This window comes from Arachis hypogaea, chromosome 6 (assembly GCF_003086295.3).
Source record: "Arachis hypogaea cultivar Tifrunner chromosome 6, arahy.Tifrunner.gnm2.J5K5, whole genome shotgun sequence".
NCBI classification, from domain to species: Eukaryota; Viridiplantae; Streptophyta; class Magnoliopsida; order Fabales; family Fabaceae; genus Arachis; species Arachis hypogaea.
This window is the reverse complement of record NC_092041.1, coordinates 97232619-97304707: the sequence shown is the minus strand read 5'-3', so window position 1 is coordinate 97304707 and position 72089 is coordinate 97232619. Positions and strand designations below refer to the sequence as shown.

General features: G+C 34.0%; 5 protein-coding genes across 5 annotated transcripts; 4 read left to right on the top strand and 1 right to left on the bottom strand.

Annotated features, from left to right (window-relative positions):
* The first annotated feature begins 16512 nt into the window (after nucleotides 1–16512).
* LOC112697050 (probable xyloglucan endotransglucosylase/hydrolase protein B) lies at nucleotides 16513–19595 on the top strand. Its single transcript, XM_025750037.3, has 4 exons — nucleotides 16513–16754; nucleotides 16838–16938; nucleotides 18707–18900; nucleotides 19043–19595. Exons 1-4 carry the CDS (start codon nucleotides 16562–16564, stop codon nucleotides 19440–19442), a joined length of 888 nt encoding a protein of 295 aa, XP_025605822.1. The 5' UTR covers nucleotides 16513–16561; the 3' UTR covers nucleotides 19443–19595.
* Nucleotides 19596–25048: 5453 nt separating this feature from the next.
* Nucleotides 25049–28521, top strand: LOC112697049 (xyloglucan endotransglucosylase/hydrolase 1). Its single transcript, XM_025750036.2, has 4 exons — nucleotides 25049–25455; nucleotides 25525–25625; nucleotides 25920–26113; nucleotides 27853–28521. Exons 1-4 carry the CDS (start codon nucleotides 25257–25259, stop codon nucleotides 28250–28252), a joined length of 894 nt encoding a protein of 297 aa, XP_025605821.1. The 5' UTR covers nucleotides 25049–25256; the 3' UTR covers nucleotides 28253–28521.
* A 16143-nt stretch (nucleotides 28522–44664) lies between these two features.
* Nucleotides 44665–47700, bottom strand: LOC112697048 (glyceraldehyde-3-phosphate dehydrogenase A, chloroplastic). Its single transcript, XM_025750035.3, has 5 exons — nucleotides 47093–47700; nucleotides 46862–46984; nucleotides 46105–46409; nucleotides 45475–45719; nucleotides 44665–45390 (listed from the first exon to the last, which is right to left on the bottom strand). The coding sequence occupies exons 1-5, from the start codon at nucleotides 47132–47134 to the stop codon at nucleotides 44888–44890; spliced, it is 1218 nt and encodes a 405-aa protein (XP_025605820.1). The 5' UTR covers nucleotides 47135–47700; the 3' UTR covers nucleotides 44665–44887.
* A 3165-nt stretch (nucleotides 47701–50865) lies between these two features.
* Nucleotides 50866–52019, top strand: LOC112805776 (uncharacterized). Its single transcript, XM_025848112.1, has 3 exons — nucleotides 50866–51026; nucleotides 51104–51341; nucleotides 51456–52019. The coding sequence occupies exons 1-3, from the start codon at nucleotides 50866–50868 to the stop codon at nucleotides 52017–52019; spliced, it is 963 nt and encodes a 320-aa protein (XP_025703897.1).
* A 1506-nt stretch (nucleotides 52020–53525) lies between these two features.
* Nucleotides 53526–54785, top strand: LOC112805775 (uncharacterized). Its single transcript, XM_025848111.1, has one exon. It carries the CDS (start codon nucleotides 53526–53528, stop codon nucleotides 54783–54785), a length of 1260 nt encoding a protein of 419 aa, XP_025703896.1.
* Nucleotides 54786–72089: the final 17304 nt, after the last annotated feature.

The following is a 72089-nucleotide window of genomic DNA, read 5'->3' as shown; positions in this document are numbered from 1 at the left end:
GATATTATCAGGTCCTACTGCCCTGCCATTTTTCATCTGCTTTAGAGCCTCTTTTACCTCGAAGTCTCGAATCCTTCGATAGTAGTCAAAGTTTTGATCTTCTTCCCTTGTGCATAATCGACCAAGGCTCGGAAGAGTCTTCTGTCCCTCATTAAATAACTCGTAGAAGTAGCTCTTCCACCTTTCATTAATCTTCTCCTCTTGAGCCAACACCTCTCCATCCTTATCCTTTATGCACTTAACCTGATCCAAATCTCTCGTTCTTCTTTCCCGGCTCTTTGCAATTCTATATATACCTTTTTCTCCTTCTTTCGTGTCCAAAGACTGGTAGAGACCCTCATATGCTCTTGTTCTTGCTTCACTTACAGCCACTTTTGTCTCTTTCTTAGCCGCCTTATATTTTTCCCAGTTATCTGCATTGCGGCATAAAGACCACTCTTTAAAGCATTCTCTTTTTATCTTTATCTTTTCTTGTATACTCGCATTCCACCACCAGGACTCCTTGTCTCTTGGTCCTATTCCTTTAGATTCACCAAAACTTTCTTTTGCTGTTCTTCTAATAACTTCTGCCATCTCCCTCCACATCTCTTCCGCACTTCCATTCCCATCCCACCTTGCCTCTTCTCCTACCCGTCTTAGGAAGCTTCTTTGTTCCTCACCTTTCATCCGCCACCACCTCGTCCTTGGGTTCTTCGTATGATGTCTTTTCCTCAACTTTTGCTCAACGCGAAAATCCATGACGAGCACCCTATGTTGTGTTGTCAAACTCTCTCCCGGGATAATTTTACAGTTAATGCAAAATTTCCGGTCGACTCTCCTCAACAAGAAGAAGTCGATTTGAGAGCTTGTCATGCCACTCTTATAGGTTATAAGATGTTCGTCTCTCTTTTTAAAACATGTATTTGCGATGAGAAGATCAAAAGTTGAGGAAAAGTCCAAAATAGTTTTACCCTCGGCATTGATCACCCCGAAACCATGGCCTCCGTGAATACTCCCATATCCAGTCACTTCTCTCCCAACATGGCCATTTAAATCTCCTCCTAAGAAAATCTTATCTCCCAAAGATATGCCTTGAACTAAACTCTCTAGATCCTCCCAAAACCTTATCTTGTGTTGTTCGTCCGAACCCACTTGCGGTGCATAGGCGCTAATCACATGAAAAGCACCTCCCTCCACCACAAGTTTGATAGAGATGATCCGATCTCCCACCCTCTTGACATCAACTACGTCCTTCTTCCACTGCTTATCCACAATTATTCCAACTCCATTCCTATTCTTCACCTTTCCTGTATACCAAAGTTTGAAACCAGAAGAATCCAACTCCCTAGCCTTTGCACCAACCCATTTCGTTTCTTGTAGGCACATAATGTTAATCTTCCTCCTTGTCATGGTATCCACCACCTCCATGGACTTTCCTGTTAGAGTGCCTATGTTCCATGTCCCAAATCTCAACCTTTTGTCACTTCGACCTTTACCTTTTCCTTTGTGAACTAGCTTATTTACCCTCGTCCGTTCACGAAAACGCGAGAACCCTTGCTCATTTAACACTACATCCGGGCACCGATGCAGCGGCTCTTGCTTTGACACCGTACTCGAGCCATACGGCGCGTTACTTCCGGGTAACGACCTAGCTTTAGCGCAATAATGTCTTTGATTCATGTCATGGGGGTTCGGCTATATTTTTACGTTGGTTGCCGAAGACCTAACACAACCCTCCTCCTTTATCCGGGCTTGGGACCGGCTATGTACCGCAAGTGTAACATAGGACCATAATAATATCAATATTTATATAAATAGTAATAATAATAATATGAATAATAATAATAATAACTAACTTCGGCGTCGATGTATCCAGCCACGTGAGCGACGCCATTTAATCGGTACAAGCGATCCTCATCCTCCATGCTCCACCAACTAAACCTCTTTCCAACCTTTTTTACTTTTCACAGATTCTCTCAAACCAACAACCCCCAAATTTTGCTTTGTGTCACAAATGATCCGTGAGAAACTTCAGCGGATTATGTATTTATAGGCACTCACACGTAAACCGTGGTAAGCCATAACGGTTTACGTGCAGCTCGCATTCTTCATAAACCGTGGGAGCTTGCCACGGTTTATGGTTATATTTCTCTCTTTGTAAACCGTGGGAGCTTGCCACGATTTACACACAAAACAAAAAAAGCATAATCCGTGGTAGCTTGCCACGGTTTACGTTATAATCAAAAACCGTGGTAGCTTACCACGGTTTACATAAAGTGGAAATTGCACAAAAACGTAAGTGAAATCTGTTTTGTGTATTTGAATAAAGTTTTCACCAAATTTATTTATTTGGGTAAATTGTCCCAAAATCTGAGTCAGGCAACGTCCAAGAGTTCAAAATTCCTAACTCCACAAAGTGCAAATTGGAACAGAGATGAAGAGATTATGTACTAAAACTCGAATTTGAGGAGTATTAGGTCCCAGCAAGTTTTATGATTTGTAGTTATTAATTAATCATTATTAGTGTTTTTAATATGTGAGATTATATCCAATGATGTGAGTAGGGGTGGAAACAGGACAGGCCAGGCCAGGCTTTGTTCTTAACAGGTCTGACTTGTCATGTAGTCAATTGGTCTGAGCCTGGCCTGCAGCCTACTATAGACTTTTTTTTAGAGTACTAAGTCTGGTCTGTTATTCAGTCTGACCTGGCCTGAAGCTTGTTAAAAGGCCTAATAATTTTTTTTATAAAAATAAAAATATTATTTTAAAAAAATTATTTTTTAATAAACATATTTATATGTAATATGTGATATTTAATATTTATAAAAAATTTAAATTTTAAAATATTTAAAATATACAAAATTATTTATAATTAAATATAATAAATTTAAAATATCTCATAATTTTTTTAATAATAAAAAAATATTTATATATGTAATTATGTATTAACAGGCTCAGGCAGGTTTAACAGGCCTATTAGGCTAATTAGTGAATCTGGACCTATCCTATTAACATAATAAGACTTTTATAGGAGTCTGAGCCTGTGCCTATTTTATAACAGGTCAGGTCAAGCCAGGCCAGACCAAACACAAGCCAGGCTACAGGCCCCTGGCAGGCCGCCTGACTTTTTCCCACCCCTAAATATGAGATTATTTATTTTTCTTTTATTGGTTAAATGCTCACCAGATTTTAATACAAGTGTTGGTCTCTTAGATTTTCTTTTTGAGTTTAGTAAGTAATTAACTACCAAGGGCAGAAACACGCACGACGTTATATTATATTAATATATATAAATTGATTTGAAATAAATTAGATTCAACCAAGTCGATCATTTTAAAAAATTAAATTGAACAATGTTATATTATATTTACAGGATATACTCATTTATATTTTTATGTATGTCTCACAAAAATCAAATTTAACAAATATCATACTTGTTTTAATCTTATCACTTTTAAATTTTAATAGAGATTTTTTGTATTTCTTCAGAAAATTTTTTCGAGCAATAACCCTTATTTTGGACATAGTGTCTGTGAATCTTTAAAAGTTTCATATTTTATAATCATAAAACTTACGCCAGGAGCGGAACTATGTAGTAGGAAAGGGAGGCAATGGCTCCTTTAATTTTAATTTTTCATATGTAAATTATATATAAATTTTAGTTTAGCCTCTTTTAAAATTTTATTTTAGTCTTATTTTATTGTATAAATATTTTTGGCTCCCCTCTAATATTTCATCTAGCTCTGCCCCTGACTTACGCAATCTAAACAATCCTACTTCTAAGACTTTATCTATAAAGGATAGGGATTATTCAATCCTTAATGCAATGTCTAGATCCCTATAGTTAAGAATGATAATTGTGTTCTTTCCTAATTCTAAAATATAGGACAATTTACATAATTAAATTGTTTATCCTCCAAAATTACACAATTACAATTTTACAAATTAGGAGACATAAATATATTTTTTATATCTCTAGAAACCGCTACTGGCAATCGCGGTTTACAGAGATACGTAATCCGCTACAGGTAGCCGCGGATTATGTGGACGATTGGCAATACAGAAACCGCTAGAGGCAATTGCGGTTTCTGGTGAAATTGGCTTGGGCATAAACTGCTAGTGGCAGTAGCGGTTTATGTGTGTGAGAATGCGTGCGAAAACCGCTGGAGGCAGTAGCGATTTACGTGGAGTGTGACCTCAAGGATCCAACGGGGCAGAGCACCATAGGACTCCTCCCAGTCGCCATAGATCTGTGCTACTGCCTTCTGCTTTGCCAACCACACCTTCCTATAACTAGGCCTGAAACCATATGTTGCCTCCGTTGCCTCTTGCAGCACCTTAATCGTCATGGACGCATCAGCTTTAACCAACGGAAAGATCCTCGCACATATGACATGATAATCAAGCTGTTTGTGGTTGCTCGATATCGATGTGGCCATACACGTGTGTGGTTCGTTGTACCTCATAACTTTTCAGGTGCTCTTCCGCTTTCGCAGCATGATACAAATCAACCACGTGCACCCGCCGTTACCAAACTCCTTGCATCTCCCTTGATATTTCAAATGGTCTGACTCCATAACTCTGTACTTAACTCCACGCCGAATGTTGTAATTTTTACACTCAGCACAGCTTCCTCCTTATTCTGAAACGACTGGCCAATCTGAAATTCTGCCAAAGCATTCGCATCATGCATACCCTGGCCCGCGAAGGTTGCTTCTACATTCTGGTGTTGGCCGACGGCTTCCAAGATCAACAATGACAGGTGCGGAGGATATTGCTGTGTGCTAAAATTGGAACCTCCATGTGGTGTAGGTATACCGCTCAAAATATCATCATCACTGTCCCCACTAATTGCAACCGGCTCGTCATCCGAATCATCGTCTCGCATCGCATTCTCAACTCGATCCGGTCCAGCCTCAAATTCAAAATCAGGATCACCAGGAGGCACACCAGCATGAACAGCCGCAACATATTGAGGATCAGGAATCAATCAGAACTGCCGCTGCTACCACATGCATCGATGTCGAGGCACCACCCACCGTCGTCAACTGAGGATTCGACACCGATGCCCTGGAGCTGTCGACACTATTTTCCAACTTCGCAAGCAGCTCGGGTATTCTAACCTCCGAAAAACTCCACCTGCAATGAAACAAGACTTGTAGATCTTCATCGGACTCTATCACAAAGGTCTCATATCTCACACCAGTTGACACAACGGCAATGGGAATCTTGTAAAACAACTTTTTTACCCACTTCATCCCACACGCATTGAACTTCCGTAATATGCCGAGCTTAATCTCTGCCAACGTACTCGACGACCGGATAAAATACTAAGCGATTCTCTATCTGTAAATTTCACACCATGCCTTTTGCTCTTTTGAATTTTTTCAGAGCAATGCACTAGTGTCACAAAATTTTTCTCACCATCCATTTGTGAGAAACAACACTCTTCCTTCACCTTTGGCCTTTGAGGGGTTTATATAGGCACCCACGCTCACACACACTCCACGTAAACTGCTACTGCCTTCAGCGGTTTACTCACGCATCCTCACACGCATAAACCGCTATTGCCAGTAGCGGTTTATGCCCAAGCCAACTTCACCAGAAACCGCGACTGCCTCTAGCGGTTTCTGTATTGCCAATTGTCCACGTAATACGCGGCTGTCTGTAGCGGATTACGTATCTCTGTAAACCGCTACTGCCAGTAGCGATTTCTATAGAGATATGAAAAAATGTATTTATGTCTTCTAGTTTGTAAGTTGTAATTGTGTAATTTTAGAGGCCAAACAATTTAATTATGTAAATTGCCCTAAAATATAGTTCTATTTATTAAAGGAAGACCAACATTGACAAATATCTCTTTAAAGCAAAACAATATTTTTACACAAACTACATATTATATGAATAAAATTTATTTAATGGTGAACCTATCATAAATACCTAGTACAACATTAATATTTAATTTTTGGATAAAAATATTAATTTGTAAGTGATATTTTGAATACAGTAATCAAACATTAATAATAAATCTTGTTAAATAATAAACTTAATATTCACATGGAAATAAATAATTATCACATGTTTATTACCACAAATGTACATATAATTTAGTCAAGTATAAAACTTTCTTTGGGTCAATTCCTACCCACATAAAGTACATACATATAAATTCATTTAATACAGTTTAGCAAATAATTTTTACAAAATTCTGTCAAACAATAAGTTTATCTTTGGATCAATTCATTGTTCACATGAAACTTGAGAGTTATATCTATTTCTTATCGCATATATTTTTATCAATTGGTCAAACACCAACCTCCTTTTGAGCCGATTAGTGGTAGCATAATTAAATATACTACAAGAAAAGAGAGTTATTTTAATACTTTATTTTTTAACACCGTAATTAAATGTCAAAATTAATATATATTTTTGACAAATATCACAAATGTCAAATTCTCTATATTTTTTGTTATGAATAATTTGACAGTAGAAAATTACTTCTCAATTTTGACACTCATTTGTTTTCAATTTACTCCACTATTTCTCTTCTTCTCTGGGCTCAATTTTGACATCACACTGCTCTCAGTTTGGGATCATACTACTCATTCTTTGTATTCAAAATCTCAATTTATTCTTCAGTTTCAAGATCTCATCTCGTTCTTTGTTAAAAATTTTTGTTGAGAATATTTTATGGTCAATAAGTGTCAAAATAAATAATATTTTTGACGGTTAATATGTATCACAGAAAATATATTCTCAAATTTTTCTAACAAATTATTTTTGACAGCCAATATTTATCAAAATAAGATTTAAACTTTTTTCATAATTACTTATATGTTAAAAATACTATTTTTGACAAAACTTTTAATTTATTAAGATATTTTCATAGTTAAAATAGTGTCAAAATTTATTTTTTTACAAATTTTAATTCTTTTTTTACACATACAACTCTAAAAAATAATCTATATTATTGTAGTGATAGAAAATAAATATAAGATTCAATATTTATTATTTGATCAAATAATAAATTTTTTTTGGACCGATTATTATCTACATAAATAATAAGTATTAATTTATTTTTATCTAGTTATCATAAATATATGCATATAATTCAGCCAAATAATATAGACCTTTGTTTGAGCCAACCAATATTTATATTAATTACAATATATTACAATGTTTTTTATATTTTAAAATAATAATTCAGTTTCACAAAAGAGACTACTTTAGTACTATAATTTTTAACTAATTTATTTTAAAATTAAACTTTATAAAATAAATAAGTACAATAATCTAAATTGTTGTTAATTTTTTTTATGTAATAAATCCAAAATATTTATATAGCATAAAAATAATAAAATATTAAGCCACAATATATAATAATTATATAATACTGTGTCAGTCTTTATTAATCAATTAATGTTTTTGTTTAACATAAAATTAAATTTTAAATAAAAAGATTCAAATAATAAAAAAATACAATAATTTTTAAAATTAATCATGAATTAATATTCATGTTATTGTCCCCAAACTTTTACAAAGTAAATCTAAACAAGAGGAAAGAATAAATAAATTTTTCTTTGCCCAAATAATATATATTCACAATAATGAATTTGTGAAACAATTGAAAAATTCAACATATTTTATTATATACTTGTAGATATAATAATAAACCTGGACAGAAACTTTATCTTGTTCATAATCTCCAATCCTCAAATAACAAATAAACCCAAAATTATTTATCGCCAATTTTATGAACAAATAAAAGTTGCATACTTATACACATCACTGCATATATATTCAACATATATCTTCTAAACAAAAAATTTATTTTATTTTTTAATCCAAAATTATATATATATATATATATATATATATATATATATATATATATATATACACGGTTCAGACAATATAGAGCACACTTTATATATGTTGTATTTTCTCTTGTATTCATTTTTTCTTTTAATTGAATAAAAAGAACCATGACGAGAAAAGGAATTAATCGAAACTCAAATGTGAGAAGCAAAATAAATCTCATCCTTTTAATTCCGAAAGAACGATTCAATCATAAAATAAAAAAAGTGATTCTTTAATTTTAATAATTCAATTTTGGAAGGCTATGATACTACTGGTTAGAATTTTCGGAATTTCTCATTTTTAGAATCATTCATGCATGTTAAATCGTTAAGAAATATACTTGAAAACAGAAACATATCTAAATTCGTGAATATAATTAAAAGAGTTTGATTTTTAATTTTTTTTCACAAAAAATTTTTGTATCCCTAATAAGACTGAATCTAAAGTTCTGAAAATCGGACTGAACCAGTCAGTTCGACCGAATTAATCGAGAACCGATTCTCTGGCTAGTCTAATTAGCTTCTAAAATTGTCTTGCGAAAAATCGGTTAAATCGGTGGTTAGTCAATAAACCAATTAAACCAACCCGATTTTTTAAAGGTCCAGTTCACTCTTCTAAAGTCAAAATAGTGCCCTTTTAAAAAAAAAAATCTGAACCCTTCTCTCCCTTCTCTTTCTTTATCGCCCTCTCTGTCCGAGCTCTCTCTGTCGCTGTTTCATTGCTTTTTGCCGCTTTTCCACTCTGGCCATGGGTCGTTGCTGCTTCTCCCCTCCTCCCCGTGTGTCGTTTTTGTTTCTCCCCACCTCACCGTTTCTACTTCTCTCTTCCTCGCCGGTGTCATTTCTGCTTCTCTGTTCTGCACCATGTCTCCTTGCGTCTTTGCTTCTCTTCTTCACATTGTGTCTCCCAATCACTAATATTTTACCCTTTGTCGTGTCTTAATATTAGGGGTGAAAACAGGTCAGGTCAAGTCAGACTTTGCTCTTAACAGGCCTGTCCTGTCATATAGTTGATTGGCCTGAGTCTGGCCTGCAGCCTGTTATAGGCTCTTTATAAAGTACTAGGCTATTCAGCCTGGCCTGACTTGAAGCCTGTTAAAAGGCCTGATAATTTTTTTTTACAAAAATAAAAATATTATTTAAAAAAATTATTTTTTAATAAAAATAGTTATATGTAATATGTCATATATTTAATATTTATAAAAAATTTTAAACTTTTAACATATTTAAAATATACAAAAATATTTATAATAAAATATCTCATAATTTTATTAATAATAAATAATTATTTATATATTTAATTATATTTTAACAGGTCCAAACAGACTTGACAGGTGTATAAGACTAATTAGTGAGCCCGTGCCTGGTCTATTAATGTATTAAGGCTTTTAAAAGAGCCTGTGCCTGTACCTATTTTATAACAGGTCAGGTCAGGCCAGGCTAAACACAGGCCAGATTACAGTCCCCTCGCAGGTCGTTTGGCCTTTTTCCACCCTTACTCAACCTCCCTCACTTTTACATTTATCTTCATGGCCAAAATTTTTAAATTTTTAACCCTCTCATGTCTCAATCTCTCTCTATAACTCTATCTCTCTAAAACTTAAAATTTATTCTAAATATGTATACGATGTCTTATTGATCTGTTGAGATATTACTTTTTTGAATTTTTATTTGAATTCAGTTTATTGATATTGAATTAATTCTGTTAATGAATTAATTTTATTAAGATTGAATTATAAATTTAATTGTTCAATTTATTAATTCTGCTGAGATTGATTTTTAAATTCAATCTGTTATACTTATTATTTTGTTGAATTGTTGTTTAGTTGTTATTGATTCAAAATGGAAATATTGTGACAATTCTACATTGAATTTACTATATGTAGGGCTTCATATAATTTTGTTAAATTATGCTTATGATTCTTAGGTTGGATGCATGTTTTGGATTAATGACTTGATTGCTTTACAGAAATTCACATATGGGGAGTTGATTTTTTAATAATTTTATTATATATTTAATTAAATTAGTTCGACTGCAGTTTAATTTTGATTGAACCATTAAATCATTGAAACAGTTACTTAATTGGTTCAATGATTAGTCCAGTTCTTGTAACTTTGGCTGAATCATAATTTTTCTGGTGGGAAAAGAGCTGTGGAGGCAGCCTTGATGTGTTGAGGATCAAAATTCTAAAATTATTATTTATATTTGAATATTGTAACACCCTACCACACAGAACCTTACGCTTAAGTCATAAAGCAGAGGTGGTGAGGTATTACGACTTCTAAAAAAAATAAAATACATACTTATAGTAGTAGAAAGAAGATAATAGACTAGGAGCCTTGAAAAATGGGTAAAACAAAATCGCAAAATGAAAAGCGCCACGCTTCGGAAATGGAACAACTTGCGTGTGAGTCAAACTATAACTATCAAACGTAAGATAATAAAAGTATGAATAGAAAGCCAAAAGTACAAAATAACAAGCTCCTCACTCAGTCCGCGAAGTCAAGGCTGGCCGGAGAATATTTACATATATATATATATATATATATATATATATATATATATATATATATATATATATATATATATATATATATACATATCCAAAACCCAAAATGTACATAAACAAAACTCTGCCTCTCCATAAACCTCTAGGAGGATCAAAAAGAATAAGTCATGCGGAGAGAAAGCTAAGTACGTGTATATACATCACTACACACCAAAATAACCCAGTAACCACTTCGCTTCAGGTGTCTAGACGCCTAATGAGATACCTTTCGACTATGGAATGAGAACCGGAGATTCTCAGTATGGTAAAGGTGCCCGCATAGTTAATATAAAAGGTCCCGGGAGAGCCAGGGGCATTTTTAGAACTCCGACACTCAGAATTATTCTTAAGGAAAATAAACTAAACCAAAAGTTAGGTAAGCTATCTAAGGTATTCTAGTTCTGAATCTAACTTTAACTTAATACTTCACTTTCTGACTCCTCCAATCCTCCGAGACATTGGTGGAACAACCCTCTCTCCTCACACCTTCGTCAAGAGAAATTTCTAAGAAAACATACACATACAGTACAAACAAGGAAAACACAGATAGAGAAGCATTTACAGCAAGTAGAACAAGTAGCGGATAGGCAGAATTGAACAGTTAAGCAAACCAAAACAATGCACACTCAAGCAAACAAACAAATGCATATGATGTATGCCTGTCCAATGACTGATGAGTCTCATCTGTCGGTTATACAGCCAACCCGACAAGTCCTGATAGTTAACCATTGGATAGTCCCTCTATGCGCGCATCCCCAAGCTTAATAATATTCAATGGAGTTAAACTCCAAGCTCAAATATAACATTCCATGGAGTCATACTCCAAATTCAATAATATAGTATTCCATGGAGACGAACCCCAAGCTCAAATATAATATTTATTATATATATATATATGCATGCCCATGGGGGAATCCGGGGAGTTAAAGTGCCCGGTCACATCTTGCGACAGAGGGTCAACAAATAGTCTCAAATACACAAGCCACATAATAATCTCTTTCCTTTTTAAAATAATACCTCAAATCAAAACTCCAATTCTTAAAGAAATTTTGGCAATATCTCCTCTAAGACTCAAATTTCTGCCACCCTTCAAAAGTCCCAACTATCAAACCAAACACCTCTCAGTCATTTAAATCATTTTTAGTAACAAATTATTTCAAAATCAAACAAATACCAATATTAAATCTTTTTCCAAACCGACCAACTTCAACAGCAAATTATTGACAACAGCTAAACCTCACATTTTATACCATATACACAATCCATCAATTATTCATTTATTTCATTCCTATCTTAAGGTCTTCTAGCCTAAGTTTTCACGTGACATTAAACATTAACTACGAGAAACCAAAACCATAACTTCGTATGGAATCAAAATATTCGAAACTCCAGAGAAATTTTCTGACTGAGCTATCGAAGAAGAAAATGTCCAGAATCGTCTATGCCTCCTAAAATTCTCGTTGGCCAAACCCTAAAGAAAAGAGGAGCTACGTCATTGTCAACTTCCACTAATCAAAAATAGTGCCAACGTATAGAAGAAAAGGTTACAAATACTTTTATCGGATTAGATTTTTGATTGGAGTTAAGGATTGCAAGAAATCGAAACCGAAAATTCAAAAGGATTTACGTTATTTCTTTTTTCTCTTCGTTACGCTATTCTCTCTCTTCTTTTTTTTTTTCTTCTTACCATGTTCATCTATATATATATGTATACGTATGACTTATAAAGACTTATAAGCCACTTTAGCTTTCTTTATTATTATTATATATTTATATGTATGTATATATGCATAATAATAGTGATAATATATATATATATAACTTAATCCAAACTATAAACCGCCTTTGATTTCCATCCTTTATAATTAATAATAGTAATAATAATACTAACAATAGCAATGAGATAATCATGTAATAATAATAATAATAATAATAATAATAATAATAATAATAATAATAATAATAATAATAATAATAATAACAACAACGTAGTAAATATAATAACAATAATGAATACATAATATTAGAGTTTAAAACTATATAAATTTATAATACATATAATACTCATGACAATTGTATCTAATGTTTATAATAATAATAATAATAATAATAATAATATAGATTTGATTAAATTTAAATTATTATAAAATTAATTCAATTATTAATAATAAAAATAATTTTCTAAAAATAAGGAATTCTAATTTTATAAAATAAATTATAACTTATTTATATTTATATTTTTAAATTTGAGGGTCGCTACAAATATAACATCCACTAAATCCTAAATCTCAAATAAAATAGTATCTCTAATTTTATTCTGATTTAATTTTAAATAAAAAATAATAATACTTTATTTAATTTAATATTTATAATAATAAATAAAATTACTATTATATAAATCATATAATATAAAATAATTTAGTTATAATTATAATTAATATATATATTGTCGTAGATGATGGAATAATAATTTCCTAACACACACGATTGGATATATCCCTCATATATAATTACCTTGCAAATGTTTTCTAACAGAAAATACTGAACTTATAATAGTTTTCTTAATGTTTATGACGCTGCTAAATGCCTAAATAACACGGTTGATATATATTTACTTTGATTAAATTTATTGATTTCTTTTTTAAATCCTCCCCCCCCCCCCCCCCCCAAACACAAAAAAAAAAAAACGAACTTTAGCGTTTGTGAATCTACTCCGCCCCATTATTATTGCTACATTGATTCATTCATCAAATAACAAATCGCTTTTAAAGTTATCTTGGTAGTCCTAATAAAATAAAATAAAAAGTTATATAGGTATTAGATTATTTAACTTTTAAATTTGTCTAATATAATTGACGAATAGTATAATAAAAATACAAAAATAAAATAGCTGACCAATAGTCGCTGATCTGTCTCCTATTATATATTTTGACTTATATCTTCAAATAAAATACAGTTTCTAGATATGCCAATGTCAACTTTTATTCAACTCTAAGAACCTTCCAGTCTCAACTTGCTTGTTTATGTGCCTTCTCCAAATCTTGAATCCTATTTTTCAGAATTTTTTTGTTGTGGGATTCTATTGGTAACTTTGTTTTTGTTTAAACAAATTGCATGTTTAAGCATGATATTTTATAAATTTATGAAATAATTAAATGATTTGCTTTAAATTTTAGATGTCATAATATAGTATTAAATCTTAAAGTCTAATTACCGGATAACAATGTAAATAAAATCTGTTACTTAAGGTTAAAACCTAACTATTATATAAATATTTAAATATAGATATAAATTATGAGGGAAATATTACACTGGTATCTAATTTTCTTAATTTCCAAAATATTCTTCGCATAGCCATCAATTCATAAGATAATTTAAAGTTAGAAAATGTTTAGTAAATAAAGAAAATGAACAAAAAATAGCCATAACTTGTCTTATTTAATATTCATTAATTATTATGACAATTAATGAATGTTAAATAAGACAAATTCTGACTGTTTTTTTTTTTGTCTCCCTAACGTTACTAATAAAGTTTATGCTTTTGAATATCAAATTCATTATATTATTTAGGTAATACTTTAAGTTTAATGTAAAAGAGCTTACTAAAAAAAGAATAACATAATAAGTTGTATTTAGTTTTCATGTGATGTAAATATGAAAGAATTTATAGACTAAATATTCAGTTAAATGTTTTTATACAGATAAAAATAATTAACTTTGATAGGTTCTCATCAGTTATGACTTAAATAGAAGTGTTTTATAACTAAGCTCCACATTGCAATTATAGTTACGTTCAATTCAATGTGAGACTCAACTTATGTACACGAGGGAGTTTCCTAAAGCGTTGACATACAATAACAAATATATAAAGGCACCTCATCAATAAGAATCAAGATCATGAATAATAAACAAGAAAATCAAGGGTGGTTCTTCAATTCTACACCAACTAATAATGTCTATAATTATTGTTAAATTCCAGTTAATAATGCACAAAAACATACGTAGCTTATCTTAATTAATATAACCAAATCATGTGAGCTTGTTTGCAGGTTCCTCTAACGCGCCACACTCTTAAATTAATAAATTAAAGTTGTATCCAGTTTATTAGTTTGTACCCAACTCATGCATGTTCATTCCCACATGCATTGCTTTTCTTTTCTGTTTTCATGAGATTTTATCTAATTAATTATGTTGTTAATAATTAAGAGAACAATATTTTTATTCAGATCAACAAAATTAAGGCTGGAGCAACACTTGAACACAAACTAAATTTGTGTCCAAATTTAAATTGTGCTAAAGCAACAAGATTACATTTGATCCTAAAAATAAGACAAGATAAAATATTGACAATAAAATATAAATAATAGATATACAAAAATTAATATTTTGTATTTTATTTAATAATAAATTAAATATAAAAAAGAATATATTATGAAAATTTAATTTATTTTTATTTTTTATACAAAAGTTTTAAAAAATAAAAATATAATAATAAAAATTTAATAAAAATAATAAAATTAAAAAAATATATAAACAGACGTAGATGGAGAGTCTAAAATCAAGAAAATTTTAAATTAAGGAATTAAATGAGAAACACAAAAAGAATTTGGCACCACATCTTGACACCATTAGTGAAGTTCGTATTGGACCTCATGTTTGAGAGGGAGATTATTGAATTTTAAGTGTGAGTATATAATTTATATATATAATATGGAATTTAGACCCATATAAATCTATTGTAGTAAAGCTTTGATTAAGATGCAATTCTTGCCTTACTTTTTTTTATTTCTTATTTGACCCATTAATTTAGAAACTCCTCATTTTAATTTGTAGATTAATTTTTCAAACTACTTTAACACTAACAAAACATGATTAATCTCCAATACTTACAACATTTTCTAAGACAACTTATATATATATATATATATATATATATATATATATATATATATATATATATATATATATAGTATGAATATTTTTTGTTAAATTGTCGTATTTATGTATTAGACATATTTTAAACACAATATTAATCTGACACTTGTTTAATACATATTTTAATAAAAAATAAAAAAATATTTTGTTGAACACACTTAAACACATTTAAATTCATCAAGTGTCAATGCGAATCTTAATATATATTTTTCAAATAACTTTAGAAATAGTATATGTTATTATTTATTAAAATAAAAATATTTTATATAAATTAAAAATATTAAAATATTGACACATTACAATAAAAAAAAAGCATTTTATATTTTATATATTTATATATCGTGTCTCTATGTCTTATAAAAAATTAAAATTAATATGTTCGTGTATGTTTTGTATATGTGCTGTATTGTATAAGTATTCATACTTCATAGATGCAACCTTGAAAATAGAGCAATTTTTATAGCAGATTAAATAAGATTTAAGAGAGGAAAAATTTTAGAGATCAATAATTTTTAATATTTTTTGTCATTATTTGACCAGTATAATTATTAAATTATTTTTAATAAATAAATTTTACTAAATTACGAATATAAATTCTAAAAAATGTGAGTGCATATTGTATTAATTCATGTATATAAAATTCTAATAAAAATAGGTACAAACTGCAAACTATATATAATTCTTGTATATAAAACGTCTGTAAATATGAGTGTAAATTATTACTGTCAATGTAATATTGTTCTTTAAGAAAAAAAGGAAGAGAAGAGAAGGGTTTCAAGAGTTACTCTAAAATAAAGTTCAATTCATATCAATACATTTCCACCTGAAAAGAACACAAAGTTGAGGAATGTGAAAGGGCAAGAATGTGGTTTTGTAAGCCTACATGGAAATGAAGTTGATATGTACCAAGTCTTTGACCATATATCTAGAAGACTAAATATATTGATGATTAGATGACAGAAGAGGTATAATAAACAAACATACATGTCATGGCGTCTACCTTCAGTTACGTAATTCAAATATCCCAAATAAGTAGGCATATACATCAATCATATATACCTAAGAGAAAAATTAATTAATTAATTAATTAATATTAACTATTAATTATCAGAGCAGAGGAATTAGGGTCGTTCAAGGTAGGTTCTATCTAGTGCTATAAACTTGTATATATATGGTTGCATTGGTTCAGCTTCCACAGAAAAAAGTTGAGAAGACAGAAATAAACTAACTAAATATATAATGGGTTATTATTCTATGTGGAGTGTTTGTTGTGTGATATTGGGATGGTTTGTTTCAGTTGGAATATGCGGCACACCAAGGAGACCCATGGCGGTTCCATTTGGAAGAAACTATGTTCCAACTTGGGCTTATGATCACATCAAATATTTGAATTCTGGTTATGATGCTCAGCTTCTTCTTGACAAGTACACTGGTCAGTTATTATTATTATTATTGTGATATATATATACTCCCATAATGTAATTAATTAACATTTTTTAGTGTTAATTGGAGCAGGTACTGGCTTCCAATCCAAAGGTTCATACTTGTTTGGTCACTTCAGCATGGATATAAAGATGGTTGCTGGAGATTCCGCTGGAACAGTCACTGCTTTCTACGTATGCAAATTAAATTTATCACTTTATTAGTTCAAATGCGTTGACTTAATAATTACAATTTTTTTGGGATCAAGATTTTCCACGTGTCTTTTTATAAAATTATTATATTTTTGTTTTTTAAAACAGTATATGATAATTTATTTTAAAATGTTTTATTAAATTTTATAGCTATTATTTTGCTAAACTACTCAATTCGATTCAGTAGTTATTAGTTAGGTCATCGTCAAGCCCAAATTTTTTTTATACCTGCGGTGAATTTTATGGTATTTATGAATTAATACTTACATTTTGTTTAATTTATTTTTTATAATAAATTTTAGTTTTTCTAAAATTATTTATTTTTATATTTTTTAAATTAAATATTATTTTTTAACATTTTTTTAGTAAATAGACACCTTTAAAACAAATATAGGCATTCACCTATACATACCTACGCATTGTTTACTTGAGCCATCCTCTTATTGGATGAAGGAATATGAACTTTGTACTTTGATGCGTGCAACCATAACTTACTTGCGCACATCTAAGGTCCATGTAATTTTTTGTTTTAAAAAATATTATATGCAAATAAAAAAATTTATCATTATATATTTATATATAAATATATGTTATTTAACTTATTTTTAATATATATTTTATATTCTAATACTATTTTAGAAGTATTCGGAGATCGAATTTAACTTTATTTCTAAAAAATCACCAAATCTATTTTAACCCAACTCAAAGTATCCAAAATAAATTGAATTAAAGTAAATTGATCCAATTAAAATTAATATATATAAATTTATAAATTTTATATAAAAAATTAATAAGAACTTTACTTTTACAAATTAAATTTTATAAATATTATATCATAGTTACAAATTAATTATTTTAAAATAAGAATAATATCGTATAATATAAAAAATATTAATTAAAGTATAAAAATATAATATAATATTACTAATTTTACTCTAAAATATATATATTTATTATAGAAAATAACTTCGAATCGAACTGAGTAGCTCGAAGCATAATCCAAACTTAATATAAAAATATTAAATAAAAATAACAAATTTAAATTTGATAAAATATGTCTCGAATTTAATTCAGATTTTCGATCAAATTAAATCTTAAATACCCCTAATATATTATATATGAATAATTGATTTAGTAACTAATTTTTTGTATAAATATATTATAATTGCTTTATTTTATAGTAGAACCAAATTATACCAACAAAAAGTCAATTCTTTTCAATGGGATAATACTAAATAAGGAAGGGATAAATTCACCAATATTTCCCTTATTATGTTCTATTTTCTCTCTTTACTTTTAGTTCTTTCTTTCTCTCCATGATACCAAACTACCTTTTCGACATGGTTTGTTTTTTTAAGCACTTTTAGGACATGGTCGATTTAACTTCAGTCCTATGGAAAAACAACTTTCTCATAATTTATTTATTATGATTTTTTTAATAATTTGACCTCAATTATTTTTTTTTATTGTAGGAGAACTACTCAAATAAAGATGTCAAAAATATCTTTTTATAAAGATGTTTTAATTTATATAAAAGTGTAATTTATTTATTTGACTATATTTTAAATAAAAACAACACTTTTATAACATATCAAATCCTATAATTCATCATTTAAAAGTCAAAAAACAGAATTTTTACATAAAAATAATTATAAAATCTTCATTAGCTACGTACATTATTGTAATATGTGAATAGAGCTTGATTACTAAAAAAATTGTTATATTTTGTGTGATTAACATGATGATGCAGTTATCTTCCCTAGGGACAGAGCATGATGAGATAGACTTTGAGTTCTTAGGGAACAGAACAGGACAACCTTACATTTTGCAAACAAATGTATTCACCGGTGGCAAAGGTGATAGAGAACAAAGAATCTATCTCTGGTTTGATCCTACCAAAGAATACCACAGATATTCAGTTCTATGGAACTTGTATCAAATTGTGTAAGTACTCCCCCTAAATTAAACCAATCTTAGTCTTAACATGTTGGAATTCATTAAATTCCTTAGTCTTAGGATCATTAAAAAATATCTAAAAGCAAAAGTATATACAAGAATTCTAATGTGGGGGTGCATACATACACAGATTCTTTGTGGACAACATCCCAATTAGGGTGTTCAAGAACAACAAGCGAATGGGTGTGAAATTCCCATTTAACCAACCAATGAAGATCTACAACAGCCTATGGAACGCAGATGATTGGGCCACAAGGGGTGGTTTGGAGAAAACAGATTGGTCCAAAGCACCATTCATAGCTTCCTACAAGGGCTTCCACATTGATGGCTGTGAAACCTCCGTTGAAGCCAAGTTCTGTTCCACTCAAGGTAAGAGATGGTGGGACCAACAAGAATTCAGAGACCTTGATTCTTATCAATGGAGGAGGCTTAGATGGGTCAGAAGGAGATTCACCATTTACAACTATTGCAGTGATAGAACAAGGTACCCTCAGATGCCACCTGAATGCAGAAGAAACGGTGACTATTGATATGTCAATCAATTTTAATTGAATTTTTATGTGATTAATAATGTTTCAATTCATAACAGTTTTTTCTTTGTATATTTTATTGCTCATTTTTTCCCATATATATGTACGCACGCATTCATCATTATTTCATCAATAAAATGCCAATTTGTTCTATGGATTATGTAAAAATGTAAATAAAGGAGTGGACCATGAATATATATGATTTTATTTAGGAAAAATTTTTAATCTTTAAGAATATTAGACAAATTAGTAATTAGGAAAATTAAAATTAAAATTGCTCTCAAATATATTTAAAATAAAGTGATAAAATAATCGTTAATTTTCAATTAGAAAGCAGTATGATTGGGAATTGAATTCTTGAAAATTTAAAAATAAAAATAATTAAAACAATTCAAGGTATTACTCTATAATATTTTAGGGGCGGAGACCCACTTACATAGTCATAAAGGATATATTTTCAACCATTTAGCAGTGAGTACAAGATGGAAAATGTCTACATAAGATGTACATAAAAATAAAATAATAGTTTATATAACATTTGAGTAAATAGTTAAAACAATTTCTCAAATTTTACTTTTTAGTCAAACTGACTTCTTAAATTTTCACTCCATCAAATTAGTCTTCCAAAATTTTTAATATTAATCACATTCGTTCGTCCTATTTAATTTTCTGTCCACACCGTGCTATGTTTTACTCATTTGTAGGGTTTACTTGTTTTTTGTGAGGGTTTAAATCCCACAAAATTATAGTTTCAATCTATTTTTCTTTTAAATTTTACACTAATTTTTTTATTTCCAAATTCTAATAATAAAAATATAATGTGCTGATCTGAAGACTAACATTGATAAAAAGTATTGGTTATTTAATATATTTTATTATCTTTTATAATATGTTTACAAATTTTTCTTAGAGCTTAGCCGATGACAAATAATGACTATCAAATGAAGCATTGGACCTCAATTTTTTTTTGTCAAATAGATTGAATAATTTTTAATTATAAGTATCACAAATTCATATATATTATATATTTACACACATATTTAATTAAGAGTTTTATTTATTAGTTATTATTATTATTAAAGTTCGAAACTAACTGTAATATTAATATATATTAAAAGACATTATATATTAAGAAAAATCTCAAGTTAAGTATAGTAAACCCAGTGACAGTTGGGCCCAACGCCATATGTAATGTATTGTTTAAAATTTGAGTTGCAGCAAATTCTATTTCTACTCCCCAAAGAGGACACTTGCAGCACGTTGCTGCTTCATCCATTTTCGATCTTGAAGCCCACTTTGCCTTGGAAGTCCAAGCAAGTATGAATTTTAAAAACATAGTTGGTTTGTTGAAAGTAAAAATAAATAAATAAAGGTAGTAGTTGTGATTTTGATTTTTGAATGGGAATTCTTTCCGACATATTGGCTCACTATTCAATGCTTCAATGTACTGCACAGTTATTGAGGCTCGGTACATGTCAGCTAACTTTATCTACATTTTAAATCAGTACAATATTTTAGAAAATCAAAAATAGAAAAAATCATTATTTGTTTAGAAATATATCTCTTATATATTAATATTCGGTACCTACTTACGTGATCATTTATAGTTAATTGATTATATAAAATATATATTAAAATATATAAAATAATATATATATATATATATATATATATATATGTTTGTGTATAAATTTATGATATCAATTTATAATTGAGTTTGATATTTTGATTTTGAGAATAAGATAAAATATTTAAAATAAGACAAAAAAAATAGAGACATTAAAATTAATATTTTATATTTGATTTAGTGATAAATAAAATATAAATAAATAAATTATGAAAATTTAATTTAATTTTATTTATTCATGCAAAAGATTTAGAAAAAAATATAATAATAAAAATTAATAGGAATAATAAAAAAATAAAAAAATAAGTTGGATCATTTTTTTTATTTTTATATTTTTGGACATCATGCATATATTTATATCTTATCTGATAAATATAATTTTATATTTTTATATTTATATCTCAATATTTTATGACACTGTCATATATATTATTGAGAAATAATATGAATTAATGTTTTAGATATTACAAAGTATAATGAGAATATATTTCATTTTTTTAATTAATCTTGTAAAATGTGACTAAGAAAAAAATATGTGACAAAAAGTCTTATGTATAAGATCACATTTTATAAAATTAACGGGAAAAAATTAAAAAAGATTCATTTTTAATACAATAAGTGAACATTTGAATCAATTATTTTTAGTCTTTTTTTTTTTAGTTAAATTTATTTTTTTATTAATTATCATTATTCTCACTCACATGTATATATAATTTCTTCTTCCTCTTTTTTTTTCTTTCACTTTATACTTCTCATGTCCTCTTTCTTCTTCTTTTTTCATTATTCCACCTTCTCCCTCACACAAAATATTTGACAGATCTTTTATTTTTCGAGCAAATGCTGATAGTGAAAAGATTCAATATTACTTCTTTTCAATAGCAAAAGTTCAATAAATCTACGATATTTTTTGTATGTTTTTACTGTTGTGACGATGATTGATCATGTTCCATCATAGCAACCTTCACACTTTTTTGAATCTGTCACCGTAGTGCAAGTTTTATGTACTCGAATCACTATAAAAAATTCATTTAAAAGTATCTTTTCTTCTCTTACTTGCGTATAGAACACTATCCTTACCACGTATCATTCGAGTCAAGTCATGGCTCTTATTTCGACGTATCATACAATATTTTGGATCCTTTAAGTCTTCAAGAGTTAGTGATTCTCTATCTATTCTGACATTCAATGTTCCATCCTCAAACCATTTGTCTACGACCACTGTGATTTAATCTCTAGAGAGGAGTAGTGAAGGTGGAGAACTATTTCTACTAGAACCTCTAGAATAAGAATGCCTTCTGCTCCTGCCATCAACAGAACGCACCGTTAGAGAAAAAATTTCTTTAGATATCCTTCCATTATGTTTTATTGCCTCAATCATGTCAGATTCTCTCTTTAAGAATTTAAAGAAGATGTTTTATGTTGCTCATGAAAAGATAAATTTGTAATCCATATTCTACGTTTCTAAAATATCTGTACATCGATTATGATTCAGAGAGGGTGTCCATGCAAAGTAAGGTTAAATTTCTATTTCTTTTAATAAATGCCACCAACTATTTTTCTTGCTTCTGTTTCACTCTTCCCAAGTTCATGATATGCATGGAGGGTTCCTCCTCCAGGAACTTTTATAATTCTGTCAACAATCACTCCCGATGTTATTGGTCTTTAGTTTAGCACACTAGGTGACTGTCATTCTCATCAACGACTTTGAGAACCCCCTGATCTTGAGTTCTTAATAATTTTTAAACACCCCGAGATCATTTAAAAATGATAAGATGTGTTCTTTGGCACTTTTTGTACTATCAAACTTGCGAAAGGTAAACAGTTGGTACCCCTTAGAATACAATTGTATCAGAATATGATATCCAAATGGTGAGTTTATTCTCAAGTGAGTTTATTTGTCTCTCCTTTGTCCTTTAAAATGTTTGACAACTCTCTGCAAGTGACAAGGGTGTTCTCTTATTCTTCCATATGCTCCTGATTTGTGGTTGGGGGTGGCAAAAAGGTTCTATACCTTATTTGGTCCGTAGCCAACATTTCAATTATCAAAACTTACATCTTTTTCTAGTTGTCTATCATATTATTATACACATGATTAAGAATGGTAATGTTGGTATGCAGACTAGTAATACTTCCAGCATCGGATGTGAACAAATTTCTATGGACAAAAACTCTTCTTTCTAGTGCACCCAGAGTTTTCTGCTCCATGTGTTTCTCTTTTTGATTGTGCTTGTCATCATCTTGGGGTGTTCCTAAGCTAAGATTGAGATTTTGAAAGGTTATCAAACATCGTATGAGTGGTTGATTCTACCTAGAGTGAGGGCTACTAGACTCTGTCATTGCATTGAAATGTTCTTCCCCATTGAGTCACCAAATGATTCGGGTGTATTTTTGTGAAAATAGATTAAGTAAAGAAAGATTAAGAGGAGAGATTAGGAGTAGGTAAACTTGTGAGGAAAATACGTTTATTAGTGACAAATAAGCAACACAAGAACTAAAGATGAGAAATAATGGTGGAGTACAAGTGTTGAGGCATTCGCTAATGCCACAAGAGAATGAATGAACTATTTTAAAGTGGACAAGGGTTAAGTAGAACTTATTGTCGGTTATTTTATTAGAACACCCAAATGCTAATTTTATGAATTCTCTTGTTTGAATTTGATGAATAAAGTGAAGAACAATGAGAAGAATTAGAGGAGAGCAAATGATACAGATGATCTCTCCAATTTTTAGAAAAAGTTTTTCTTGAGAGAAGTGGGTTGAGGTCCTTTATAGTCTCAAGCCATTTTAAAGGGAGACTACATTGTCCAATGGTTATAATGTCATATTCAGTCTACTCCTTTTATTCCAAGGTTGTTACTAAATAAAGTAGTTGGCAGAAGATATTTTGGATGTTCCCATTATTTAAGTTTCTTTAACTAAAAAATGGATATAAGAAAGAAGTTTATCTCTACAGGTTAACGTAAAAGTTTTGGCACTGCACCGGATATTCGTGACAAAAAATATTTGGATAAAAAAATGCTCATGACATGTGACATTAATAAAAAAGATAACAGTTTTGGTCATTTCTAATTAAATAAAATTCTCTACACTTCAAATTCAACCAATCCATTTCTACTAATTTAGTTCTCTCAAAAATAAAAATTCAACTTCTTATAGTATTCTTTTTGAGTTTCATCCTTTTGGCTCAATACCAATAAAAATAATTTCACTCTTTTTTTACTATAATTTGGACCATTTTAAAATTATTCATACATAATAAAATTACATTTTTGGTGTATAATCACTAACCATGCTCTTTAGATTAGACATCTTTGCATTCTGAGCATGTCAAATGTTATTAATTATCATATCATTTTATGTGACTGAACCATATCAACACATACCATTAATAGTTTATTTCATCAAGATACACCAAAAAATTATCACAGTAAATAAGTAAAGGACTAATATGGTCACTTTTGCTAATTTTAATTATGTAATTAGTATAATTAGAATCTCAAAAATTATTTTAATACCCACTATCAATCTTAAAAATCACTTTAAAATTTAAATCAATTAATTTTCACCCTCACTTTTCTTGTCCTTTTTTTCAATAAAAACAACTAAATCACTTTATGCATGTTTGTTCAAATTAATTTCTTTCAACCCAAAAGAAAATTGATCAACATTATGCTACAGTACAAGAGCTACCTTCAAAGATAGAGCATCACCAACGCGTAAGTTTTGGTTACTTTTAGTATAAAATTTTCTAAATGTAATTCATTATTAAGTTATGAGATATTGATAGCTAATACTGGACTGAAAGAAATAGTATTCAAATTTTCAAGAATAGTAAAATTATCACCAAGAGTCGGAAAGAGTATATTTAGATTTTCACATTTACCACTGCACACTGTGACATTAATAATAATAATAATAAAATTTTACCAATCCTAAGAAACGAATTAGATACATAACATTTAATTAAGCAAGCTAAAACATTTAATACTAGACTATATGCTGCATTGTGTAAGATCCAAATAAAAAGGCAAAGACATAGGAACGTTCATTGCATCCCCCCACGCCCCCACCCCAAAAAAGAATAAAAAGAAAAAAGAAAAAAGAAAAAAAACAAGAGTCCAAGTTGCTATATATAGGGGGCATGGTATAGCCTTGAAGTGTCACAAGTTTGAAAAGAAAAAAAGAAAATGGGTTCAAGGCGTGTAGGTGTATTGACCCTAAGTCTTGTTATTGTAGCGTCACTGGTGTCCGCTGCAATGTGCGGCGTTCCCAGAAGACCCGTTGATGTTCAATTTGGCCGTAACTATGTTCCCACTTGGGCCTTTGACCACATCAAATACTTCAATGGCGGTTCTGAGATTCAGCTCCATCTTGATAAATATACTGGTAATATAACTCGATTATTATTATTATTAATGTTTAAATGTTAATTAATTAACTGTTGAAAATGAACAGGCACTGGATTCCAGTCCAAAGGTTCATACTTGTTTGGTCACTTCAGCATGTACATCAAGATGGTTCCTGGTGATTCCGCTGGCACTGTAACCGCTTTCTATGTAAGATTCAAAAACTAAAATAAAATAAAATAAATAAACTTTTCTCTTTTTTTCATTTTTTTTTCTTTGCTGGAACTTTTTAATAAAATAAAAGATTAAACAAATCTTATTTTGTTTTTTTAAAAAAAAAAGGGTTTTTTTTTTCTTATGCTACTGATTGAGACCTAATAAATTTGTCTAGTGTGAGTGTGTTGTTATGTAGTTATAATGTGTCTGAAGTCTGAACTCTGAACATTGGTTGGTTGGTTGGTTGGTGTGGGAATGAATGTGATTTTGAATATTGACATAACACAGTTGTCTTCACAAACTGCGGAGCATGATGAAATAGACTTTGAGTTCTTGGGGAACAGAACAGGACAACCTTACATATTGCAAACCAATGTGTTCACCGGAGGTAAAGGTGATAGAGAACAGAGAATCTATCTCTGGTTTGATCCCACCAAAGAATACCACAGATATTCAGTTCTATGGAACTTGTATCAAGTTGTGTAAGTAATCTCAACTCATTCTCGTTAACATTTTGAGTAATGATACCTATCTAAATATTTTTTAATCGAGTTTAACCAAATTAAACCGTAAGACTTGAAATAATATTATTTATAATTAATTTTTGTTGATTAGATTAAATTAGTTAGACTTAATTAACAAAAATATTTAGATGTGTAGTATTATTTTAACATTTTATATATACACTTCATTTATAAAAATATTTTCTGTGTTCTATATATTTAACTTCTTTTTAATGAAAATCGGTTTAATTAAGAAGATTAACATTTTTTCCAATATACGAGAGTGAGTGGGAAGGAAAGATGGATATGATAAAGTTAACTAAATATTAAACTGATTCTTAACATCTTTTATATGTAAATATATTATTTCATCTATGCATTCCTTCAATTTATCTGTATTTATAATAAAATGTTTCCTATCGATCTTATTATATATATATATATATTATATATATATATATATATTAATTTAAGTGTATAAATAACATTATCTTTCTATCTTTAAGAAGGAACAAAAAAAAAACAGCATGTGAATGGCGAGACATCTAGTTAATACTTAATAGTTAAAAATTTTACAGGTGAAATCTTTATTACCTAAAGGGGATCATTATTTCTCCCAATGTGGGACCTAAAATCTTTACATAAAATCTTTCACGTGCCTTGTGTTTTTTCATTTTATTTTAATTTTACTTTCAAGCTGGATCTCGCAACTTTCAAGCTTCTAGCCTTCTACTATATATATATAAGTATAAAATTTCTACTTTATGTTTAATTATAATTATTTAGTGTATCCATTATTATGTTTTTTCTATAAATTATTGTTCATTAATTAATTAATATAAAGAAAAAATCACCATGCTTCTTCTATGTATTTATAATTTTTTCTCAAAATGTTACGAAAGATGAAAAAAGAGTGGACCTAATTGAAATGAAATGATGATGATGTGTGTTGGAAGGAGGGTAAGAATTTTCAAAAGGAAAAGAAAATATTTACAAAAGACAAAAGTCACACGAATCCTTTTCACTATTACAAGCATCGTACCCCCCCCCCCCAAATAATTTTGCTAATTTTCTCGTAAAGAAAGGTCCTTTTAGGGGGTTGGTTTGTTTTTTCTTTTATTTTTAACATTTTATTTTAAATCCTAACACTCATTTTTTATATATACAGATTTTGTCACTTCAGTATCATAGAAACTTAGTAATTGATGTTGTCACTTCAATATAAAAAATATTGATCAAATTTAAATGATATAATAATTTTAATAAAATGTCGTTATCCTCTCTCTAAAAGCTTATGTGAAAGAAGCACAAATAAGCCTCTAATTTTTTATTACAAAAATAAATAAATTTTTCATCAAATTAAAATATTAGTAATAAATCTTAATTTTTTATAAATGAGAGATACATAAATAATTATTTGAATTGGCACCGAAGAATTTAAAAAATGTTAGAAGATTATCAAAATTTATTAATAATATACTTTATCCAATATTTTTAAATAATAATAAAATTCTGATAACTATCTAGTATTTTTCGAAAAATTTATATGCAAAAATCAAGAATATATTTATATTTAAATTTATGAAAAATTTTATTTATGTTTGGAATAAAAGATTAAAAATTTATTTGTCATTTTATCTCATTAATGATAACCAATCTATTTTTATCATTTCCAGAGAGAATAACCCCAAAGAAAATTTGTGTATATGAAAAAACAGGTTCTTTGTGGATGATGTACCAATTAGGGTGTTCAAGAACTGCAAGGACTTGGGTGTGAAATTCCCATTTGACCAACCAATGAAAATCTACAACAGCTTATGGAACGCAGATGATTGGGCCACAAGGGGTGGTTTGGAGAAAACAGATTGGTCGAAAGCACCATTCATAGCTTCCTACAAAGGCTTCCACATTGATGGTTGTGAAGCCTCCGTTGAAGCCAAGTTCTGTTCCACTCAAGGTAAGAGATGGTGGGACCAACAAGAATTCAGAGACCTTGATGCTCTTCAATGGAGGAGGCTTAGATGGGTTCGCCAGAAGTTCACTATTTACAACTATTGCAATGATAGAAAGCGTTACCCTACTCTTCCTCCTGAATGCTCTAGAGACCGTGACATTTAATTTAAGAATATAATATAACATTATAAGATGTGTCATTTCTTATACTTTATATTATATTCTTATTTTATGCATTATTGCTTCTCTTATTTGCTTTCCTATTATTGTATTGGTTATATTTACCACTTACCTTACCACATTATTATCATCATTTATTGTTATGAGAGCTATGTAATTAAGAAGTGGAGGTGCCTCTCTCTCTCTCTCTCTCCCACATTCTGTAATGTATTTTACTTATTTTTATATCACTATATATTATACTTCTACTTGTCTTTCTTGGATTGATGGAGGATAATAACTCTAAATTCTAAAAAGCTCTACCACCATATCATACACGATTTTTAAAAAATAAAATAAAATAAAATTTCAAGGTTTTTACTTTGTAGTGTGACAGGCACGGCTTCATGTGGAGCTTCAGAATATTAGTTTTAATTTAACTAATTTTACTCTTAAGATTTGATGGTCTTCATATTTTCACCAATAATTTAACTAACTTTTATGTTACTTATATATAGTTCAAAAAATATAAAATATAAAATTACATTTTTTTCTAAGTATGATAGTAAGTATTTAATCCAACATACATAATATTGAGTATTATAATTGTTAGATAGCATTTAAGTTTAATACTGTAATAAATAGTTAGGAAACATTTCAAGTACTTAATTTTATATTTTAGTAATATTAATCATTGATATATAATTGAAGTTGAAATAAATATATAAACTTACAATAATATTACGATATATATTAAAATCAATCATTAAAATTATTTATTAAAATAAAATATATATTAAAAATAAATTAATATATATACAAATATATAATAATTAATTTTAATAGTTTATTTTAGTATTTACATGATATTTTTTATAAAATTATCGAAACACTCTTAAAATATTTAAAAATTTTGAATGAGATATTTTGGTACAGAAATTGAGTAAATCATTCATGTGTAATGTTAATAATGGCATATCTAAGTTGTTGATGAGAATACAGTTGTATTGTATTGGATATCCAAATAAAGCAGGATATATATTTGCAGAAAAAATTGTGATATGAATATGATTGAGTCTGATTCTCTGGGCCCAAAAAAATGACAATGTAAGAAATGGAAAAAGGGGGCTTCATAATTCAGAAAATAGGCACAAAAGAAAAAAAGACACTGGACCCTGTAAACGTGGCAGCACCAAGCACTCACTCACCCACCCATGTGAAAATCTGGCTTTGGTGCTGTTGCAGCTGCACCAAATAACAATTAATTAATTAACTAACTAATTGGTTCTTTTTCTTTAACCAATTTGAAGAGCTGTTTGCGCCACCATTATTTGACATGTCTAGTTAGGACTTGGCATTGAACATGGTTTGCTTTGCCACTCGCACATGCCCTCATTTCTCTCTCTCTATATGGATGTGCCTAATAATAAATTAAGGTTTTTAATAAAAAATGCAAATTTAAAAATAATAATAAATTTTTTAAGTTTAGAATAGTAATAATAATAATCTAAATGCACAATTTTTTATTGAGCTTTATCAAAAATAGTAATTTAAAATTATTAACAAATACCTTAAAATATTTGTAGCAAAATATAATAATAACGATAATAATGATATAGCTATATATTATGTAGCATTAAAATTACTAATTAATAAAAAGTTTTCATAGAAAAAAATACAAATTTTAAGTTTTATTGTATTTATTGTATATCTATCAAAATAAAAATTTAAAACTTTTATTAGTAGTAATTTTAATATGAATTTTTAAGATGATAATGATGATAATAATAATAATAATAATAATAATAATAATAATAATAATAATAATAATAATAATAATAATAATAATAATAAAGTAGTACATAATGACTAATAATAACGAATTGAAATTGTTTGTGAGTTATAGTTCAAATGACATTTTTTTTCATACTCATTTAAGAGGTTACGAATTTAAATTTTTTTATATTTAGTAAAAAAAAAATAAATTAAAATTTTTAAATAATTAGTTCACTAGTCTGTTTAAGTAATTATTAAAGGTTTGAATTGTGCATTGTGTATACAATCATTTATTATCCAATACTAAACCTTTAATGAAACTTAAATTCATGGCCAATTATTCTTTAATCTATTGAATCCAAACCAAAAATTATAATGACTAATAATAAAGCATGTGTAGCAAATTAATGCATGGAAGGAGGGGGTGGTGATGGAAACCCAGACACGTTTTAACTTTCCAAATAATGAGGTCAAGTTGTGACTGGTGGATCGGCTGATCAGGTTCTTCATGTCAATATAAGATTGGAGAATTTAAATAGAAAAAAAATGATACTAGTTGTGCACTTGTGCCAATCGATGTCTCATGCATATCAGCATATGCTTCAAGGCGCGATGAACGGTTTCAATACGTAGGAAAAAAAAAATGATGTATTTTGTGGGCGAGGTTGATAACAGCAAATAAATGGGAAGGCTTGCATATTTTTTTTTAATAGGTGATTAATAATTGAAGAAGATGAGGACGAACCGGAAGACGAAACTCAAGCCAATTACGCAGAAGCCAGTGATAATGAAGATTTAACATTGGAGGACCAGATGATAGAAAATAAAAGAACCTGGGAACTAGCAACGGAGTCGGGAGCTGTACTGTATGACGAAGAAGAGGACATTATGGCGATCCTCCAGCAACAGAACGAAGAAATTTCTCGTAAAAAAAAGTTGGCGAAACAAAAAGCAAAAGCGAGGAGGAGCAGACCCAAACCATACAAAAAGGTGTGTAATAATTTATTGAAATGATTTTTACATCTTGGAATATTAGGGAGTTGAGGGGGATGGTAAGATGAGGATGATAAAAGATTTGAAAAGGAATTTTAGATTAAGCATGCTAGGACTGGTAGAGACGAAAAGACAGGTGGTGACTAAATTTGATGTATAAAAAATTTGGGGAAGTAGTTGTGCGAGATGGGATTTTGTGGAATCTAATGGTGCATCTGGTGGATTGCTGTTAATATGGGATGACGATTTTTTTAAATTAAGAATTAGCCACAAAGGGGAGAGATGGATATGTGTTGAAGGGGAGCTGCTGCAATATAATTTTAATTGTGCTTTTATTCTGGTGTATGGGGAGCATTCTAGACAAGAGAAACTGATTGTATGGGAGGAGTTAAGCTACATAGCCGGTCTATGTCAGGTTCCCTGCTGTTTCATGGGAGATTTTAATGAGATTGTACAGGTGGAAGAAAGACGGGGAGCAGTTAGCTTATCCCTGTCAGCTGAAGACTTCAAGAGTTGGATAAATGACATGGAATTGGTGGATTTGCCGATTACAGACCGAAAGTTCACATGGTTCAGAGGTAGTTCCTGTAGTCGTATCGATAGGGTTTTGGTTAGCTTGGAATGGATTGAAAAATTTTCAGAGATTCGATTAAGAGGGGGTCCAAGGGGTTTGACTGACCATTGCCCAATTATAGTGGAAGGCATGAGGCAGAGAGATGGTCCAAGGCCTTTCAGAAGTCTTGACTCGTGGTTTACACATGAAGGATTTCTGAGGATGATCAAAGATGAATGGAGAGGTTTACGTGAGACACAGTTCACAGAAAAATTAAAGGCTATGACAGCTCCTATTAGAAGATGGCATAAAGAAAATTTTGGGGACCTGGATAAGAAAATTTTGAAGTTTGAGGAAGAGATCAAGAAGATTGATGATATGGTGGGTGAGGGCGCTTATGATGGAACATTGGAGGCAAGAAGGAAAGCGTTAGTGTCTTGCTGTGAGAAGTGGTATGTAAGAAAGGAGCTACATTGGAAGCAGATGTCGAGATCTAGACATGCAAAGGATAATGATAAGAATACAAGGTATTTCCACAATCTAGCCTCCGCAAGAAGGAGAAACAACAGGATCGATGCGCTTCTCATTAATGGGAGAATGGTAAGGAACCAAGCTCGAATCAAGATTGCGATTAGAGACTTTTACAAGAATTTGTATCATCAGGAAGCGACTCCATTGGTGGGATTCAGGAACGGACTGGTGGAAATGATTGGTGAAGATGACGCTTTGGCTCTAGAGGTGCAACCGTCTCCTGAGGAGATTAAAGAAGCGGTGTGGGATTGTGAATCAAGGAAGGCGCCAGGCAGTGATGGCTATAATATGAACTTTATAAAGAGGTGTTGGGCTGAAATTGGCTCTGATTTCACAGAGGCGGTGATGAATTTTTTCTTGACTTGCAAGCTACCGGCAGATGCGAACCTCACCTGGGTGGCATTGGCCCCGAAGTTCCCTGGTGCAACAGAAATTAAAGACCTGAGACCAATCAGTATGGTAGGTTGTGTGTATAAAGTCATATCCAAAATACTGGTAAGGAGGATGCGAGCAATCATGCCACGATTGGTTGGTGAGACTCAGAGTGCCTTTGTCAAAGGACGCAAGATTCATGACGGGGCCCTTATTGCTTGCGAAACTGTTCAATGGATGAAAGCGACAAAGAAGGCAAGGGTAATAATAAAGCTAGATTTCCAGAAAGCATATGATAAAGTCAGATGGAACTTTGTGGATCTTGTGCTGCAAAAGATGGGTTTTGGCCAAAGATGGAGGAATTGGATTAGGGAGTGCGTAAGTACGAGCAGTATGTCAGTGTTGATAAATGGTTCACCATCAAAGCCGTTCAAGATGGAAAGAGGCTTGCGACAGGGGGATCCATTGTCTCCGTTCCTATTTGTTCTGGTTGCTGAAGTCATGCATCGGATGTTTAGGGAGGCGGTGAGAAATGGCCGACTTTCGCCGTTATTGGTGGGTAGAGATCACGTCGAGCTGTCACATCTTCAGTTTGCGGATGATACTGTCCTGTTCTGTCCACCAGAAGAAGAAACCATAAAGAATTACAAGAGGATCCTGCGTTGCTTTGAGCTCATGTCAGGTCTGACTATTAATTTTGATAAGTCCAGCATGATTCCTGTAAATTGTGACGGTCAGTGGATACTACGTATGTCTCGAGTGTTGGGCTGTAAGGTGGCCTCTCTTCCGGTGAAATACTTGGGGATTCAGTTAGGAGTGAACCCGAGATTAGTGAAGACTTGGAAGCCCATTATAGACAAGGTGGAGCAGAAACTGAGCGTGTGGAAGTCAAAGACCCTAAGTAGAGCTGGTAAGCTGGTACTGATTAAGTCTGTTTTGAATAGCCTGCCAGTTTATTATTTGAGTTTGTATAAGATGCCAAAGACTGTTGCCGAAAAACTGATCTCCCTATAGATAAGGTTTCTATGGAGTAAGGAGGATGGTAGACTTGGTATGGCCATGGTTAGGTGGGAGGTGGTTCAGACCCCCAAAAAGTTCGGAGGGTTAGGTGTTGGTGATGCCATGGTACGTAACACAGCCCTTCTCTTTAAGTGGTGGTGGCGATTTTCGAAGGAGGATTGCCCCTTATGGAAGAAGGTAGTATGCTCGTGTAACAACCTCAACCCCAATGTGATGTTGTCATCTCAGGTGCTACCTACCCGGGGGGGGCATGGAAGGATATATGCCAGTTACAGTTTAAGGATCAACGACTGAAACAGAAAATGATCAATGGAATGTCCATGGAGATTGGTGACGGAAGAGGAACTCGGTTCTGGGAGGATCTATGGTTACGTGGTGGGACCCTAAAAGATCTTTTTCCAAGGCTTTTCTCAGTTTCAAACCAAAGAGGATCCGTCATAGGGGATTGTGGATTCTGGGACGGGTTAGAGTGGAGATGGAACTTCCAATGGAGGCGAGTGCTATTCCAATGGGAGTTGGACCTAGTCAACCAGCTGCATGAAACATTAAGACTGGTTAATTTAGTATATGGGAGAGATGACAGAGTTGTGTGGAAATTTGATAAACAAGGCGTATTTTCTACTAACTCCTTTGTGCAGACTATGCAGGTGGAAATGCTTCCAGAGGATATAGCGAGCTACAGCTTTACTAGGACAGTTTGGAAAGGTTTAGTCCCTTCTAGAGTTGAATTGTTCACATGGTTTGTCTTGACTGGAAGGGTCAACACGAAGGGGAGGCTGAGTCGGTTGGGAGTGATTAACCAGGAGGATACTGTCTGTGTGTTGTGTAATGAAAATATTGAATCTGGATACCACTTATTTCTTGGTTGTGGATTCTCCTGCCAGGTGTGGTGTGCTTGGCTCTCTTTTGTTGGAAGACCATGGTCGTGCCCGGGAACGATAAAGGAGCATTTTCAAAGTTGGACTGAGTTATCAACTAGTAAACAGGAGCGCAAGAGGTGGATGGTATGTTTCTGTACCATTATCTGGAACATTTGGTTGGAAAGGAATAGGCGGATTTTTCAAAATGAAGGAAAAGGGATTGAAGAGATCATCTACCAGTCCTCCATACATTACAAGGAGTGGATAGGTGTGGATCCCTTCTGTTGTTGATGGCAATGCCGAAGATGACAGCGGGGATTAATTAGTATTTTTATAACATACTCCTTTTATATTTGTGTCTGTTTGTTATATTTATGCTCCACTTGTTGTGTTGAGCTTCTCCTTTCAAAAAAAAAAATAATTGATTTTTATTTTTTATTTTAATCAATATTGTTAATTTTTATTTTTTAACTAACATATTTAACAAAACTAATTATTCAATCTTGCAAGTTAATTAAAGGTTATAATAATAAAAAATCTTATTGATAAAAGTCTCTTGGGTTTTGTTCCGATTTTATCTCAAGACAAAAACAAAGCACAAAAACAAAAAAAATGTTTAGAAAATAACACAAAAACAAATAAATAAAAAATCAATCTCGGATAGAAATACACAAAATTTTTGTCTAGTCTAAAATAGGACACAAAATTGTATTGTGAGATAGAATTTTTTAAAATTAAAAAAAAATATAGATAACTAATTGTGTAGGTAGCTAATTTAGTTATCTAGTAGCTAATTTTTTAAAAACCTAATTTTAAATTTTAAAATTAGTTTTGTTGGCGCACCAGTCGTCTGTCGGCAGAAGCTGCACGTCTTCTGCAGTCGACGGTGCATGCGAGAGCAACTACCGCAGTCAGGGACTGACATAAGGGGGCGAGTGGCGGCCTCGGCCCCCCAACCTTTTTTAATAGTAGTAAGTTATTATGTATAATTTAATTTTTTTCAAAAATAATTTATTATTTTGTCTATTATAAATAAAAGTTCAGTCTAATTTAAATATTAATAATTTTTAATATCTACAAAGTAAGTAACAATATTAAAGAAATCTGAAAAAGATATTATTACTAATATTTTTTAATTAAATAAAAATTTTCAAATCTCATAAAGTGAATTCTTTTTCTTCTTGTGGCCGTCTTTTTTTATTCATTTGGTATTAATTTTCTCTGTTTCAACTGCTACAATTAAGAGATCTTTTTCAACTATGAATATTGTGAAAAATAACTTAGAAATAAAATAAAGGATGAATTTCTTGCCAATTGTCTTTTAGTTATATTGAAAAGAAAATTACTGAAAAATTTGACACAAATTCTATTATTGGTGAATTTTATAATACAAAGATTCGACCACTTCGTTAATAAAAAAGTATACACATATTTTTTTACTTTAAAATATATTCTCTGTCGGTATATTTTTGTAATACCTCTTATATTATATAATTTTTTTACATAATTTTTAATATTATATGTGTTTTTGGCCCCCCATAATATCATTTCTGGATCCGTCCCTGACCGCAGTTAAGCCACACACAGTGTTCTCTTCCTTCTCCTCCTCGTTCATCTTTTCTTTTCCTCCTTCTTCTTTTTGTAGGTCTTAGATATTCTTTTTTTTAGTGTTGGATATTTTTTTTCTAAATTTTGGATGTGTCTTTTTTATATATTTTGGAAGTTTTTTTTTATGTTTTGGATTTTTTCTTTTTAAGTTTTGAATAGTTTTTTAATAGTTTTAGATGGTTTTTCTTTTAGTTTTTGGATATTTTTTTCAATAATATTAAATGTCTCGTTTTATTAAATTTTGGATATTTCTTTTTTGTTATGTTTTGGATGTTTTCTTTTTGTTATGCTTCAATTTTTTTTTTAGATTTTGGATATTTGTTTTGCAATAATTCTTTTGCATTCAACTTCTCTTGATCTACCACCACTTTCTCATCTTCTCGATTCTTCTCGATCTATAACACTGACTGCGCGCTCCTTTACATTTGCCTCCTTTGGCCATATAAGTGATGACGGATTTTTATAAATAATGGGGTCTAGAAATTGGTAACGATATACAAAGTTAGAAAATAACTCTAAGTTGGAGTCAATGTCATTGTCTTTATCATCGTTGCTTTTTTTTCCTTTGCTAGTAATTTATGCATTCGACTTCTATTAATCTACCACCACTTTTTCATCCTCTCGATCCTTCTTGATCTGTAACACCGACCGTGCCTTCTTTACATTCGCCTCCTTTGGCCATACCAAGCAATGACAGATTCCAATAACTAGTGGAGTCCAAAAATTGGTAATGGTATAAAAAGTTGGAAAATAACTCCAAGACGGAGTCTAACTGCTAAGTGCTAAGCATAAATGCGAACTTTCGTGAACTCCAATCAAATTTCACTGCCTCTAGAATTTTGTTAATTTCTTCTTTATTATCATTGTCATCATTTTCATTTGGAATCTCTACAAAATATACTTTCTTTGCATTTGCTGGGCCTTGACTTTTTCAGCCTGTTTTCTACTTGCCCTTCAGCCTTTTTAATTCCTGACTGAGATCTTCTATCTGCCTTGTTTCTTCTAGATTTTTCTCTTCTGATTCCTCTCCAATTAGCTGCTGATTTTCAGGGATATTGTTGACCTATTTTTTTATTCCTGATTTAGCTCATCTCCCTACTTTTTTGCCTCTTAATTGATAGTTCTTAACTTAATTTCTGTTTCTTCTTTGATCATAACCTCCTTTGCACTCCTTTGATCTTTGATTTCCTTCACCTTCTTCCCCTAGCGTTTGATGTGCACGCGCTGCTGTCTCCTTCTCTTTCATCCTTACTATTTCCTTCTCTAAGTTCACCTCCCGTTGAACCTTTTCGATCGATTTTGCCTGTACCACTCCTAAATCTGGTGAGTATCTGACTATTTGAGGATTTTTCATCGACATAGGCATCTCCTCCTTGCATTGTTTTTTGTGGTGACCTATTCTCCTACAATTTAAGCAATAACAATCAAAAAGTCTTTCATACTTGAAATCAACTCGTGCCTGATGTAGATCCTTTCTACTAATCTAGAACCTTGTTGGTAGAGGATTATAAATATTTACTGCCACTCTTATTCTTAAGAAATGTCTCACTATCACATTTTCTATTTTTGGGTCTTCATCTTCTATAAGATGCCCACCATGTTGCCTATCATTATTGCTGTTTTCTTATTGAGAAGCTCTAACGGCACCCCATGCACTTGAATTTAGAACTCCATGTGCTCATGCTTCACCTCATGAATTGATTCACCTTTGTCCCATAGTTCTAAATTAAGTAAACTTTTCTTCAGCACTTACTTGCATGTTTTAAAGTTAATCTCCTTCTCTGATATAATTTTTTCTACCAGGTTAATGCAATCTTTATCATAGTCACTGTGCTCTTCTATGGTAAGTTGAATACTCTGTCTTCGATGGATTCTGAGTCCTTTGTAGCTGCTGGTAGGGGTGGCAATATGTACCCTATCCGCGGATATCCAACCCGACCCGCAGCGGGTAGGGTAGGGTGCGAGTTAAGTCTCAATCCTATCTGACCAACCTGCACTCTATATATGTATATACTTATATAAAAACATGTTTTAAGTGGATGTTGAATCAAAAACTTCTCACTAAATGTAAAAGATCCTTAGCCACTAAAAGAAAATCATTAATTGATAATTTAATAATTTTTTTTACATAAAAGTCAGTTCTATTTTGAATTATTATCAAGTTATATAATAATAGTGTATCTTTTTTATAACCCGCAGGTAGGGTCAGTACCAGCGGGTTAAGAGTGGGTAGGATAGGGTTGAATCATATAAAAATCTCAATCTGCAGGTAGTGTTAAAGTTGGATCCAAACCTTACCCTACCTTACCCATTGCCACCCTAGCTGCTGGTTCTTTGCTTTGCTACTCCATAGTTGTCTCATGCTTGAATCTATCAGACTTTATCTTGTCGGAGATATGCACCATTGGCGGAGTAATCTATTGCAGTAGTCGAGGCCCAAGCCCAGCCCGAAAAATCTCTAGCTAGAAAAATCTCTAGCTAGAAGAGAGGGGTTAAAAATATATCAAGTATCAACTCTTTATATTATTTGGAAGAAGAGTGAACAAACCATCTAAGTGTTGGAAAATTATTTAATTTTTTAATTTATTTGTAAGTAATACATATATTAATTATAATCACAAATTATGCTATTTTAAATTAAATAATTTATATAACAGTGATCTCATTTATTGTTATAAATGCTAAATTGAATAAATCATAATTATTATTAGACTTGGTTTGGTAAAGCTTTTCGAAGAGGTATTTGTGCTTTTTAAAAGCTCAAGCTCCTCAATTTGTGTTCGGTAAATAAAAAAGACTATGTGCTTGTATTTGCAGCTTTTAAAAGATTGAGATACTTTTGAAAGTACTTAAGGTAAAGCTTTTTAAAGTTGATTTGTACTTTTCAAAATTTAAAAGTCTAATATAATCTCATATGTTAACTAATTTTTAAATTTAACGCTTACATTTATGTCTATTATAGTATTTTAAAATTTTAAAAGCTATTTTACCAAACGCAATTGTTGTTGCTTATGTTTATTGAAATCTATTTTTAATTTGATTTACCAAACATAAATACTACAACTTTTAAAAAGCTATCTTTTAAAAATTAGCTTTTATAAGCTACTTTTGAAAAGTAAAAACTTTATAAAACTAAGCTTTAATTTGGAATTAAATGAGAATAAAATCTAATAGTATTTTTATTTGGACTTTAGATACTATTTTTATTTAGGTTTTAGAGTTTAATGGATGCCATACTCAAATATAAATAATGACTTCATGGTTTCGATCCCTAAGATAACAAAACTGCCTCTGTTGCTCCTTTTCTATCAGAAAAGTTACAATTTAGCTATATCACAAAAGATTTTAGTTGAAAAAAATTGAAACAACTCTTCTATCACTTTTATAAGTATAAATACACTTTCACATTATGATATATATTTTTGATAGTTTAATATAAGTAATCTGAATTATAAAACAATTTATTCTAACACTAAATGTCAAGTGCCATTATGCCAAACATATTCATTTTTACAATCGAAATGAGGGAGGTTATCACGGAGCTTGCCAACAGGAGTCAAAAATCATGCCAAAGAGATTGCTCCATCTAACCAGTACACCATAAGAAGCATTCCTTCAATCAACTAAAGGCTTAGACAATGCTTCTCCAATAATTAGAAAAATTATTTTGAATGTTTAAATCTAAGCTGCAACTATTCTTCATGTATATATTCCTAATAAGAATATGAACCCAAGATTTGGCACTACTAATGAGAACCTGCCAGGACAGTTTTTCCACCAAAAGAGTATTCATAGAATGCATTTTCCTAATACCAAGGCCTCTAAAATTTTTAGGAGAGATTAATATATCTCATTTGAACAGGGAAAGACTTCTCCCTTCGTTCCTACCTTTTCACAAAAGCTGACGCATCACAATTTATTTTTTTACAAGCATAAGTTGGTAATAAATAAATGGGAGATTCTACGGTGCTGATGCATATTATCAACATGGGATGATGATAATGCATGGCAATTTGGGAGTGTGACAGTTAATAATTCTTCTTTTTGTTGATGTTTATTTTTCGTTCTCATTACTTTGTTTAGTTATGATTAATGATACCCTTAAGTATTTTTGGTTTATGGCTGTTAATGGACCATAGTAGATAATACTTCATACCATTTTCAATAAAAAAAATATTATCCCAATAAAAAACATAAATTATTTTTATTTGTTTAATAATTAAAATTCGCTAAAGAATAGAACTTTCTTTTTTTACTTTGAAATACATAAAATAGGTGATTTTATTTTATTTAAGAATTTCAATTCACTTGTCTTTATCTTTTTAAAGGTATAAAATGTCAAAAATATCTTTTTTTTTTATAAATAAGTCTCTAGCAAATTTTTTTTTATCAAAGATAGAGTTATTTACAAATCAAATAAGAATTTAACATATTTAACAGTAATTTCAATTCAAAAAATAGAATTCAATTTTACTTATATATATTAAAATCATTCCAAATCAAAAAATTAAATTTTAAATAAAAATAATTTTTTTCATAAAATGCTATCCTTATCTCATATTAAAAAAAAAAAATTCAAACACACTCTTTGAAAATACAAAATTATCAACACACCAAATTAAAGATATAATCTACAAAGAATTATCAACACACAAAATTACCAACACACAAAATTATCAAGTTGATAAGTTTGTATATTTAAAAATTTTGTGTGAAAACTTTTTTAATATGAGATAAGGATTGCATTCTATGAAGAAAAAAAATTTATTTTTATTTAGAATTTAGTTTCTTCTTTCTTGATTTGGAATGATTTTAATATATAAGTAGAATTGAATTCTATTTTTTGAATTGAAATTACTGTTAAATATATTAAATTCTCATTTAATTTGTAAATAATTCTATCTTTGATAAAACTATTTTTGCTAGACACTTATTTATAAAAAAAAGATATTTTTGATATTTTATACATTTAAAAAGATAAAGACAAGTTAATTAAAATTCTTAAATAAAATAAAATCATCTATTTTATGTATTTCAAAGTTAAAAAAAAACTCTATTATTTAGCGAATTTTAATTATTAAACAAATAAATTTTTTTATGTTTTTTAGTTGGGATAATGTTTTCTTTTTTTATTGGGAATCGTATGAAGTATTATTCACTATAGTCCATTATCAGCCCACAAACCAAAAATACTTAGCAAATTCATTAATTATAACTAAGAAAAGTGATGGAACGGAAAATAAACAACATTAACAAAAAGAAGAAGTATTACCAAGTGTCACACTCTCAAACTGCCACGCATTATCATCATCCCATGCTGATAATATGGATCAGCACCGTAGAATTTTCCTAAATAAATTTACATTTGATAGATTGGAATGGAAGAAACAACAGATTTTATAAACATAGTTCCCTGGCTCTATTAAGAAGTCTACCCTTTTAAAAAGCCAATCTTTTTTTAATTTTCTCAATGATTTCTTGGGCACATCTTTTACTGGTATAAACATGGTCTAGGTCAAATTCCAAGTATTTTCGAAGTTTTTGAATGAAACGGATGCTAGATGCTCCAATAAAGATGTCTCTCTAGGCAGAAGTACCAAAATTTTTTATGATTTACCTTTATTTCCGAAACCTTACAAAAAAGTATTCAATATACATTTATAACCATCTTAACCTAACCTTTTATTGCTTTATAAAATAAGAAGAGATCATCTACAAATATAAAGTGAGATACTATTGAACCCTCATAAAAAATGATCACCAGACTATTCCATTCCTCATCAAAAATTTTATGAGCAATCAAACAGGCCAATCTTTCCATACATAAATAAAATGATTCTTTGTTTATTAACTATATATTTTGGCCTATGTATATTAACTATAAATTTACCAAAATTCAAGAATTCAGTATTACATACATAAGCTAGTAATATATATATTCAATGCTAAATTCAACCATATTAAATAGTAGATAATTATGTAAAAAAAATAGTAGATAATAATACTAAATATATCAGCTCTATATTATTATTTATGAATTTATTTTTCACTTTTTTTACCATCATGTTACAAATTGTAAACTAATTTTAATGAAACTATCGATAGTAGAAGGAATAATACACTATTGTTTCTATTAATTAATAAAGAAAAAAGTGTTTTGAAAAATCTAAATAAAAGATTAACCTTGTTTGTTCAAACAAACAAATTGTGATCAACCCCACAGGAATAGTAGTAGAGGTTGTTTGCCATCCTTATACTTATTTTATTGCCTAAAATGTAAAATTCAAACATGGCGGAGCAATCTCTGACTCTTTAATCTCGGAGACCATGACCTTTTGGACTCTGGAATAAAAAGTGCATAGTAATAACAACAAAGAAAAAGTGATCAGGACGGGTCCAAAAAATTGTGCAGTGTGGACCGTATCACCAAATAATGCATTGTTACAACTTACTTACTTACACATACACAAATTACATTTCTCTCAGAGTCGGTGATATAGATTTTCTCAAAGTAATAGGTCACTGTTTTAATTAACCAGTATTAAAGTGACTGTACTGAATATAATATATAAAAATTATAGGCTATTAGAGAAAGAGAAAGAAAATGCCAGCTGCAAATAATGTTCTCAAATTAGAAAACATCTAATTAATACAGTATTATGCTGTTTGATTCATACTATTTTGGTTTTTTCCTGTTAAATAATAGAGATTGGGACTGGAACTCAAATATTTAGTTACAAAATGAAACAAATGTTTTACTCTAACTTCAAGGTTCGAGTAATAGACTCTCGGTAATAAACAAACGTTAATAAAAAAAAATGGTGTTTACTAATAGTTTTGTATATTTTTGGAAAAGTTTAGGGACAATAAATTTATTAAAATTTGGCCAACACTTAGTTAGCAAAATAAAAATGAGTGATTCTCTATCATTAGATGAAATCTTACACCATTAAATGCACTATTGATGGCTAATTGATGGCTACAACTCACCAAATCTGCTGACCCCTAGCACTCCTCTTATTTTCTAAAATAATGATTTTTTTTTCTACACTAACAGTCATGAAAATGAATATTAGTTTTCGTTGTAGTGAACATATTGCCATTTGCATCATATTGCCAAGAATTGTGGTTATTCTGATTCCACTAGGTTGAAATCCAAAACTCAATCTTAGCGAGGACTAAGTAGGTGCTGATTGAACATAATCTAAAGCGAGGACTTCTTGTGTTCCCAAACCAAAACTCATCCAAGATTACTGATAAAAGATCAGCATACTACTTTAACTAATTTCATTTCATGTTGGTAAAGACCATTTCTTTTTTGGAGTCAATGGTATGGGCCTAAATTCATAACTTCTTCTTTCAAATTTCATGAAGCCCAATATAGTCGATCTAATAAAGCTCCAATTCTATGTGAAATAACAAGTAACAGCCCATAAGCTAACTGAAAAGAGTGTTACATCGGCTCTGCAAACCATGAGACAAAGTGGTCTCTAAGATTGACGCTGTGTATTAAAATCATCTTTAAAATTTTAATTGTATTAATTGCGGTTTTTGAAATTAAAAAATTATACCATATTAATCATTGACCTGTTTTCCGTTAACGCCACGCTGACATGGCTTGATGACGTCGACCTTTGGTGACACGTATCACCTCATGATTTGATCACGTGTAATAATATGATGACGTGTTGGTCAGCAACATGTGGCATATTGACATGGGTGGTTATATCACGGTTATAATGCTATTTGCCACGTGTCTGATCATGTTACGTGTCACAATGTTATTTGTCCATATGTCATTCACTATGTCATCATTACATATGCACCAAATTGGTCTTTTTGTTTATGACTTAATTTAGTCTTTGAAATTGAATGTCATGCATCAAATTAATTCCTTCGTCAGTTTTTTCTCCTTTTTTTGTAAATTTAAAATTTTTAATATTTTTTATACACTAATTTTAATTATATTTCTTATTATACAATTTTTTATAATAAATTTTTTAATTAATAATTTTAACTTGTATTAATAGAGCACATGTTAACTAAATCCAAAACTTTATTATTGCTTCTTGTCAACGGATGGTAATAATAAATTTATATTAGTTAACAAGTGTTTTATCAAATATTCTTAAAATATTTATTAAAATGTTAAATATTAAAAAAATTATATAAAAAAATATTATTATACTCTTACTTACACTTTTTTCTAAACCAATATCAATATCTTATATAATTCTTTTAATAAAATATTATAAAAAAATTTGTATAATTAAAACTAAAATTTTAAAAATATTTTATATAAATATTTATATTTAAATAATATATAAAAAAATAAAATTAAAATAAATATATTTAAAAATATTAAAAATTTTAAATTTATAAAAAAATTAATAAAAAAATTAATTTAATACAAAATATTTAATTTCAGAAATTAAAATGAGTCATTTATAAAAAACCACTAAAGTCACGTCTGAGCCAAAACGACGCGAGGAGGAAGGACTGTTGTCTTTGTCAATTTTAGTAAAGTAGAGGACACAGTGAATTAAATAAAAATCTTCCTCGACGTTTGGATTACGAGTTAAATCTTTTTAATTATGAACCAAGTTTTGAATGTGCAATACTGCAATATTATTGTTGGATTATGTCAGGTATCATCACATTATTGATTATTCGCTAGTCAATTTATAGCTACCGATAACCATCTCTTAACTCTAAATAACTTCTAGAGTTGAAGGCAAGAATTTTTATTGCACAATAAGAGGCAATCAAAAGAGAAAATTGATGGTTCTATTTCTCGGTACAAGTTCTTGGCACAAAGCTGAAAAATGAAGCTTAACAAGTGTAGTGGTAATAGTAGTAATAATAATACAAAATTACATATAATTAACAATTATTATTATTATTGTTGGCTAACTTTGACTTTGACTTTCACTTCCAGCTGTTTGCAACAATGTCAGCCAAATCCACAACCCTTTGTGAGTAACCCCACTCATTATCATACCATGCAATAACCTTCACCATGTCATCACCCATGACCATGGTCAACGAAGAGTCAACGGTAGATGAAACGTCGGTGCACCTGAAATCAACGGAGACAAGTGGTTCATCACACACTGAGAGGATGCCGTTAAGCTCCTTCTCCGCGCTCTCTCTGAACGCAGCGTTGACTTCCTCCGCGAACGTCTTCTTTGACACCTGAACAACGAGGTCAACGACGGACACGTTTGGCGTTGGCACACGCAATGCAATTCCGTTCAGCTTCCCCTTAAGTGTCGGCAACACAAGCGCCACCGCCTTGGCCGCTCCGGTTGAGGTCGGCACGATGTTCAGCGCTGCCGCCCTCGCGCGCCTGAGGTCGCGGTGGCTGGCGTCAAGAAGCCTTTGGTCTCCGGTGTAGGAGTGAGTGGTGGTCATGGTTCCCTTGATGATACCTGCCACACGTCACGTGTCACGTGGGAGTTAGTTTAATTTTCTGTTACGGACAAGAATGTTGTAGAGCGCAAATGGTGAATTACCGAATTTCTGGTCAAGGACCTTGACGAAGGGAGCAAGGCAGTTAGTGGTGCAAGAAGCGTTGCTGATGATGGGTTCGTCTGCGCTGTAAGCATCAGCATTGACACCAACTACATAGGTTGGGATGTCACCTTTGCCTGGGGCTGTGATCAGAACCTTCTTCGCTCCCGCCTGAATGTGCTTCCCTGCACCTTCTCTGTCCACGAACACCCCAGTTCCTTCAATCACCAAGTCAACTCCCAATTCCCTGCACAAATCAATCAAATATTAATAACATCTTGAAACTGCGACTCTTAGATGAATATAAAGAGATTATGTCATTTAAACTATAACTCGTTGATATAAAATAATATAATTTGTACCTATATTTTTTAGAATTTGTATACATAAATTAATAAAATTTATTTATTAAGGATAATTTGATGTTTATACTCACAATAACAAAAAAACTCAAAATTGCTGACCCCAAAAGTTTTTTTTTCATGAAGATTAACAAAATAAATTACTATTTTTTTTTCTATTTCTCCAGTATTACTCGGTTTGTAACTTGTAATTAGCATAAGCAGTTATAGTAATTTCAGTTTATTTGGTTTTGGTAATAAGCGCTTAACGTCAAAGAGGTAGAAGCTTACTTCCAGGGAAGGTTAGCAGGGTTGCGGTTGGAGACAACTTTGATGACCTTTCCGTCAACGGAGATGGCATCGTCACCGACAGGCTTAACGTCGGCGTCGAATATGCCAAGGGTGGAGTCATACTTGAGAAGGTGAGAGGCCTGCTTGACGCCTCCGGTGTCATTGATGGCAATGACATCCAGAGGAGAGTCTTTGCGGCCATGCCAGCACCTCAAGAAGTTCCTTCCAATTCTGCCAAAACCGTTTATGGCCACCTTCAACTTCGCTTCCGTCACACCTTTCCTGTATCCTCCACTGCTTCCAACCTGAAACAATTAACACCTCATTACTGAATCCAGTTTTCTTTTCTTTCAAACAATTCTTCTAACAACTCATCACATACTTCCCCTTCCTCTATATGATTCTCTAGAGACTATGTGATGACCGAGTTTTCTTTTTTGGTACAGACTATCCCCTGTTTGGTTCTCTAGGGAAGAAAGAAAGTGCAATAATCTGATCATCATGGACCAAAGTGTGTATTTAGGGTCCAAACCCATGATCTAACATTAATGTCACATAAATATTAACAATCTAAATGTCTTTGTTCTAACAGAAATATTTATTTAATTTGTATACACTTTTTGGATTTTTCTTTCCTTTTTCAATTTTTCCTTTTCTATTTTATGTATCAAAACAAGTATACATACATTGTAGTAGAAAATAGCTAATTTATTCATATAAAGCATTAATTATTTGAAGGAAATGTATATACACTTACTGCAGATGTCTGGAATGAAATGATAGAGTGGAAGTCATCTGAAGTCTTCCTAGAGAAAGGAAGGTAGCTAGATGATGAGTTGCGGAGGCCAGAGAATTCAGAGAACCCCTTCCCACCATTTCCCTGATACAAAAAAAAAAAAAAAAAAAAGAAAGCAAAAACTTTAGCATAAAAATAATGTTACTACTACTACAACAACCAGTAATAGTAATAATAGTATGCTGATTGAACCTGAAGAGCTGGTTTGGCTACAGAAAGTGTAGCCGAAGCCATAGTGAAGGTGTAGTAGTAGTAGTTGTATTGGTGGTAGAGCTTTGAAGAAAAAATGGTGAATGAGGTTTCATGATATTGTGAGTTGTTAAGTTTAATAAGCGCCAAAGAGAAAGGGTGAGCATGGATGTGTGGTTGTGACACATGAGGATGAGATTATGGATAGCACTCTCACTCTATTGAATGGTTCTGATTGGTTCTTCTCTCACTTGTGTTTCTCACTTGTGGGTTGTGGCTTCAATCATCATATGGCTACCGTGCATTTTCTTACACAAGGCATGTGTGTACATTTTCATTCCTCCTATTCATGGTTCTTTGGGCTTCACCCTTTAATTTTTTTAATGTGGGCCAGATTATGGGTACTTGCATGAGTGGATACTAATACACATCTTTGTGTTTTTTCATGAGAGGGAAAAAAAGGATTGCGATTTTCGACCTCAGAAGAAGGACAGGGAAATGGGAAAAAATGTGATAACTCTGTTCAATTGGACATTTGATAGAAATAAATTTGATATGTCTTTGCCCCGATTAATCGCCAAAAAAAAAAAAAAATTTTTGATATGTCTTTTCAGTGTGAAAAACTGAAAATATTTTATACATATGACTAATAATGTATTCTCCTAATTTAGTGTTCAACATTTGTGTGTGTTCTTTATTCTAGATTGGAAACAGAGTTAGGTTATGCACTTATGCTTCCCTAGCGGTTTATGTGGAAGAAATATACGTAGCATTGGATTGTCTCACTTCGTAATAAAATATAATGAAAGATTTAAACATAATATATAAATTTAGAAGAGTGTTAGGAATAGCAAATTTTGTAATTTGTAGTTATTTATTAGTTATTATTAATATTTTTAATAGTGTGAGATTATATCTAATAGTGTGTTATTACTCTTTTGTTAGTTAAATACTGACCAAATTTTAATAAAATTCTTGATTTCTTAAACTTTTTCAAAAATGTATTCGATGCCTCCCAAACATTGAATTAATTTAATTTTTTATAAGAATAAACTTAAAAGTTTTAAAAATATCCCTAAGTTTTGATTTGTTTCAATTTTGTCCCTCAAATTTTCGATTTGCATCAATTTTACCCTTATTACTAATTTTTTGATAATTAATATTTTTTTTTCAAATATACCCCTCTCTTATTATACCTATAATCATCATCATCACAATCCTTTGTCTCTCTTTCTTTTTCTTTTTTCATCCTCACCGTCATTTCCACCACCATCATCATTATTGAGTAACCATTGTCAACCCCTTTTTTCATCGTCACTGGCCAAACCCCTCATTCTCCTTCTTTCTCCTTTCTTCTCTGACTCTCCATCTCCGTTGAGCCCCAATCTTTGATGACCACCACCCTTTTATTTCTTCTTCGCACAAACCCAGCAACAACGAAGCCATCGCTCTTCCTCCTTCTCTGCTAGCAAACCTAGCCTCATTAATTATTAGTACTAGTTGGGTTAATACCTTTTTTTTTGTTTCCAAATTTCACATAAAGCAAAGTAAAATCCTTTTGCTGCCACACCAACCTAAAACCCTAACCCAAACAACAAAGTTTCTTCCTCTTTTTTTTGTTTCCAGATTTCACACAAAGCAAAGCAAAATTCTTTTGCTGTCACACCAACCTGAAACCCTGATCCCAACAACAAAGTTTCTTCCTTTCAATATTACTCGGACTATACCTCATTGAAAAATTAATAACACAAAAATTAAATGACAAAGAACCAAACATGATCCATTTCAACACACTTCTTCTCATTTCTCAAAATGCCAACATCCAAAACAAACAAATTTATCATCATGACCATGATCATACTCCAACCTCCTCCCCTCTCCCAAAAAAAAAAATTAAAAATTAAAAAAAGAGAAAAAATAAGAAGAAAAGGAGGATGAGAGAAAAGACAACATCTTTAGACACCTACATCATCAAAAAGGTATGGTTTTTTTTAAACTTCATTATTGGGCAAAAATGCATGCTTTTTGAAATTTCAATGAATATATTGAGAGTGAAAAGTGGTAAGAGCATTGCTAGAGGGATCCTGCGAGAAGAGCTCCTCCAAAAATCAGTTCCATAGAACCTATCCCACATTTCATTCTCTATTTGCTAACAGAGAAGGAGGAAGAGCGATGGCTTCGTTGTGTCTGGGTTTGCGCGAAGAAGAAGGAAAAGAGTGGTGGTCATCGAAGATTGGGACTCAACGGAGATGGTGGTGATGGAGGTGATGGAGATGAAGATAAAGAAAAAGAGACAAAGGGTTGTGATGATGATGGGGTGGAGAGGACGGTGAAGATGAAAAGAGAGAAAGAAAGAGAGATAGGAGATTGTGATGATGATGATAGGTATAATAAGGGAGTGGTATATTTGGAAAGAAAAATATTAATTATCAAAAAATTAGTAATAAGGATAAAATTGATTTAAATCGAAAATTTGAGAGACAAAATTGAAACAAATCAAAACTTAGGGATATTTTTAAAACTTTTAGCAAAATTTAGGGATAAAAAGTATACTTTACCCTTTTCATAAATATTGAATTAATTTATATATTTTACAGTTAGAATTATCTACAATCAAATTCTTTATAATAAAAAATAATAATTTATCCTTCATTTAGGATATCTATTTTTTTTATGAGTAATCTATTAAATATGCAGTAAAGGATTAAGTTGTTGACAAAAGTATCTTTAAAATTTGTTAACGATAAATTTTTTTTAAAATATTTCAAAATGTGATTCTTAAAAAGATTTTAAAATTTAAATTTTGATGTAAATTTTTATAAATATAATTGTTACGGTTCAGCCCATATTAGGCATGGGACCGACCCGGCCCGGTACTTACCGACCCGTTTGGGTGGGTCGTCGTGCCCTCCTGTCTGGCAATTCGGCCATGCACTCTCCTTGCCAGCTGCACAATAGCTGGGAGGAAGTAAACTTCCTAGAAGGAGGCCTCTCCCTGGGGGGCCCACTTTCCTGACATGATATATAAGGGGAGGGCCCTACCCCTCCCCAAGGTACGTCACACATATCACTTTACCCCTATTTTTCTGCCTGCATCTCGACTGACTAGAGCGTCGGAGTGTCTTTGCAGGTGACACCCCCTCTCCACGCGAAGAACTCGGGACGTCGGCTACTCTCTATTTGGCTCCCACAACCCGGAACCAGGCCATACCCCTACTCATCAACCCGAAGATTCCTCCGAACCGTCTGGTACCCGACTAACCGAACATTGGTGCCGTCTGTGGGGAACTGGCGTAAATGGACGTCGTAGCAAGTGCTGCGGACCCGGGTGACAGGGCCAATCAGAGGGGGTCAGCCTCTGTGGCTTCCTCCCGGGGACGCACGAGGTCCCCTCCTTGATGACCCGAGCCACCTTCACGAGCCCAAGAAAGACGCCCCTTCGGGGGAACTGCCGTGATAGCGCCAGGATAATGCAGGAACTGCGCCATAGGGTGCAAAACCTGGAGCACCAGCTGGTAGATCAGGAGCACCGTCAACAAACTTCCGATCCCAACTATTCCTCGTCTCCCGAGAGCCGGGGAAGAACTTCTCACAGAAGCCACTCCCAGCGCACTCCCATCCCAAGATCGGGATCTGAAAGTAGCCGGGAAGACCAGGAACACCCAAGAAGACGGCACGACCCCTTCATCTACGCCCGATCAAGAGGGACTCGCGCCGCTGGGCGAGATCGGGAAGACGACGGAGAAAGAACGAGGAGAACGTGACGACCCGTGATCATGGGAGCAACCCCCTTCCACCATCCCATCCTCGAGGTCCGGCTACCAAAGCACTTTGATAAGCCGACGGACATGAGGTACGATGGAACTCAAGACCCACAGGAGCATCTAATGGCCTTCGAGGCCAGAATGAATTTGGAGGGGGTAGGCGACGTAGTCAGGTGCAGCGCTTTCCCAGTCACCTTGGCGGGACCCGCAATACAGTGGTTTAATAGCCCCCGCAAGGTTCTATCACCAGGTTCTCAGACATCAGCCGCGCCTTCTTGGCCCAATTCACTACCCAAATCGCGAAGGCGAAACACCCGATCAACTTACTCGAGGTGACACAAAGGCCCGGCGAGTCGACCAGAAAATACTTGGACTGGTTCAACGATGCGTGTTTGGAGATTGACGGCCTAACCGACTCCGTGGCCAGTTTGTGTTTGACAAACAGACTTCTGAATGAGGATTTCAGGAAGCATCTCACTACAAAGCCGGTGTGGACGATCCAGGAGATCCAAAGCGTAGCCAAGGAATATATCAACGATGAAGAAGTCAGTCAAGTCGTGGCTGCCAATGAGCGATAGTCCTCCTATCATCAACCTCGGTAGCACAGTGGTAGAAAAAGGCAGAAGGAGCGCGCCAGGGACGGCGGTCCAGGCAAGACATCCGGGCCATTTACTCGAGTCGGGAAGTTCACCAATTACACCCCTCTCACCGTCCCCATTGTAGAAGATTATCAGCAGATAGCCGAGAAGGGAATCTTGTCGAAGCCTCGACCTCTAAAGGATCGAAACGGGGGGAACAAGAGCCTCTATTGTGATTATCATAAGGGCTATGGACATAAGACGCAGGATTGCTTCGACCTGAAGGACGTGCTAGAGCAGGCGATCTGGGACGAAAAGCTAGCCGAGTTCTCCCACCTCATCAGGGAGCCGAGAAGACGTGAACGGGACCGAGATAGGGAGGACAAAAGCCGCACGGTAAAACGACGCCAAGAGCCCAAGGACAATGAGCGCGGCCTCACCATAGTAAATGTGGTAATCGGAAGGGACGCGACTCCGAGGTCGAAGTCGGCACACAAAAAGGATGCCAAAGTCCTAACAGTCTCGTCGTCTAGTCCCACGCCAAGTTCTAAAAGGACCCCACCCATATCATTCAGTCCGGACGACTAATGGTTTGATGAGATCACGAAAAACCCTCCAATGGTCGTCACGGCCAGGGTAGGGACCGGCTTAGTCAAAAGGATCCTCATGGACGCTAGCGCTGACTCGAATATTATGTTCCGCAACGTGTTCGATGCCCTAGGCCTCCGAGATGCCGATTTAAAAACCCACAAGCACGGTGTAGTAGGCTTGGGCGACCACTTCATCAAGCCTGATGGAATAATCTCCCTACCTATATCAATAGGGTCGGGACAGGGGAAGAGGTCAGTAATGGCGGAGTTCGTGGTCCTCCGAGACTCCACAACCTACAACATCATCCTTGGGAGAAAGACCATCAATGCTCTTAGGGCAGTGATCAGCACAAAGATGTTGGTAATAAAGTTCATCACTGATAACGGATCTATGGGATCCATAAGAGGGGACTTGGAAACGGCAGTCGCTTGCGACAACGCAGTCTCTCCTTAAGAAAGAAATCCAAAGAGGCGTTAGGAGTCTTCCTCACTGACCTGGATGTCAGAGTCGACGACAAGCCTAGACCTGAGCCGGAAGGAGACTTAGAGAAGTTCAAGGTTGGCGACTCTGAGGAGAAGTTTACCTTCGTCAACAGAAACCTTCCACACCAATTGAAAGAACCTTTAATGGAAATGATCAGAGCTAACGGCGATCTCTTTGCCTGGATGCCAGCCGACATGCCTGGGATAGACCCCCAGATCATGTCTCATCACTTGGCCATCAGAACGGAGGTCAAACCAGTAGCCCAAAGGAGAAGGAAAATGTCACAAGAAAGAGCAGAAGAGGTGGCCAGGCAGACGGCCGGTCTCCTTGAAGCGGGGTTCATACGAGAGCTCGACTACTCGACCTGGTTGTCGAACGTAGTCCTAGTTAGAAAGCACAATGGGAAATGGAGGATGTGTGTGGATTATTCCAACCTTAACAAAGCATGTCCCAAGGACTCCTACCCCCTACCCAACATAGATGCGCTCGTTGACGTGGCGCAGGATACCGGTATCTGAGCTTTATGGATGCTTACTCTGGCTATAATCAGATACCGATGCACCGGCCCGACGAGGAAAAATGGCATTTATAATGCCAGGGGGTACATACTGCTACAAGGTAATGCCATTCGGGCTGAAGAACGCGGGAGCCACCTACCAAAGGTTGATGAACAAGATATATTCAGCAACCTTATAGGCAAAACGGTGGAGGTATACGTAGATGATATCTTAGTAAAGACCACCCAGCCTAATGACCTTACAAGTGACCTTGAAAATGTGTTCGCCTCGCTTCGGCAGCAGGGCATAAGGCTCAACCCACTCAAATGTGCCTTTGCCATGGAAGCAGGAAAACTTTTGGGGTTTATGATAACCCAGAGGGGAGTAGAGGCCAACCTGGAAAAATGTCAAGCAATACTCCAGATGAAGAGCCCGGGGTGTGTCAAGGACGTTCAGAGGTTGGCAGGAAGGCTCACAGCGATTTCCCGTTTCGGCTGCTAAGGGATTACCATTCTTCAATCTGATGAAGAAAGGGGTAGCTTTTGAGTGGACCCTGGTATGTGAAGAGGCTTTCAAACACTTTAAGAAAATATTGGCATCACCACCTGTCTTCAGGAAGCCCAAGAATGGTGAACCGTTATACTTGTACTTGGCCATAACGGATGAAGCGATGACAGCGGTCCTGGTGCGAGAAGAAGAAAAGGCCCAACAACCAATCTACTTTGTGAGCAGAGCACTGCAAGGAGCAGAACTTAGGTATAGTAAATTGGAGAGGCTAGCACTTGCGCTGCTACACTCTTCCCGTAGATTACGACAGTACTTTCAAAGTCACAAAGTGGTCGTTAGGACGGACCAAGCAATTCGCCAGGTCCTCCAAAAGACCGACTTAGTGGGAAGAATGATTACCTGGGCGGTCAAACTATCCCAGTACAAGTTACAATACAAGCCCAGGCACGCGATCAAAGCGCAAGCCATGGCTGACTTCCTGGTGGAGATAACGGGAGACCCAACCGAGGCACCGAGCACACGATGGAAACTCCACGTAGACAGAGCCTCCAACCAAATGTTCGGCGATGCCGGGATAATCTTAGAAAGCCCCACTAGGGTCGTCTACGAGCAGTCCATCAAGTTTGAGTTCCCGGTGTCAAACAACCAAGCGAAATACGAAGCCCTCCTTGGTGGATTGGTCCTGGCTAAGGAAGTCGGCGCCACAAGACTTGAAGTGTGTAGCGATTCACAGGTCATGACTTCGCAGATAAATGGGGCATATCAGGCCAGAGACTCGTTGCTACAAAAATACTTGGAGAAAGTCAAGGAGCTGACCGAGCAATTTAAAGAAGTCTCAGTGCAGCACGTCTCGAGAAAGAGAAACATGCAAGCAGACCTCTTGTCGAAGCTGGCAAGTACCAAGCCAGGAGCGGGAAACCGATCTCTCATCCAAGGCTTAGTAAGAGAGCCGACAATTACTCTCCATATAACAAGGGTAGGACCCTCTTGGATGGACCCGATTATCGACTTCCTGGAAAGCAGCAAGCTCCCCGAAGACGAGAAGTCGGCCAAAACATTGAGAAGGGAGGCAGAAAAGTATGCAATCATACAAGGTCATTTGTTTAAGAAGGGCCTCAGCCAACCCTTACTGAAGTGCTTGCATCCCGATCAAACGGAATATGTGCTTAAGGAAGTCCACAAAGGGTGCTGCGGCCACCACATCAGGGGGCAAAGCCCTAGCAAGAAAGCTCATCAGAGCCGGCAACTACTGGCCGTTGATGATGAAGGATTCTAAAGACTTCGTGAGAAAGTGCATCAAGTGCCAGGAGAACGCCAATTTCCATAGAGCGCCAGCGGCCGAGCTAAGTTTGTTGATGTCTTCACGACCTTTCTCACAGTGGGGAGTAAACCTCTTAAGACCTTTCCTGGTTGGCCCGGGGCAGGTCAAATATCTCATAGTTGCTATCGACTACTACAACTAAGTGGATAAAGACCAAGCCACTGGCCGGTATATCCTCATCCAATTGTCGAAAGTTTATGTAGAGACAGGTGATAACTCGATTCGGCATCCCGGACGCCGTTATTTCTGACAATAGGACACAGTTCACTGACAAAAGGTTCGTGGAGTTCCTCGCCAGTTTGGGCATAAAGAAAAAATTCTCGTCTGTAGAACATCCTCAGACGAACGGCCAAGTTGAGGCCGCAAATAAGGTTATTTTGCTAGGCCTCAAAAAGCGGCTTGATAAGAAAAAGGGTGCATGGGCTGACGAACTTGCCTCAGTTCTCTGGTCCTACCGAACGACCGAGCAATCGTCCACAGGGAAACCCCTTTTCGACTGACATACAGGGTGGAAGCTATGATACTCGTAGAGGTCGGCGAGCTGAGCCCACGACTACTACTAGAAGGAGTAGAGGAAGTTGTAGAGAAGGACCTAGTAGACGAGGCTAGAGAGATGGCCCATTTGTCAGAGGTAGCATTAAAGCAAAGAACGGCCCTGCGCTACAACGCCAAAGTACTCTAGAGAGAATTTAAACAAAATGACCTCGTCCTGCGGCGCAACGACATCGGGCTGCCGACTCAAGGGGAAGGCCAGCTGGCGGCAAACTGGGAAGGTCCCTACAGGGTCAAAGAAGTGATTGGCAAGGGCGCCTACAAGTTGGAGAGGCTCGATGGTAAGGAAGTCCCGAGAACCTGGAATGCATGTAACTTAAGAAGATTTTATTCTTAGTCCAAACACGCCGAGCAGGCGATTTGACGAGCTCGGTAAGACACTGGTCCCCCTTTACCATCAAATAATTTACTTTTGTTAAATGCTTATCATTGCAATAGACTTGTCCAACTGTCGATTAATGTTCACTTGTTAAATTTATTTTCCCCATTTATACATCCCACGACAACAAACTTCTTATAATACATGTTAAATGGGACAACGACACGGTATCCCGGGACTGATCACCCCGGAAACCGACCAAGTTAACGCTATAATAAACGGCTACAGCGATAGTGAAACCACGACTTGGCTTCGTCGAATTACCAACACAACGATAAAAAAAGGCAAGCGACAAGCCAATACCAACGAAATGGTAATAAAATATAGCAAAAATACGCTGTCGAATAAGCGGCAAAAGACGGTAATCATAAGCCAACCAAGTGACTACCAAGATAGTTCAAAAACCAGTTCTACAAGTTCATCAAACCGCGTGGCAAGTTCTACAACAAAATTACAAATAAAATACAAAGGTACAAGAGATCATTTCTTCGGCATATCGACTATCTTGCCATCCTTGATCGTTTTAAAAACCCCGATTGCCGATGTGTTAAAGTCAGGAGCCACGATATTCACTTGGGCTTTAAGGGCCTCTTCAGTCATCAGAATGGCGCTCTTTCCCTGTTTCACGGTCTCTTTGTGCTTTTTCTTAAGTTCCTCAACTTCGGTTTGAGCGGCTTAAGTCGACGAGATGGCCTCGTTACGGTCCTTCTCCAACGCAGCCACTCGACCCTGTGCCGCATTAAGTTGCCTCTCAAGGACCAACTCCCGCTCGGTCAGCCAGGAAACGGCCGCATCGAAAGTCTTCAACTTTTCCTCTACAGTTTTGGCCTTCTCCTCGGCAGCTTTGAGCTTCTCCTCTGCTTGGGACACCTGCTCCCGAAGTGTTTCAACTTGCGCTTTAAATTGATTGTTAGCTTTAACAGAGGACTCGAGCTTTCTCTGCACCGATTGCATCCCCGACAGCTCAAACTCGGCCTTCCTGGCTATGGCGGCACCGTGAAGGAGAGAGCGGTACATCCACCTTGCCTGCCCGGGAAGATCCGAGCCATGGAAATAATCCTCCATACCGGGAAGCAGCTGCGAGTCTATAAAGTTCTCGGCGTCAAAATTCCTCTCCATCACAGTGAGAGCCCCCTCAGGACTGGAGGACAACTTCTTCCTCTTGGGGTTTTGGATAACTTTCACATCGTCCTCCTCGAGGTGTTGATTGGAAGCCGAGCCCCCGACGACCTCATCAGGTATGGGAGAACGCGCACCCCATCAGCGCTTTGGGTTGACATCTCGACATCACGAGGAGGAGGCACCACCTGATTCTCGATATTTTTGGATTGACCCCCTGACCCTCGCCAGCTGTCTTGTCGTCAGCCATCTTCTCATCGCTGTCGTTGGCCAGAAAGGTGTTATATAAATTCTCCAGACCAGTCACCTCGGCAGACATTCCTACTGCAGCAAGATAATGAAATAGGTTAGTCGGGAAAACCGCATATCAAATCAGAAGCCACAATAGCATAAGAAACACAAGGCAAAGCTACTCACAAACATAATTTCTAGCGACCTCCCGATCGCCCATAAGGAGGTGGGGATTCACGTGATTTTTCCCAAACACAGCCAACAACACGTCGGCAGTCTTTTTGTCCACAAAGGACATCCTCTTGTATGTTACCTTCATAAAGGTATTGGACCCGCCCCGAAGCTCCAATATGTTGGGATGAGGCGCTCCCCTTCCAATGACAACCAGAAGGGATGGCGTCCTTTGACCGGTCACACCTTGAAATACTTGTCCTTGAACCCGTGATAAGAGTCATCAAACAGGCCGAAGATCCTCCGACCCTGGGAAGACTGGAAGGACATAAACCCCTTTCTCGCTTTCCCCTCTTTGGAAGGATTCGTAAGGGTAAAAAGAAAAAGGAACACATCTACTAAAATCGGTAGGTCGAGGTATTTGCACACCATCTCGAAGCAGCGGATGGAAGCCCAGCTGTTCGGATGCAACTGCGATGGCGTTACAGAACACCGGTTAAGAAACGCCATCTGAAAGGGAGAGAAAGGAATGCGAACTCCCAGTTGAGTAAACATTGCCTTGTAGAACCATATCCAGTCGGCAATTCGGGGGGAGTGGGGGTTGAGTTCGTATATCCGCTCGTGAGGGACGGGGACAAAGATATCGTAATTTGATTCCTCGTTAGTACCACCACACAAGTACTTGGCTTGACAGAATTCGGTCAGCTCCTCTTCACCCATTTGGTTTGGGGAATCCTTTACGTCAGAAGTCACCCAAGCGTACCGGTCATAACCCACACCTGAGGTGGAAGCTCGTGAGACAATACGAGGCATACCTACAATGGGGGCACCACTCGGTTAGTCTATGAGGTCGGGAATTCGGAAACAGCCCAAAAACTACTTTTAGCCTATTCAACAACTGAAACCAAGCATGGCCGAAGCAAATTCTGAGTAAAGCCTAAAACTAAAGCCTTGGAATGGTAACCCTCCTAATGCATCTATCTAACACTAACGTCACCTAACATACGAGTCCAATCAGAAAAACAGCATGCACACAGAACACAGACAATGAAGGTAAAACAAATATCGGGCAAAAAGAGGAAGATGAGTGCTTACCAAGATAGTTGCAGAGATTCGGAAGGAAGCAAGGAGGGGCGAATGCGCAAGGACGCAGGAATGGCAGTAGGAAATTCGGAGAGAAGAAGGCAGAAACGGCAAGAACAAGGGAATGAAGTGAAAGCATAATGAAAAACTAATTGGGGGATTAAGAAACTGACTCAAGAAGCAAGAAAGGCAAAGGGCAGAATGGTCTTTGCATGCAGGGTTTTAAAATAACCCATTATGAGCGTTAAATGCTTGACGCAAAGAACGAGGCGACGAAAGGTTACCCCCAACAACCAACAGACACACGCCGAGGAGGCACATCCACTCCACGAGTGGCCGACCTGGCGACAACGCATGGGAGGAAACATAACGCGCCATCAACAGCGCTCACGACCATTGCTTAGGCGTTGGGGGCACTGTTACGGCCCAGCCCAGATTAGGCGTGGGTACCGACCCGGCCCGGTACCTACCGACCCATTTGGGCGGGTCGTCGTGCCCTCCTGTCTGGCAACCCGGCCACGCACTCTCCTTGCCAGTTGCACAATAGCTGGGAGGAAGGAAACTTCCTGGAAGGAGGCCTCCTCCTGGGGGCCCACTTTCCTGACACGATATATAGGGAGAGGGCCCTACCCTTCTCCCAAGGTACGTCACACATATCACTTTACCCCCATTTTTCCGCCTGCATCACGACTAACTAGAGCGTCGGAGTGTTTTTGCATGTGACACTCCCTTTCCATGTGAAGAACTCGGGACGTCGGCTACTCCCTATTTGGCCCCCACAACTCAGAACCAGGCCATACCCCTACTCATCAACCCGAAAATTTCTCCAGACTGTCTGGTACCCGACTAACCGAACAATAATTATAAAAATAAAATATTTTTATATCTAAAAATTAAATAATTTTATGCTAAGTATATATTTTTGTTATTTTTTTAAATGACTACAAATATTTTAAAAAAATGAAAAGGAAACCTATGGATCAAATTTGGTTTCGTTTTTTCATACACTTTTTAATAGTCGTTGAAATATTTTTAAAATATTTTAGATTAATTATATAAGCAGTCTTTCAAATATAAAAATTATTTTTACTAATAAATAAATTATATTTTATTATTTTTATCATATTTTAAAATTTTTTAGTATATTTTTGTCTTACTCTTTTTTTTGGTTGAATTCTTAAGAGTACCTTAGTTTGAGGTATAAGATTGACAATATATATCCTATTCGCGAATATTCAACCTAACTTAACTCGATCAGATAGGGTTGTTTACCTGATACGCTGCAGATAGAGCAGGATACAGGTAGGGTTTACTTGCGGGTAGGGTCAGGTGTGAATTTAGGGTATATCATATTCTACTCTACTCGCACCCCTAATATATTATATAATATATATTTAAAAAGAGTAAAATATTATATTTATCTCCAAAGTTTGGGATAAGTCCCAAAGTTATCCCTAACGTTTCAATCGTCCTATTTAAGTCCCTAACATTTCAAAATTGACTCAATGTTGTCCTGTCGTTAGGGATCCGTTAACAGAATTGACGGCAAGACAAAATTGAGACGATTTTGAAACGTTTGGGACTTAAATATGACGAAAATGTTAGGGACAAAAACGATACATAGAAATAAATTTTAATTTTATCCTTCAATAATATTAATTTTTACTGTACGTAATATTCAATTATTTTTTACATTACAGTTAATCACATTACTTTCATTCTAAATAAATTAATTTTTTTATAATTTTATTCTTAAAGTAATGTAATTTTTTTATAATTAAATAAAATTTATACTTTCATTCTAAATAATGTAATTTTACTTTCATTACTTAATCATATTACTTATAATTTTTTTAATAATTTTACACTTTCATTCTAAATAAATTAATTTTTTTATAATTTTACATTTAAAGTATTGTAATTTTTTTTAGAAATAAATAACTTTTACACTTTTATTCTAAATAATGTAATTTTATTTTCATTACTTAATCACATTACTTATATTTTTTTATAATTTTACACTTTCATGTTAAATAAATTAATTTTTTTTTATAATTTTACGCTTAAGTAATGTAATTTTTTTATAAATAAATAAATTTTATGCTTTCATTCTAAATAATGTAATTTTACTTTCATTACTTAATCACATTATAATTTTTTAATAATTTTACACTTTCATTCAAAATAAATTAATTTTTTTATACTTTTACACTATCATTCTAAATAATGTAATTTTACTTTCATTACTTAATCACATTACTTATATTTTTTTTATAATTTTACACTTTTATTGTAAATAAATTAATTTTTTATAATTTTACGATTAAAGTAATATAATTTTTTATGAATAAATAAATTTTATACTTTCATTCTAAATAAATAATGTAATTTTACTTTCATTACTTAATCACATTACTTATATTTTTTTTTATAATTTTACACTTTTATTCTAATCACATTACATTATTTATTTAGAATGAAAATATAAAATTTATTTATTTATAAAAAAATTACATTACTTTAAGTGTAAAATTTAAAAAAAAATTATTTAAAATGAAAGTAATGTAATTAAGTGTAAATGTGATTAAAAATAATTGAATACTATGTACAGTAAAAAATTGATATTATTGAAGAATAAAATTAAAATTTATTTCTATGTATCATTTTTGTCACCAACGTTTTCATCCTATTTAAGTCCTTAACGTTTCAAAATCATCTCAATTTTGTCCCGCCGTCAATTTCATTAATGGATCTCTAACGGCAGGACAACATTGAGTCAATTTTGAAACGTTAGGGACTTAAATAGGACGATTGAAATGATAGGAATAACTTTGGAACTTACCCCAAACGTTAGGGACAAAAAGAATACTTTACTCATTTAAAAATTATATGTGTAGTGAAGGAAATAGGTATTAATCCCACAACTTTCTTTTTATAAAAATTCAAAATAACCACTAAACTAATCATTTAAATTATTAATTTAGTATGTTTATTATTTAAAGAATAATATTGCAAGAACTTGGAGTTAGAAGAAGAGTGACAAAACGTTTATTCTTATTTGTGTTATTTTAATTTTATTAAAAACTTGATAATCATGTTATTTGTAATTTTATATTCAATTTCTTTAAGATTTTATTGTTTTAAATTTTAATTTAAACTTAATTTTTTATTTTTTATTTTATTAATTTGTATGAAATATGAAATGATTGAATTTTATATATGTTTAATGTATTTTGATTTTCCTGCAGATAGAGTTGGATAGAGTAGGGTTGAGAACTTTAGGGTGCGAGTAGAGATAGGATTAAAAGATTCTTAACCTACGAATAAAATATGATTGAATTTTAAAAAAAGAGTTAAGATTGAAAAATTTTCAACCTACGAATAAAATATGATTGAATTTTAAAAAAATTTTCAATTCGCGAATAAGATTAGGGTAAAATTCAAATCCTATTCTACCTTACTAATTACTAATCCTATTGAGGTGCATGTTGGGGTTCAGACTTTCATCCTCTTCATGAGGGCGTAACTCTTTTGGATGCAAAGGGTTTGACCCACGAACCCCTTACACACGAGGTTATAGGATAAAGAGTTTTATGAGTGAAATTAATTTAAATTGATCTAGTAGTTTGTTTATTAATTTGTTTAAATAAGTGTTAAGAGTATGTATTTCATTTTATGAATACATTAATTTATTGGCCAATAATAAAATCTTAAATAGAATTCCAATTTAACATAAATTAATATTTAACTTGTTGAATTATAAAATACCATAAAAAAACAGTTTCTTATTACCAAAATACAATATTTAAAATACATCTTAACATTTTATTATACCAAAATACATAATATATGATATGACCAGTAAAAGTCGGTTACGAGTTATAGCTCGATAACGCATGATTCCTGATTGTAATCGAGTATTCCAAATAATCAGCATTTTTTTCATCCAATAACGTCGGATACACAGTTAATTCTCGGACGTTACAAGAAAACGATCAACTTCATCCAACCAGATATAAGGAGAAGGGCAGGAACCAAAAAGGTATTCAATCTTTTCCAAAAAAGCATATACGCATATATTCCCTCACTAACTTGAGCGTCGGAGGACCTTTTCAGGTACCCACCACCTCGGTTCTTCATCGCCGGCGTGTTTCGTGTTCTACCTCGGGAGTTTGCCGACCTTTGTTGGAGAATGAACTATATCTCGGCATCAACAGGCAAGAATATTTGGTGCTAGAAGGAGGGCCAACGATTTGAGATAGCATTTCTTGTAAGCCCTAAATTTCTTATGGCTGATGTTCCTCCCCCTACCCCATCCGAGCTCCTAAGGATGGTGACCGAGCTTCAGCAAGCAAACCAACGGATGGCGGAGGAGAATCAACGGATGCAAAATCAAATTGCGCAACTAGTGAATGCTCGTTTGGAGCATAACAATGATGACCACGAGCAACATAGGAATGACGAACGACAATCACTACCAACTCATGTCTCTGACACACCGCAAAGTAGAACTGACAGGGAACATCAGAGTGGAGGGGCGCAACCTGATGACGAGGAAGAAACGCTCGACAATTCCGCAGGGCCGTTCACAGCTGACACCCTACCAACGACTTTGACCCCATATAACGGATTGGGATACCCCAAGCAACTTGTTAAAAAATTCCGATCAATTATGATTGTTAACGGTGCATCTGATCCTATTTTATGTCGATGTTTTCCATTTTTTTAGATGGTCCTGCACTTGACTTATTTTGCTCTTTGCCTGCAGATTCTGTATCACGTTTTCAGGAGCTGGCTAAACAGTTTGAACACCACTTTGCGGCCTCGGCAATATACCTTCACGATTCTGACTACTTAATAACCATTAAACAAGGATCGCATGAAAGTCTGAAGGATTATTGATGAGCGGATAATTTATACGCTTTTTGGCATTGTTTTTAGGTAGTTTTTAGTAAGTTTAAGCTACTTTCAGGGATGTTTTCATTAGTTTTTATGTTAAATTCACATTTCTGGACTTTACTATGAGTTTATGTGTTTTTTTGTGATTTCAGGTAATTTCTGGCTGAAATTGAGGGACTTGAGCAAAACTCTGAAAAAGGCTGACAAAAGGACTGCTAATGCTGTTGGAATCTGACCTCCCTGCACTCAAAATGAATTTTCTGGAGCTACAGAACTCCAAATGGCGCGCTCTTAACAGCGTTGGAAAGTAGACATCCAGAGCTTTCCAGAAATATATAATAATCCATACTTTATTCAGAAATTGACGACGTAACTTGGCGTTGAACGCCAAGTACATGCTGCTGTCTGGAGTTAAACGCCAGAAACACGTCATGATCCGGAGTTGAACGCCCAAAACACGTTATAACTTGGAGTTCAACTCCAAGAAAAGCCTCAACTCGTGGATAGATCAAGCTCAGCCCAAACATACACCAAGTGGGCCCCGGAAGTGGATTTATGCATCAATTACTTACTCATGTAAACCCTAGTAGCTAGTTTAGTATAAATAAGACTTTTTACTAGTGTATTATCTATCTTTTGGCCATTCGGTCTTTTGATCATTCAGGGGGCTGGCCTCTCGGTCATGCCTGAACCTTTCACTTATGTATTTTCAACGGTGGAGTTTCTACACACCATAGATTAAGGGTGTGGAGCTCTGCTGTACGTCAAGTTTCAATACAATTACTATTATTTTCTACTCAAGTCTCTTTTATTCTTATTCCAAGATATACGTTGCACTTCAACTTGATGAATGTGATGATCCGTGACACTCATCATCATTCTCACCTATGAACGCACGTGACTGACAACCACTTCCGTTCTACCTTAGGCCGGACGCATATCTCTTAGATTCCCCAACAGAATCTTCGTGGTATAAGCTAGATAGATGGCAGCATTCATGGGAATCCGGAAAGTCTAACCTTGTCTGTGGTATTCCGAGTAGGATTCCGGGAATCTGAAAAGTCTAACCTTGTCTGTGGTATTTCGAGTAAGATTCCGGTATTGAATGACTGTGACGAGCTTCAAACTCCTGAAGGCTGGGCGTTAGTGACAGACGCAAAAGAATCAAGGATTCTATTCCAACCTGATTGAGAACCGACAGATGATTAGCCGTGCTGTGACAGAGCATAGGACCATTTTCACTGAGAGGATGGGATGTAGCCATTGACAACGGTGATGCCCTACATACAGCTTGCCATGGAAAGGAGTAAGAAGGATTGGATGAATGTAATAAGAAAGTAGAAATGCGAGAGGAGCACAGCATCTCCATACGCCTATCTGAAATTCCCACCATTAATTTACATAAGTATTTCTATATTAGTTTATTTATCTTTATTTTCTATTTATTCCATTAATCAAATTTAAACCAATAATCCAATTATACTTGAATCCGTCTGACTGAGATTTACAGGGTGACCATAGCTTGCTTCATACCAACAATCTCTGTGGGATCGACCCTTACTCACGTAAGGTATTACTTGGACGACCCAGTACACTTGCTGGTTAAGATGAACGGAGTTGTGTCCACACATAATCAATAGCCATTAAATAAATCTCATGCAAATACAAAGAGGGTCACAATTTCATCCACCAAGTTTTTGGCGCCGTTGCCGGGGATTATTCGAGTATGGACAACTGACGGTTCATCTTGTTGCTTAGATTAGGTAATTTTTCTTTCAAAAACTTTTTCAAAATTTTTCTTTTCTTTTTCGTTTTTCCAAAAATATTTTCGAAAAAAAATTAATAAAAAAAATTTCATAAAATCATAAAAACCAAAAATATTTTGTATTTCTTGTTTGAGTCTTGAGTCAATTTTTAAGTTTGGTGTCAATTGCATGCTTTAAAAATTTTTCTTGCATTTTTCGAAAATTCCATGCATTCATAGTGTTCTTCATGATCTTCAAGTTATTCTTGACAAGTCTTCTTGTTTTGTGTTGTTTGTTGTTTTTCATGTGCATCTTTGCATTCATATTTTTCAAGCATTAAAAATTTCTAAGTTTGGTGTCTTGCATGTTTTCTTTGCATCAAAAATTTTTCAAAATTATGTTCTTGATGTTCATCATGATCTTCAAAGTGTTCTTGGTGTTCATCTTGACATTCATAGTGTTCTTGCATGCATCTTATGTTTTGATCCAAAATTTTCATGTTTTGGGTCATGTTTGTGTTTTTCTCTCTCATAATTAAAAATTCAAAAATAAAAAATATCTTTTCCTTATCTCCCTCCAAATTTTCGAAATTTTGGGTTGACTTGGTCAAAAAAAATTTTAAAAATTAGTTGTTTCTTACAAGTCAAGTCAAAATTTCAATTTTAAAAATCTTATCTTTTCAAAATCTTTTTTTTCAAAAATTATATCTTTTTCATTTTTTTTCCATTTTTCGAAAATTTCAAAAATCTTTTTCAAAATATTTTTCAAAATATTTTTCTTATCTTTATATCATATTTTCGAAAATTAGCTAACAATTAATGTGATTGATTCAAAAATTTGAAGTTTGTTACTTTCTTGTTAAGAAAGGTTCAATCTTTAAGTTCTAGAATCTTATCTTGTAGTTTCTTGTTAGTGAAGTAAGTAATTTCAAATTTTTGAATTAAATCTTTTTATCTTTTATCTTATCTTTTTCAAAAATATTATCTTTTTCAAAATTTGATTTTAATATCTTTTCTAACTTCTTATCTTCTTATCTTTTTCAAATTTGATTTTAATATCTTTTTCAATCAACTAACTAACTTTTTGTTTGTTTCCTATCTTTTTCAAAACCAACTAACTACCTATCCCTCTCTAATTTTCGAAAATACTTCTCTTTTTCAAAAATTCTTTTTAATTGTTTTAAATTTTAATTTTAATTATACCTTATCTCTGATTTTCGAAAATCACTAACCACTTTTTCAAAATTATTTTCGAAATTCTCCATCTCTTTTCTTATTCTATTTAATTATTTATTTACTAACACTTCTCTTCACCTCTCTTCATCTAAAAATCCGAACCCATTCTTCTTCACTCTCATCCCCTTTCTTCTTCTACTAACATAAAGGAATCTCTATACTGTGACATAGAGGATTCCTCTTCTTTTCTTGTTTTCTTCTCTTTCATATGAGCAGGAACAGGAAAAAAGGCACTCTTGTTGAAATTGATCCTGAACCTGAAAGGACTCTGAAAAGGAAACTAAGAGAAACTAAATTACAACAATCCAGAAACAACCTTTCAGAAATTTTTGAACAAGAGAAGGAGATGGCAGCCGAAAATAATAATAATGCAAGGAAAATGCTTGGTGACTTCACAAGCCAACATCCAAATTTGATGGAAGAAGCATCTCCATTCCTGCCATTGGAGCCAATAACTTTGAGCTGAAACCTCAGCTAGTTGCTTTAATGCAACAAAACTGTAAGTTTTATGGACTTCCATATGAAGATTCTTATCAGTTTTTAACTGAGTTCTTGCAGATCTGTGAGACTGTAAAGACGAATGGAGTTGATCCTGAAGTCTACAGACTCATGCTTTTTTCTTTTGCTGTAAGAGACAGAGCTAGAATATGGTTGGATTCACAACCCAAGGATAGCCTGGACTCCTGGGATAAGCTGGTCACTGCCTTCTTGGATAAATTCTTTCCTCCTCAAAAGCTGAGCAAGCTGAGAGTGGATGTTCAAATCTTCAAACAAAAAGATGGTGAATCCCTCTATGAAGCTTGGGAAAAATACAAGCAGCTGACCAAAAGATGTCCATCTGACATGTTTTCAGAATGGACCATATTAGATATATTCTATTATGGCCTATCTGAATATTTCGAAAATGTCATTGGACCATTCTGCAGGTGGATCAATTCACCTAAAGAAAACACCTGCAGAAGCTCAAGAACTCATTGACATGGTTGCAAACAACCAATTCATGTACACTTCTGAGAGGAATTCCGTGAATAATGGGATACCTCAGAAGAAAGGAGTTCTTGAAATTGATGCTCTAAATGCCATATTGGCTCAGAACAAGGTGTTGACTCAACAGGTCAACATGATATCTCAAAGTCTGAATGGATGGCAACATGCATCCAACAGTACTAAAGAGGCAGCTTCTGAAGAAGCTTATGATCCTGAGAACCCTGCCATGGCAGAGGTTAATTACATGGGTGAACCTTATGGAAACACCTACAACTCATCATGGAGAAATCATCCAAATTTCTCATGGAAGGATCAACAAAAGCCTCAACAAGGCTTTAACAATGGTGGACGCAATAGGCTGAGCAATAGCAAGCCTTATCCATCATCTTCTCAGCAACAGACAGAGAATTCTGAACAAAACACTTCTAATTTAGCCAATCTAGTCTCTGATCTGTCAAAGGCCACTTTCAGTTTCATGAGTGAAACAAGATCCTCCATCAGAAATCTGGAGGCACAAGTGGGCCGGCTGAGTAAGAAAATCATTGAAACTCCTCCCAGTATTCTCCCAAGCAATACAGAAGAGAATCCAAAAGGAGAGTGCAAGGCCATTGATGTAATCAATATGGCCGAATGCACAAGGGAGGAGGAGGACGAAAATCCTAGTGAGGAAGACCTCCTGGGACATCTCTCAAGTAAGAAGGAGTTTCCTATTAAGGATCCACAGGAATCTGAGGCTCATATAGAGACCATAGAGATTCCATTAAATCTCCTTCTGCCATTCATGAGCTCTGAAGACTATTCTTCCTCTGAAGAGGATGAAGATGTGACTGGAGAGCAAGTTGCTCAATATTTAGGAGCTATCATGAAGCTGAATGCCAAGTTGTTTGGTAATGAGACTTGGGAAAGTGAACCTCCCTTGCTCATTAATGAACTAGATACCTGGATTCAGCAAACTCTACCTCAAAAGAAACAAGATCCTGGCAAGTTTTTAATACCTTGTACCATAGGCACCATGACCTTTGAAAAAGCTCTATGTGATCTAAGGTCAGGGATAAATCTTATGCCACTCTCTGTAATGGAGAAGCTGGGGATCATTGAGGTACAACCTGCCTTGTTCTCATTACAATTGGCAGACAAATCATTGAGACAAGCTTATGGAATAGTGAAGGATGTGTTAGTAAAGGTTGAAGGCCTTTACATCCCTGCTGATTTCATAATCTTAGACACTAGGAAGGAAGAGGATGAATGCATTATCCTTGGAAGACCTTTCCTAGCCACAGCAGGAGCTGTGATAGATGTCAATAGAGGTGAATTAGTCCTTCAATTGAATGGGGACTACCTTGTGTTTAAGGCACAAAGCCATCCCTTTGTGACAAAAGAGAGTAAGCATGAAGAGCTTCTCTCAGTTCAGAGTCAAGAAGAGCCCCCACAGTCAAACTTTAAGTTTGGTGTTGGGAGGCCACAACCAAACTCTAAGTTTGGTGTTAAGACCCCATATCCAAACTCTAAGTTTGGTGTTAGGACAATACAACATTGACCTGATCACCTTTGTGGCTCCATGAGAGCCACTGTCAAGCTATTGACACTAAAGAAGCGTTTGTTGGGAGGCAACCCAATTTTATTTATCTAATTTTTATTTTATTTTATTTTATTGTTATTTTGTGTTTTATTAGGTACATGATCATGTGGAGTCACAAAAAAATAGAAAAATTAAAAACAGAATCAAAAACAGCAAAAGAAAAATCACACCCTGGAGGAAGCACAGGCTGGCGTTCAACGCTAGTAAGATGCATCTGGCTGGCGTTCAACGCCAGAACAGAGCATGAATCTAGCGCTGAACGCCAGAAACAAGCAACATTCTGGCGTTTGAACGCCAGGAATGTGCCTAGAGGAAAAGCTGGCGCTGAACGCCAGTAACAAGCATGAAACTGGCGTTCAACGCCAGAAACATGCTTTACATGGGCGTTGAACGCCCAGAATGTGCACCACTCGGCGTTTAAACGCCAGAATGGTGTGCAAAGGAATTTTACATGCCTATTTGGTGCAAGGATGGAATTTCTTGACACCTCAGGATCTGTGGACCCCACAGGATCACCTCAGGATCTGTGGACCCCACAGGATCCCCACCTAACATATTCTCACCTTACCTCCTAATCCTATTTTGTGATGAGTATTCCCCCCATGTCACACTTCCCAAAAACCCTTCACCAATCACCTCAATCCCTCTTCCCAATCACCCTATTCACCACTCACATCCACCCACTCTTCCCCATAAACCCCACCTACCTTCAAAATTTAAAAACATTTTCCCACCCATTCCCACCCTAAATGGCCGAACCCACCCTCTCCCTCCTCCCTATATATACCCTTCCTTTCTACTTCATTTTCACACAACACAACCCACTCTTCTTCACCTTGGCCGAACCTACACTTCCCCTTCTCCTCCATATTCTCTTCTTCTTCTCTTCTCTTCTTTCTTCTATTGCTCGAGGACGAGCAATATTTTAAGTTTGGTGTGGTCAAAGCACAATCTTTTTTATTTTCCACTACCATCAATGGCACCTAAGGCCGGAGAATCCTCTAGAAAAGGAAAAGGGAAGACAAAAGCTTCCACCTCCGAGTCATGGGAGATGGAAAGATTCATCTCCAAGAGCCATCAAGACCACTTCTATGATGTTGTGGCAAAGAAGAAGTTGATCCCTGAGGTCCCTTTCAAGCTCAAGAAAAATGAGTATCCGGAGATCCGAAGAAGAGGTTGGGAAGTCCTAACCAACCCCATGCAACAAGTCGGAATCTTAATGGTTCAAGAGTTCTATGCCAATGCATGGATCACTAGGAACCATGATCAAAGTATGAACCCGAGTCCAAAGAATTATCTCACAATGGTTCAGGGGAAATACTTAGATTTTAGTCCGGAAAATGTGAGGTTGGCATTCCACTTGCCCATGATGCAAGGAGATGAACGCCCCTACACTAGAAGGGTCAACTTTAATCAAAGGTTGGACCAAGTCCTTACGGATATATGTGTGGAAGGAGCTCAATGGAAGAGAGACTCCAAAGGCAAGCCAGTTCAACTAAGAAGACTGGACCTCAAGCCTGTGGCTAGAGGATGGTTGGAGTTCATTCAACGCTCCATCATTCCCACTAGCAACCGATCTGAAGTTACTGTGGATCGGGCCATCATGATTCATAGCATCATGATTGGAGAGGAAGTAGAAGTTCATGAAGTCATCTCCAATAAATTCTACAAAATAACCGAAAAGCCCTCCACCATGGCAAGGCTAGCTTTTCCTCACCTTATTTGCCATCTATGTTACTCAGCTGGAGTTATCATAGAAGGAGACATCTCCATTGAAGAGGATAAGCCCATCACCAAGAAGAGGATGGAGCAAGCAAGAGAGACCCTTCACGGTTCTCAAGAGATGCATGAGGAAGCTCATCATCAAGAAATCCCTGAGATGCCTCAAGGGATGCACTTTCCTCCCAACAACTATTGGGAACAACTCAACACTTCCTTAGAAGATTTGAGCCACAATGTTGAACGATTAAAGGTGGAACATCATGAGCACTCCATCATTCTCCATGAAATAAGAGAAGATCAAAGAGCAATGAGGAAGGAGCAACAAAGGCAAGGAAGGGACATATAAGAGCTTAAGGACATTGTTGGACCTTCAAGAAGAAGACGCCACTAAGGTGGATTCATTCCTTGTTCTTATTTCTCCCTGTTTTTCGGTTTCTATGTTATGTTTATCTATATTTTGTGTCTCTACTTCATGATCATTAGTATGTAGTAACCATGTCTTAAAGTTATGAATAATTCCATTAATCCCTCACCTCTCTTAAATGAAAAATGTTTTAATTCAAAAGAACAAGAAGTACATAAAATTCGAATTTATCCTTGAATTTAATTTAATTATATTGATGTGGTGACAATACTTTTTGTTTTCTGAATGAATGCTTAAATAGTGCATATTTTTGATCTTGTTGTTTATGAATGTTAAAACTGTTGGCTCTTGAAAGAATGATGAACAAAGAGAAATGTTATTGACAATCTGAAAAATCATGAAATTGATTCTTGAAGCAAGAAAAAGCAGTGAAAAGTAACAAGCTTGCGAAAAAAAAATTTTGGCGAAAAAAAAATAGAAAGAAAAAGAAAAAGCAAGCAGAAAAAGCCAATAGCCCTTAAAACCAAAAGGCAAGGGTAAAAAGGATCCAAGGCTTTGAGCATCAATGGATAGGAGGGCCCAAGGAAATAAAATCCAGGCCTAAGCGGCTAAACTAAGCTGTCCCTAACCATGTGCTTGTGTCATGCAGGTCCAAGTGAAAAGCTTGAGACTGAGTGGTTAAAGTCGTGATCCAAAGCAAAAGAGTGTGCTTAAGAGCTCTGGACACCTCTAACTGGGGACTCTAGCAAAGCTGAGTCACAATCTGAAAAGGTTCACCCAGTTATGTGTCTGTGGCATTTATGTATCCGGTGGTAATACTGGAAAACAAAGTGCTTAGGGCCACGGCCAAGACTCATAAAAGTAGCTGTGTTCAAGAATCAACATACTTAACTAGGAGAATCAATAACACTATCCAAAATTCTAAGTTCCTAGAGAAGCCAATCATTCTAAACTTCAAAGGAAAAAGTGAGATGCCAAAACTGTTCAGAAGCAAAAAGCTACAAGTCCCGCTCATCTAATTATAATTAATATTCATTGATATTTTGGAATTTATAGTATATTCTCTTCTTTTTATCCTATTTGATTTTCAGTTGCTTGGGGACAAGCAACAATTTAAGTTTGGTGTTGTGATGAGCGGATAATTTATATGTTTTTTGGTATTGTTTTTAGGTAGTTTTTAGTAAGTTTAAGCT

Excerpts from the sequence above, each read along its gene's own strand:
- LOC112697050 (XM_025750037.3), top strand. The coding sequence starts at position 16,562 with ATGGGTTATTATTCTATGTGGAGTGTTTGTTGTGTGATATTGGGATGG. Across the intron at positions 16,939-18,706 it reads GAACAGTCACTGCTTTCTAC|TTATCTTCCCTAGGGACAGA; the intron begins GTATGCAAATTA and ends ATGATGATGCAG. Across the intron at positions 18,901-19,042 it reads TGGAACTTGTATCAAATTGT|ATTCTTTGTGGACAACATCC; the intron begins GTAAGTACTCCC and ends ATACATACACAG.
- LOC112697049 (XM_025750036.2), top strand. The coding sequence starts at position 25,257 with ATGGGTTCAAGGCGTGTAGGTGTATTGACCCTAAGTCTTGTTATTGTA. Across the intron at positions 25,626-25,919 it reads GCACTGTAACCGCTTTCTAT|TTGTCTTCACAAACTGCGGA; the intron begins GTAAGATTCAAA and ends GACATAACACAG. Across the intron at positions 26,114-27,852 it reads TGGAACTTGTATCAAGTTGT|GTTCTTTGTGGATGATGTAC; the intron begins GTAAGTAATCTC and ends ATGAAAAAACAG.
- LOC112697048 (XM_025750035.3), bottom strand. The coding sequence starts at position 47,134 with ATGGCTTCGGCTACACTTTCTGTAGCCAAACCAGCTCTTCAG. Across the intron at positions 46,985-47,092 it reads TAGCCAAACCAGCTCTTCAG|GGAAATGGTGGGAAGGGGTT; the intron begins GTTCAATCAGCA and ends TTTTTGTATCAG. Across the intron at positions 45,720-46,104 it reads CCTGCTAACCTTCCCTGGAA|GGAATTGGGAGTTGACTTGG; the intron begins GTAAGCTTCTAC and ends TGATTTGTGCAG.
- LOC112805776 (XM_025848112.1), top strand. The coding sequence starts at position 50,866 with ATGGGAGCAACCCCCTTCCACCATCCCATCCTCGAGGTCCGGCTACCA. Across the intron at positions 51,027-51,103 it reads GGGGTAGGCGACGTAGTCAG|GTTCTCAGACATCAGCCGCG; the intron begins GTGCAGCGCTTT and ends TTCTATCACCAG. Across the intron at positions 51,342-51,455 it reads AGCATCTCACTACAAAGCCG|CACAGTGGTAGAAAAAGGCA; the intron begins GTGTGGACGATC and ends CAACCTCGGTAG.
- LOC112805775 (XM_025848111.1), top strand. The coding sequence starts at position 53,526 with ATGAAGAAAGGGGTAGCTTTTGAGTGGACCCTGGTATGTGAAGAGGCT.